Here is a 60948-nt window from a genome sequence, read left to right as displayed (position 1 = left end):
GAAAGCAGTCTCCTTGAGTCCTGCCATTCTGTAAGTGGGGAAAGACTCAAGAGCAGAAAGATCAGTTCATCAAAGTCACGTTCAGGTGAGAGCTGAAGCTGGGTGTGGTGGTGCATGCCTGTAGTGTCTTCAAGGCAGGCTTCAGTGACTTCCAGGCCATCCTGATCTACATGGACACCACATGGCTTTGTCTCCAAAACAAAAGAGTCAGACCTGAAGCCCCGAATCCACATTGCCACATCTTGAAGTGTTTGACAGGGCGTGGCCAGGGTTTTAAATCTGAAATGATTCGCCCCACCATTTAAAATCCTGGTTGTGTGCTAAGTGTAGTCAGACTTAGTGTTTTAGAGGCCACCCCTGCCTGAGCATTGGATAGTGTGATAGCGTGGTGGAGTGTATCTGTTGGTTATAACGTCATAACGTTGGATGACCTACAGTTCCACATTTTTAAGAGATTATATTTGTTTTAGGAAAAAAATTTTGGATTCTAATTTGTGTATGCACGGGAAGAAAATGACTTGTGTAATCACAGCCGTTTTAGAATTACAAATTCTTTGCTTCATTCTGGATCATTTCAACACTAATGAGAAATGCAGTTAGTTTGTGTGAAAAACAGAGCTGGGCAAAAACTGTTTAGTGATATTTGCAAGTGTGTCCGTGTGTAAGTACTTGCTCTCCAGGGCTGGAGTGAGCCAGCGCTTTACGTGGTCATGCGTACACACCGTACAGAAGCCAACCCAGTTCTTTGGAAAGAACCAAAGTACAGTGGGAAGCTGCTATTCAAACAGATGGCTGCTGTTTGTTTTCTGGTTCTCAGTTAACACAAGCAGGGCCAGAATGCAGAGATAGGAGGAAGGAAAATTCTGACTAGATCTTTGCGTTCGTAGACCTGAGCTATTAGGCCTGTTTTGTCAATGGCATGAGGTGACAAGAGCAAATCAGGTGTTCTTCTGAACACACTCAGGAGTCCAGTCTCCCAAAGGAAGATAATGTGTTTTATAACCTCCTCCAAGCGATCTTTTCCAGAAATGACCACAGATAACATCTGGCTGGTACATAAAATACATAATAAAAATAATCATTTTTAATTGCTTAAAACCTGCTCAGGAGAGAGAACAGAGAAATATCCATCTGGTCAGTTCTTGTTTAATAGGACAAATGAGGCTCAAGTGCTTAATGCAGTATAGGTGAAATATAGTGACCTTACGATGAACTAAAACTTTTTAAAACAAAAAGCAATAAGAGCTAGGAGAAATCTATAGAGAAGACAGGGCTACATTTTTGTTTTTTTGTTTTTTTTAAATAAGTCTTAGGGCCAGAGAGGTGGTGGTTTACCAGTTAAGAGCGCTTGCTATTCTTGCGGAGGGCCCGTGTTTGATTTCCAGCACACTATGGTGGCTGACAGCCACCTGTAACTCCAGTTTCAGGGTATCCGGTGCCCTCTTCTGGCTTCCATGGACAGCAGCGGCACACGTGCACAGATAAACAGTAAGCAAAACACCCTCACACAGTAAATTTAAACCAAACCAAACCCCATGCTTGGCTTAGGAAGAGCTTGGGAAACTGAAGGAGCTAGGTATGCAGCTCCGTCGGTAGCATGTAGTACCTACCGCATACGCTGGGTGGCGCCCATCTGTAATTCTAGTACTTCCGGAGGAAAAGGCAAGAGGGACCAGATGTTGAAGGTTATTCTTGGCTACATACAGGGTTTGACGCCAGCTGGGATTATATGAGGCCTGTCACAGAATGAAGAAAAACCTGGGAGTTGTTTTGTTTGTTTGTTTGTTTTTTTTTAAACCTAAAATGACCCAAGTTTCCTTCCTATCTGACAGTCTCAGGAGACTTCTGTATTCAATTTGGAGCCAGAGAAGTAAAGTCCATTGAGTTCCCAGCCAGAGCTCCTGCGGTCTGAAACGTGCCTTCAAGAAGATGTTTCTTGCTGTTCCTGTCACCAGATTGGGGTGTCTTATGCTGCAAAGAGAATGACTGCCAAAGGCTAGCAATCAGAAGTGCTGGCCTCTCACAAAACAGGGTTGGCGGGCCCACCTAAAGAGCCTGCAGCTTAAGCCTGGAATCTGAGAATTTACCTCAAGGTGCGGACTGTGACCCTGGATGCACACTTAACAACCTCTGGCCTGGGAAGGCTTGTCCTCAACCCTGGGATCCCCAAGTAGTGAGTGCATCCTGGAGCCAGCCAAACCCACGGGCCCGCTGGGCTTCGTCGAGCAACCCCAGGAGTGGTGTGTGTTACTCTGTGCTTCATACCCAAGAGTAGGAGGCGAGAACAGTGGTAATGACACCATCCCTTAATCCCCTCACAGTGGGCAATGAACTCGCTTCCACATTTGGGCTTTCAAAGCAAGCACTGGAGCCTAGAATAAACACTTCAGACACGTTTAGAATCATTAGCCTTGAACTCTCCGGAGAATTCCAGCAAACCAGCCCAGTGAGATGCAGCTGCACTTCATTTCAGTGATGGGAAGTGCTTTTGATGATGCAAGTGTAGTCAGGTGCTTGAAACTGAGCCTTATTTTAACAGCCGCCCCCTTCTCGAGCTTGCGCTTGGGATGGATGACGCACCCTAGGGGCGGCCCACTTTACAGATAGCTGGCTCTTCATTTGAAGGTTCTGTGTGGGGAACCCCTGGGGCTAATGGAAATATTAGGTGCTAAGCATGTTTGAGAGTTTAACATTTGTCTTTTGCTTTTTAAGTGCGTGCTCTGTCAGAACCGTGCATAACCATTCATGCCTCTCAGTTCTAAACAACAGAACTCTGCCCTAGCACATGTGCACTAAGGGTGCTTTCAGTTTGCTGGGCATTGTACCCAATGCTGGAATATAGGCAGTCAGCTAAGAGCAGTGTTCAAACCACTCCTTAAAACTGTAGTGTTTGGCTGAGAGTGATGGTGCACACCTTTAATCCCAGCACTCCGGAGGCAGAGGAAGGTGAATCGCTGTGAGTTCGAGGCCAGCCTGGTCTACAAAGTGAGTTTAGAATAGTCAAGGCTACACAGAGAAACCTATCTCAAAACAAACAAACAAACAAACTGTAGTGTTTGCCTTGGGCACGTCTGCTATGATGGTCAAAAGTGGCTTTGTCATACTTTTCTGTTGGGTGCCTAGTTTCTGGGTAAGCAATCCAGTTGTTAGAAACTGAATCACCTACCTATGTCCTGGAAACCCAGGAGCATGAGGGAGGCACATCCTCGCTGCCTTTGTGAGGATGAAATACATAATATTTCTAATGGTGATAATCAACTACAGAATATCACAGTGGTGCCGGGCAGAAGCTTATGGACAAAGTGTCATGCAATTGCATTGGTATTCACTGATGCTGAGCTCTCAAAGCTGCCCCTCATCTTTTGGCCCTATGCGGGAAGTTCAGAGAAGTCTGACAGAAGCATTTTTTGAGGGGACTTTTATCAGTGAAGTTTACTGATTTGTTTTTGGTTTTGTTTTTTTTTACACAACTATCTGATAGTTTTGACCAAGAGAAACACGTTGTTCTTTTTTTTTTTTTTCCCTGCAATTCCTTCCCCTCCTGTTTCTCTTAAGCTCATGGGACTGTTGGCGAGTCTATAAGCTTTACATTAAGTTCCTTAGGCTTTGAAGTGAGCCTAAGCTAAACTTCATGGTTTCTCCGTATCAACAATGTTATTATCATCCGTTCTACCAGGTGGTATCCGAGTCAGCACATAGGCCCTTGCCCTATCTTCTTTCCCTCCTAGCCTCTGCTCTCATGTTTCTGCACTATTGTGCCTTTAAAAGCCACTGGATGATGATGATGATGATGACGACAATGACAGGTGAGAATGTGGGGAAGTGTGTGTGTGTGCACATGTGTGTGTACATGTGCATGACTGCTCATAAGTGCCAAGGATACTCATATGGAGGCCAGAGAACAGCTTTAAGTAGCAGGCTCTCTCCACCATGGGTTCTGGGGTTTGAACTCAGGCCACCAGGCTTCTACAGCATACACTTTCACTTGCTGAGCCATCTTGCTGATCATCATTAGAACTTTTAATGTTTATATTCTGGTCTGTAGTCATAATTCCCACACTTGCCTGAGCGGTGTCCTAAAGTTCTATGGAGTCAGCGTCACTCATGTTCTGTATTTCATTGTACTCTGATTTTTGAGGTTTTCTCAAGAAGGGTTTAGTCACCACATTCCCTCAGTGTTTGCAAGTTCAAAATGTCTGCCTTTACTTTAGTGAGCGTTCAGCAGTGTCCAGTGCTCAGATCCAACAGTTTTTGTGACAATGTCCTGCTGTTGCTGTGATGGCTTCTAGGTTTCAGATCTGCTGTGGAGAGCAAAATTCAGACCTAAACCTGGTGTCGTCGCAAGCAGCAACAGTTTCCTCTTCTTTCTCAATAAAACCTGATTCAGGGTTGGAAGATTTTTTTGCCTGGGATTCAGTGATCTTTATTTCTGAAAAATCACTTTGAAGCATATACTTAAACACTTGCCTATTTTATTATTTTAACCTCTTTTTAGGGATGCTAAGTGTGGTGGATATTTAAATCCTTAAAAAGCGCACATGTGTGTGTGTGTATCTGTCGTGTGTGTGTGTGTGTGTGTGTGTGTGTGTGTGTGTGTGTGTGTGTGTGTTGCTTTTGAATGCCCATGGAGGCCAGAAGAGGGCATCAGATGCCCTGAGGCTGAAATTACTGATGCTTGTGTGCCACCTGCTATGGGTGCTGCCAACTGAACTTGTGTTCTCTGTAGGAATCGGTACAGGCTTAACCACTGGGCCAGGCCAGCCCATTCAAGTCTTTTTTTTTTTTTTAATCTCTCCCCTCTGTTATTTGTTCCAATTCTTTTGAGTGATTTAAAGAGTACTTAAAAAAAGAAGATTTGTTTATTTTATGAATGCTCTGTCTACGTATATACCTGCAGGCCAGAGGAGGACATCAGATCCTGTCATAGATGGTGTTGAGCCATTGTGTGATTGCAGGGAATTGAACTCAGGACCTCTGGTAGAGTAGCCAGTGCTCTTAACCACTGAGCCATCTCTCCAGCCCTTTAGAGTATTTTTAAATATGCTCTTTCCATTCCTGTCATTTTTGCTTCCTGTGCTTTATAAGGGGCCTGCTTGTTGCTGGGTTAACGCCTGCTTCCCCAGGATCTGCTGGATTTTACTTCATTTCCTGATACCCTGCAGTAGCTTTCCTTGGCCTGCTTGCTATGAGCTCTTGCTTTGTAGGTCAGGTAGCTTTATGTGGTTTCTGGTTTGAAGGTCATGTCAATGTATCTGATTTATACTTTTGTCTTCTGTATGAAGATGTCTTTGCTGATGAGTATTCTTTGCCCTCTGTCTGTTTCTTATCTGATCATCTTGTAGGGGCTTTGCATAGATGCCCAGTTCTTTACTTTTTTCCCCTCTGGACCAGCTGCAGGCTAGGAGACTGTGTGTGGAATGCATCTCATCCCAGTAGGAATTCTTGTGTGCAGACACACAATTATGTGGTTTTGCACATCCCTTGGGCCTTAGCTGTCCCCAGCTGCCAGAGAGCAGCTCATGACCACTTCCCAACCACCAGCCCATCCTCAGTGACCGGTGGCTTCCTGTGTATACAGCGTGCAAGGTGAGGTCTGGTAGCTTCATCTGTCTCCTTCGATGCCAGGCTGATATAGGAAACTTCCTGCTGCCAGCACTGCAGATCTATCCAGAGTAGATCTGGCTCATCTTCGCAGTGCATGCCACTTACCTTGATGGAATGCCTTTCTAGCTAAGGGGTTGGAAGTTGTGTGCTACATTTAAATGGGGAGGAGACTTATGTGTTAAATGTGTAAGACTCCAGTTCACTTTGGAAAAGTGGAAGCACTAGCAACTCTAAAGCCAGATGTGCTGAGAGATGGGGGTGGGAGCTGCTGAGCCTGACTCATCTATTTATTCAATATCTCACCCGCAGATAAAGCTTATCTTTCCCACTGAAATGTGGAGGGAATAATAAATAAATAAGACTGATCCTGGTTTTATTTCTGTTTAAGTGCATGGCATGTAGAAGCAGTTTGATAAATTTCAGGTACTCTCCTGACCGCCATAATTCTGTGTGTGTGTGTGTGTGTGTGTGTGTGTGTGTGTGTGTGTGTGTGAGAGAGAGAGAGAGAGAGGGGTGGGGGGAGGAGATAATGAAAGACTGATTGCTTTGGGGAGTTGATTCTTTCCTTCCGCTGTGGGTTCCAGGGATCAAACTCTGGCTATGTGGTTTTCCCAGAAAATCTCTGCCATGTGTGTGGATGTGTGTGCATGCGTGTGAGTTTGTGTGTTATGTTCACAGGTGTATGTGTGCAGGTGGAGGCCTGAGGTTGACTTTGAGTCTCTTTCTCACTCAGTCTTCACCTTATTTATTTGGAGTCTGGGTTTTTCACTAAACCTGGAGCTTCACTGATCTAGTTTGACTGATCCTAAACCTCAGGGATCTTTCCACCGCAGGCTCAGCCAGTGCTTGGATTACAGGTTTACAGTGCACTGCTGTGCTTGGTTTTTCTTTTTTTTAAAACCAAAACCCAACCAACAACAACAGCAACAGCAGCAGCAGCAGCAGCAGCAGCAGCAGCAGCAGCAGCAGCAGCAACAACAACAACAAAAACAACTAACAGCAACCCTGCCAGGCCTTCCGGGGATTGAACTCACATCTTCATGCTTGCACACTGGATTGGTTTGCCAGCCTTGTCATCTCACCAGTACACAGATCTAATTTCTTTGTATACGTGCACAGGTACGGTCTTAGGTTCTACCTGCAGGGCCTCATTTAAGCTCATCTGTCAGCTAAGCTGTATCAGAAAGGGAGGCTCACAATCAAAAGGCGCTTCTCTCGTCTGTCACTGGAGCGATTCTTGTCATTTCATTAATAAAACCATTGGCTTGTGTCTCTTCCTGATTCCCCTCCCTTAGCAGGCAGGTTATAAAGCCACAGGAAGCAGGGCGGGGCTGCGTCTGGCCCACAGGGGTAAGTCTCTCTCAGCCTGACAGAAGGATCTCTAAACCAGAAGGCCACAAAGATTCTGGAGTCCAGTGGCGAGAAACCCATCAGTAAGGGCTCAACGTGCATCCACACGCTGAGGCTGGATACAGCTATGTAGGCGGTCAGGCTTGAAACTGCGCAGTCGCAGAAGAAGAACGCTTGCGACAGTAGCAGGTGAGGGGAGAGGGGCTGGGCAAGCCAGTGGTCCCGGTGATTTGTGCACGCACTCTTCTTTCACGGGGCAGCATGTTAGATCTGGGCCTCTAGCGAGCCCGGCTCCGAGAAGCTGCTCTTCCATTTGTGAGCTTTATTGTCCATTCAGTGTGGGGACTCCAGAGACTGGCCAAATGTTCAACCTGAAGGGAAGACCGGGAAATGGTCCATTACACCAGTGCCTCCCTACTTCCTGTCGGGCTTGAGGACCATCCCACCAGAGGAGCTGACATAAGCCTAGTGAGATTGGAGCATGTTCAAGCCCCCAAATCTCACATCTGAGACTTAAAATCTCATCCTGAGAACACGCTTGCTTCAGGAGCAGGGGCCACAGTCCCCAAGGTTGCAGGTGATCACTCAGAGTTACAGGTCTCAGTCTCATGAGCTTGTCTCCTGCTATTTTTTTTCCCCATGCAAATGGAGCATTGCCAACATCCTAGTCCCAGCCAATGACACGCATTCATCCTCAAAACCCCTCCCACTGCCCCAGGTTCGTAAGTCTCTGTTTCACACAAAATAAAAGAATTCTTTGTTTATTCTGGGGGGTAAAGAAGGGCTCTCCTCTTCCCCGAAGAATTCATTACTGGATCCCCCAGGCCCCAAGGAGCCACAGTCGAACTGCCTCTGTCATTGATAGAGTCCTCCCTGGCCACCACAGCAAGGATAGCTGCTGCCCCCTTTCTGGACAGCTCCACTTACCTTAGTGCCCATCTGTGGGAACGGGGGCCCAGCTGTTCCTGAAGTAGCGGGCCCGACACCTGGCTCAGGTTTAGGAGTCCTGGACTGCCATCTGCCACCTGGCCTGGTGCTGGCAGTCCCTCTAAAAGAGCAGTAACACTTATTTCGGAGAAATCTTTTCTCCCGCACCTCCAGCTGAATTGGAGATCTTCTGGCATGAATCTCGGGTCAGTATTCCAGCCTTCTCGGCCAGGGACCACCGTTCATCAGAGAGGTGGACTCTTTGACCACCCTGTGCGTCTCTCTTTTCCACCCAGAAGCCAACAGCAGGACAAGTGCACACTTCCAGCTGGCCAGGTGCTGTCTGGGCTTCCCGGGAGACTCAGAACCCTGCCCCCACCTCCCCAATTGCTGATCTTGTTAGGAGAATTGTAAATGTATAGAAAAAATGTTTGGAAAAAACATTTTTATTAATTAAAGTTATTCATTCAAATGACCCAATAAAGTACCTTTCTGTGTCTCTGTCTCTGTCTCTGTCTCTGTCTCTCTGTTTCTGTCTCTGTCTGTGTCTCTGTCTCTGTCTCTCTCTCTCTCTGTCTCTCTCTCTCTGTCTCTCTCTGTCTCTCTCTCTCTCTGCTGATTTTATGCTTTAAGTAACAGCAAAAGCAATTGTATGTTTGAAATCTTTGAAATATACATTAATGCTTTTGGAATGACTTAAGAGCGAATGTAGGAAATTTACTCCATTCCATGGTTGCACGTTAGTTTCACTTTCCAAGCTTTAAGGAACTCCTAAATGTGTTTTTAGATTCTGTCTTTTAAACTGTAGTCTATATCTACCTGGTGGACTGATTATAGCATCTGACACACATGTAGCGAGGTTTTGCGAAGATAGGATATTACAGTTGTGTAAATGCTTGATTTGAGCTTTGAAACAATTAGATGTGAATATTTGAGATCTAGTATAGTAGAATCATGCAGACTTGGTCTTCAATTAGTAAGTTCAATACACAGACGCTTGGTATTTATACTACAAATTAGTTTTGCTTTTTAAAAAATGCTTTTCCAGTTGAGCATGTGGCTCAGGCTCTTAATGCCAGAACTTAGTAAACTGAGGCAGGAGGATCACAAGATTGGGGTGATCCAGGGCTTCTTGTCTCAAAAATAAGAGGGTGGTGGGCTACCTTTCAAGTTGGAAAAACATTTTGCTTAGATGAGATACTATTTCCCGCTTTAGATGTGGTCCATAAAGTTCATACCCAATAGCACCATCAAGCGCATTCTGACGGCCTATAAATGTGTATTTCAGGCTTGCTGGGACCCACAGTTTGCTTGGTAGCCACTGATAATTTACTGAACGGTGGGTGAGTGCTGATCTCTGGGGTTCGTCTGTGTGAGTTATTTGCTGCTGCAGTGAATCTGTGAGGTCAGCAGGCTATGATGCTCACTTCGCAGATGCGTTGATGGATGGAGACGTTAAAGTGGCCTCATGCGACTGCTCCAGCTGGGGTTTGAGGCCAAATGCAGTGACAGTGGTGTCTGTGCCTTCACCTCGTGTCACAGACTATGAGTCACTCACTGTGGCAAGTGGGCATTGTATTGTACTTCCAAGACTTTCAGAAGGCGAAGGCTATGCCCCCAAGTCAGTTGCCCTAACTCACCTGGTGAGCACGTCCTCTGTAGCACAGCACGGGGATAGGGAGAGATGGTTCCTGGCAGGTCTGTAACAAGATATGGAGGGGCAAGACAGTGTCCTTCCTTGAGCTGAACACTGCAGGAGATTTTATCGTCTTCACTGCTCTTAGGACCTAGAGTGTGGCCCTCGTCAGCTCCCATATCCTTACACAGTGAGCCGTGATACTACAGACTTCTACTGCTAAAGTTAGAAATGTAAAACACAAACAGAAGCGTGAATGCAATCATAAAATAAGTAAGAGGGTGAAAATTGGTCACTGGGGTGGAAAGATAGCCCTCAGTGGCATTGGTCTGGCTGGCTCCTGACAGGAAACAGACATTGTTTGGAAAGGTTTCAGGCACAAGAGGAAAGCTGCGGGATTTGTGACAGCCATGACTATAGATTGACTGCAAAAGTAGAGGGAAGTTGTGGTGAAACTATCAGGAGATGTGGCCTTGTCAGAGCAGGTGCGACTTTGTTGGAGGAGGTGTGTCACTATGGGGCAGAGTTTGGGGGGGTCAAAAATGCTCGAATCAGGCCAGGTGGACATTCATCTCCTGCTGCCTGCCTATTGGGAGGTAGAACTGTCAGCTTCTCCAGCGCCATGTCTGCCTGCACGCCGCCATGTTTACCTCCATGATGATAATGGACTAAACCTCTGAACCTGTAAGCCAGCCCCAATGAAATGTTTTCCTTGGTAAGAGTTACTGTGGTCATGGTGTCTCTTCACAGCAACATAACCCCCAAGATAGACATGCATAAATTATTATAGTGAAATGACAATATGTCTGTGCCTGATGCTTCTAAATTTGTTGAAGGAAAAGGTGAAAACAAGTCATAGATCCTGCCATGAATACTGCCTGAAGGCAGACAAGCCATCTCATCTGTGTTTGTGTTCTTGGTGCTATGGTCTTAATATCACTTTGAATGCGTTTGATGTAAAAGATGCCACGAGACAGGATAGTAAGTCCGGAAACTAAATAGGTGGTGTTTGAGCATGTTGGGAGGTTCCTTAGGCAGGGAGTGTGCACTGTGCTGTATGTATGCTTGGGGTATTGGGTAGAAAAGGCTGTAGCTCCACCCCCATGCCCTTTCCTAAGAAGGGAAGCTGTTACTACTGTGCCACTGCTGGCTTCTCTCTTTCCTTCCCCTTCAGGGAAGATGCATTGATTTTCCTTCTTCTGGACTGTGAGGTGGTAAGGAAAACAGGTGCACACACACACACACACACACACACACACACACACACACACACACACACACACCTTACCACACACAAACTGCGCATTTGTGTAATGTCTCGTCCCCTTTGGTATTGGGTGGATCCTTACTCTACTCCACTATCAAAATGTAGCAGAGAGGTGGTGGACTCATTGAGGGAGGATTATACAGTGCTGCCAGGACCTGGGTAGGGCTCTGTAGATTTCCTATGAGTAGACTATCAGAAAGCTCATTGCACATTGCAGGAAGCAATAATCAAAACTCAGTGCTGTCCACAAGAGTGGTGACATGTGCTTCTCTTCTCTTCTTCTTTTCTTCTCCTTCCCTCACTCCTCCTCTTCTTCTTCCTCCCCACCCAACTTCATTCTATCTCTACACCCAGTTAGACCATTTCATTTAAAGATTTGTTCATTTATATTTTATGTTTACAAGTGTTTGCATGGGTGTATATGCACCTTGTATGTGCAGTGCCTGTAGACAGTGAAAGGCATCATCAGAGTCCCTGGAACTGGAGTTGTGAGCCACCATGTGGGTACTGGGAACCAAACCCAGGTCCTCTGCATGCGCAGCAATTGCTCTCAGTCACTGAGCCATCTCTCTATTCATCACCTACTACTTTGAGCTTGACTCAAAATTTCAAGACATGGACAAAATGTAGGCAGAGTTTTGGCTAGACTTTAATAAGAACAGTCTCTAGTCCCATTCTCAACAGAGACTTTATCCTCATTTGAAGCTTCCGTGTCTCTGTCAGCACATTCTGGTCTTCTGAACTCCCACAAGAAGTGTCCACCAATCTACAGCAGTCTTGGGTTTCTCTAGCTTGTATCTCTGCCTAAGGGACCAACTCTCCAAGCTACGTTCTATCTCTAAAAGTTCCCAGAAATGCCCTCCCCATACGTAGGTTCAACAAATAGGGGCTAAACATCAAAAATATGACTTTGTGGTTCAAACCAAATAACTAAGAATCCATGTGTGCTGATATAGTGATTCTGTCAACGCATCTATCACAACGGGCTTTCTGGTTACTGAAAACAGAAACTAAACTCGAGTTGAATTCTGTCTTCACTACTCTTGCACATCGAGGTAAGAAGACAGGGAGTTTTAGCTGTGCACTCTGGCTTCATCGCATCTGAGTCAGGGACCCATGGCGGTGTACCATGCCTTTCGATCGTGGTCTAATTTCTGTTTCCTGCTATTTCCCGGTACATCACCCTCCAAAGGGAACTGTTTCCTTCATCTCCTGCCTTTGCTTCCTGTTTTCTATCCTCCTGTGGCATCTGTAGTCATCTTTACCCATGCATTTTCCAGTACTTTTTTTTTTTGTCCTGGGTTACTCTTTTTATCTTTCTAATTCAAACCATGTGTATGACGTGGTATATCTGTGTGTGTGTTTGTGTGTGCATGCTCGTGGAGCCAAGAAAAGGGTGTTTGTTGAGTGTCCTGCTCTATTTCTCTCCCCCTTTCTTCCCTTAGAGTCAGACTCTCTCATTGCACCTCAGCTGGGTTGGTGCCCTACAAGCGCTAGTGATCTTGTCTCTGCCTCCCACAATATTGAGATCATGGGTAACTGTGCACCCACACTCAGCTTTTTATGTGCTGGTCCTCATGCTTGCACAGAAAGTTCTCTTACCCATCAGCCATCTCTCTAGCTCCTAATTCAAATTCCTGAGGGAAAATCTGAGCACACAAGCTAAGTGTTTGTTTTCTGTAGGAACTGCACCATCCTAGTGACCGTGTAACATCTGCATGTCTTTGGTCAGATACTTGCCTAAGCCTTTGCACTCATCATTCAAAAAAATCCATATGGTATTAAAAAAAAACAACTATGTCCATAGGATGAGCCCCCGGGAACCACTTTCCCGAACAAGGGAGCGAGGATGCAATACCTTGGAAGAACAATGCAGGCATGCCATTCTGAGCCTCAACCTGGTAAAATTCTTACCTCTGGGCTTAGGAATAGAGAGAACTCTGGGAGGCCATCTTTCAGCATGACAGCAGCTGCGAGAGCTATCTTTAGGCTGCGTGATCACAAGCACATTTAAAGCTTCCCCTTTCCCCACTTATTATTTATGATTTCTTTCACTCAAGATTGCATCTGTGAGATGTATCCATGGTGCCGCATATCCAAAATTTGCTCTTTTCATTGTTGAGCAGTACCATGTAATAAAAGATCATTCATCTATACGTTTGTCTGTTAATGGAAATTTGAGTTATCTCTAGGATTAAGCTTTGATGAATAAATATAAGTACTACTGTATGTGCCTTTTAAAAATTATTACTGTGTGTGTGTGTGTGTGTGCATGAGTGTGCACACGTGCATGAGGAGGTTAGAGGGCAACCTGAGGGGTCAGTTCTTCTCTTCCACCATGTAGGTACTGGGGATTGAACCAACCAATCGTTGGGTTTGGTGACAAGTGCCTGCTGAGCCATCCCACTGGTTCTAAAAGCCTGTCTTTAATTTTCATTATCATTTTTCTTGAGTAAACATTTTAAAATGGCACCATAGGATTGCTGTGTGGGTTATGTTTAAGTTAGGAAGAACTCCTATACTGATTTCCAAATAGTTGTGCCCTTTCACACTCCTGCCAACAATGTATTGTTCTCGGCATCACCAACCTTTGGTCATCAAACCAAATTTGTGTTTCCTTCCCTCCTTCCTTCTTTCCTTCCTGTTTCCATTTCTTGCTAATGCTGTTGGGCAGCTTGCCTTACTCACTTAACTCCACCCGAAATCAAATGGAGATGCTATTACTTAAAACCAAGCACAAGAATGACGTGAAAGTCCCAGCCTCAGACAGTTCCCACGCTGAGCTACCTTTACCCCCCCCCCCCCATCAGCTGGAAGCACAATTGCAGACAGACCTCTACCACAGGACACCTCTTTAGTTTCTGCCTCTTCTGTACTTTTTTTTCTTCTTCCATTATTTAGCTGGATTTAGCACCAAGTAACTGCTCTCTAGATAAAATCCTCCTGATAATTTATATGATAATACAAAGTAGAGCCTTTCGGATTTAAGCTTTGTCTTTAGAGCAAGCCTTCCTTCAGAAGTGCCTAAAGCCTTTGAAGTTAGTATTCACAACATCTTTGTGAAGTGGGAGGAAGCTGTGGGAGAAGAAACGGAAACTCCAGAAAGCAGAAAGCCTTCTCCCAAATCTCAAAGTAGATCATCATCGAAATTCAGTCTGTCACTTGAATCACAGACGTTGCCCCAGACCATCTGTAGCCGAGCGAAGCGGCTTACCTCTCATAGGGTGATAAAGGTTTCAAATAAAGTTAGCTGGCTTCATAGGCTGATATAAAGTTAATATAGATCCCCACCCCATCTTTCAGAATGGGAAAGCTATCATGAGCCCAGTTGTGGAAAATCCCTGTGGATGTGTGCGCTGATGGTTGTAAAGAAAAGGAGTCGTTCTGCCCCCACAGAAAAAGATGTGTGAGAATTCAGTAATGTAAAAAGAGCAGATTTCAAAGAACAATGCACCAAATCTATCCTCTCCTGCACACATAAATATTTTCAAATAAGAAGACTCTGGGTTTTGAGGAGAACAACAAAGGGAGAAATAAGACCCTTAGCAACAAAGAAAGAAAACACTAGTGTTCCAGGCTGCTCTCCGCATCTGAACATACTGCATATTTAAAGAGTTGCTCTCTAAAGTAATACATCTGATGCTTAGCAAATGTGTCAGAGTCCACACACCCAAATAGGTGCTTTCTTTTCTCAAAGAAGGCATCTTGGGATGTGGTGCATCTACTTCAATGTCACTTTGTCACCAATAAAAATATGGGGGGGGCTATTTTGAGTATCTTCAGAGCCTTAGGAATATACTTTCCAATGTCTTCACAATTCTGTCCTTCCATGAAAATACTACCTCAGTGATTTTCTTGCCATTTATTCCCTAGACCTTAGGCTTGATACCTTTAATCTCTTTTTTCTGCTCCAAGTCTTTGGATCCTCTGGGTTATTTAAAAGAGTTTTATTTAATTTTTTTTTTTACTTTCATACATGTGCATATGTGTGAGTCTTCTGTGTATGTGTAGGTGCCCGAGGATGCCAGAAGAGGGTGTGGGGACCACACACCACTCACTGCAGATCTGGAATGACAAGTGGTTGTGAGCTGCCCAACCCAGAACACATGGAAGAGCCACCAGATGCTCAGCGGGGCCATCTCTGCAGTCGCCTCTCTCCAGTTTGTACTTTTGTTTTTTATTGATTCCTCCCATGAGTGCATATTTATGGAGAAAAGCGTGATGATCCACTTACAGTTTGTAATGGTCATCTGTGGTTGATGTCCCTGGGTTTACAGAGACACATAAGAGAGTCTGGTGGTTCCCCACATGTTGTAGGGAGGACAGTAAGATTGGAATGGATGGAGAGGGCGGGGGAGTCCTGACAGAAGGGGTTGGGAGGCCCAGGAGGCTCTGCTTTTCTCCCCATCAATAAGCCTAGATGGTAACCACACAGAGGGATGAGGAGAAGTAAAGAGAAGTTGCATTGTACTTTTTCTTTCCTCCTTGCACTCTCTTCAGGGTTTCCTACATACAGGGAGAAAATTAGAAAATGCAACCTGTCAAAGCTCCATCCTGGAAACCTACAAAGGAAACCAATGTAAAGAGCCACAAGAAGGATTTATGACTTTAGGAACTTTTCTAAATTTGTTTATTAGCCTGGGACAGCACCTCTTTCCCATCTTTATGCTGACAAAATCTCCTAGCCCTTTTCTGGATCTTTATTTTTATTTTTATTTTGAAGTGGGCATCTGTGTAATGAAGAGACAAGAGCTGCTAGAATGGTGTCCTCACTGCACCTGTACAGTTAGCAGCGGTGTCTTGGATTGCTTCTGACAGCCCTATATCCTCAAGGAGATTTACTTGTCTTTCTGATGGTCTGCGTGAGGGTGTAAATCAGAGTGTAATGGTAAAAACATGCTAGCTCCATAGTCCTACAAAAGGTATTTGAAACCTGAGAGATGGCTCCAGGGATTCTGTCTTGATCATCAAAGTCAGTAAGTGATAGAGGCTGTTTTAAGCTCGCTGGGTAGCCAGCATTTCCTAGCCACTAACTTATGAATGTGAAACTCCAAAGGAGCTGGTCAAGTGTTACCTGCTCTCCCTAATCTCATCAAGTTGGCATTAATGAACTTAATCACCCAGCTATGTGTACACTCCCTTTCCCCCAACAAAGCAATTAGTAATACAGACACCTATCTGCACTTAGGTATGTATACAGTCCTCTTTAAACAAAGGCTGATGGTCACTCTGACCCATAGCATCCTCTGGTGATGCCTCTTTTGTGGTTAAATACTACCATATCTCAGAACGAGGGGCCATGGGCTGATCCAGCCTAAACTGATTTTAAGTGCATGCCCAGTAATGTGAATTATATTCTCGAAATGAAATTTTAAGAAAAAAAAAACCTATTTACCATTTTATGCCTATGCATAATTGGGCATTCATATGATCAAAATCAAATGTTTCATGGGAAAAGTCATGTGCAATGAACAGAGGTTAACATAACCCAAGCCTGTTGATCAAAATAGAAAACCACCCTTAGCCTGATCTTAGTAAGAAGCTCTTCTACATCTCAAACTCACAAAGGAAACCCTGCATACAGCCCATGTGATCTTGAGTATCTCTCACTCAGGGCCCACCGATGAGTCACAGTGTTTCTATTCTGTACTTTTGCTTTGTTTCTGAATAAAATTCTTTGTTACTCTGCTTTTTATGTGTGCTTCATCAGTTCTTTGAACAAACTGCCATGCACCAAAGATACCCGGTCCAGACAGAGATTACTGGCAATACAGCAACAGAAGCAGAAAATTAAACATTACAAAAATTTGGCAACTAGCTACTAGTGGAGTGGTTCTCAACCTGTGGGTCCTGGCCCCTTTTGGGGTCATATATTACATATCCTGCATACCGATATTTATATCATGATTCATAACAGTAATATAAACTACAGTTATGAAGTAGCAGTGAAATGATTTTGTGTTTGGGGCTCACAAAAACGTGAGAAGTGAATTTAAAGGGTCACGGGATTAGGAAGGTTGAGAACCGCTGTCCAGTGACATAGAGATCATTTGGCACAATGAACACACTGATGCCCACATTGTCCTGAACTGAGGCTCTGTATAGTTTAGAGAATTCTTTAGATCACACCACTGGAAGGAGTGTCTCGTGTATGCTGTCCCCGTGACAAGTCAACACAGGACCCATGAGCAGAGCAGAGCATTTAAAAGTCAGTGGTAGCTGGGACTGGAGAAATGACTCATCAGTTAAGGGCACTTTGTTCTTGCAGAGGACCTGGGCTCGGTGCCAGCACCTACAGACATTGTCTAAGTGAGTGATGACAAGTTAGACATGTGCAGCTTGACTCCAGAGCACAAATATCCTGCCTCTGCAAGAATAACTAGTTTTCTCACACTCTCAAAACTCTCTCTTCTCTTCTCTTCTCTTCTCTTCTCTTCTCTTCTCTTCTCTTCTCTTCTCTTCCCTTCTCTTCTCTTCTCTTCTCTTCTCCTCTCCTCTCCTCTCCTCTCCTCTCCTCTTCTCTCTCTCTCTCTGTCTCTCTCTCTCTCTGTCTCTCTCTCTCTGTCTCTCTCTCTCTCTCTCTCTCTCTCTCTCTCTCTCTCTCTCTCTCTCTCTCTCTCTCTCTCTCTCCATGTGCATACACCACTGTACTTGTGCTGAGGCCATACATGTTACATAGTCACTTCTTTCATTCCACCATGTGTGTGGGTCTTGGGGATCAAATCTATGTCATCAGGCTTGGTTGCAAATTTCCTTATCCACCAAGTCCCCTGCCTGGTCCTTTCTCTCACTCTTGATGACATATTGATGGTAGCCAATGTTTCCTGACTGCTACACAGAACTAACTTAGACTTTTTAAAAAATTTAACTTCATGTTTTACTCATCTTTTCTGCCTTTGGATTAACTGAGAGGTAAGGGAGGATGAAGAAGAGAAGTCCATATATGAAATGCTTCCTGTAGCCTCATGGATTTAAAAAACTTGGTCCCCAGCTGGTGGGATGTTTTAGAACTTTCAGGAGATGGAGCCTCACTGGGGGAAGTGTGTCACTGAGGGAGACCCTTGAGAGATGATAGCCCTGCCCCTCTCCCTGTGTACTCCTGCTTCCAGATTGAAGACACAACGAACGGGACCACCCGTCACATGTTTGCTTACTGCTAATCACCATGATGGGCATTACCCTCAAAATATAAGCTGAAATCACCCTTTCCCCCTTCTTGCCAGGTATTTGGTCCCTGCAGTCAGAAAAGTAACAAAAGCACACACTTACTAGTTACAAGTGTAATATACTTTCCAGTACTTGCTTTGCAGCTACTGACCTTCCAATGGAATCAGATGTTAATAGAGCACTCCCACACTCTGTTAAAGGATTGTTGAGCTGTAGAGTTGAGTTTTACACACACACACACACACACACACACACACACACACACACACACACACACACACACGCATCTCTTCTACTCAATGCAGGCTCCATTTAGGTTGTCAACCTGACTAAATTATTGACTGGAGAGATGGCTGGTATAGTAACTCATGCTCTGGGTGTCCTGTGAAAGCAGCTCCAGATTAACTAAGGAGGAGGACCCAGCCCGAATAGGAGTCACACCATCCCATCCAATAGGACATAGTCCTGCCTGGAGCAAAAGGGCAAGGGAAGGAGCCAGTCAGAGTGCACACCCTCCTGATCCGCCCCCCCCCCACCCCGGTGGGGGGGAGGACAGTTTCATTCTTCCATGCCTTCCCTTCATAACACGTTGCCTTACCACCAAGAAGCTGTCAGAGCTTGGGCTGAAACCTTTAGTTCCTTGAGCCAAAAATAAATGATGTCTCCCTTACACTGTTTGCTCAGACATTTTACCATGGCAATGAAAAAACCAGCTCACACACAAAACGCAAGTTTAAAGAAAAATGTGAAAAGTCAAGAGGAGCAAAAGGAGCCGGTCAAGGGTGAGACCGGCTGGCCACGTGGGAGTCGGTCCCTCATTCTTCAGTTCTCACAGGAGGCGCTGATGGGGGTCAGACAACGCAAAGCGAGTTTAAATAAAGGGAAATTAAAGGTGTGTGGCTCTGACCACTGGTCTGTTTTTTCTGAACTCAGAATTCACCTTCCTTACTGTTCAGTACAGTGATAAATCGGCCACATGTAGCCATTGGTTATTTTAGTTATTTAAAAATAACAACCGGGAGGTGGAGGCATCACTCTGGGCTTAAGAACAGTGGCAGCTCCCATAGAGGATCCAAGTTTGATTCCCAACTCCTGTGTGGTGGCTTGTAACTGTCTCTAAATCTAGGCCTAGGGGATCTGACACCCACTTCTAACCTCTGAAGTCAAGCATCAGACACACGGATGTAGTGCATATGTATGCATGTAGGCAAAATACTCATACACATAAAACAATAAATCTAAAATGTAAAAAATAAAAAATAAATATCAAACTGTAGGTTACAGGAAGTCAAAGATTTCTCCTATTGTTATCTTCCCGTGCTAAACTTGACTAACATATATTTCATTATATTGGACTGATATTTTTCTAAATGCTGTTTTTTTTTTTTTAACAGTCCAGGTCATTTATCTCTTTCTGTACATTAGGTCATGAATTCATATGGAATGGGCTTCAGCAGTTCAGGCTCCTTCCCATTAGTCCTCACAAAGTGTGCTTCTCTGGGTGGTGCAGGCTGGCGCTTCAGCTGAACCTAGGTGCCTGTCTCTTTGGCTTTCTTCCTCTTCTGGTCCTTCTCCTGCACGCGCTTCAGGAATATGTTCCTGCTCTTAGACAGCTTGATGTGTTTAATGTGCACCCTGATTTTCTTGGCAAGAATCTTGCCCTTAACTTGCTTGTTCACAGTGATGCCCGCAGCATGCTGGGTGACGTTGTAGACCCTTCTGGTTTTGCCATGGAAACACTTATGAGGCATTCCTTTTTGAACTGTGCCTATTCCCTTGATGTCTACAATATCACCCTTTTTGTAGATTTGCATGTATGTGGCCAGAGGAACAACTCCATGTTTCCTAAAAGGCCTAGAGAATGCATAGCAAGTGCCTTTCCTCTTCCCCTTTGTGTTTGGCATTTTAGTGAGTTACTGGAAGATGGCCTCCATGCCCTAAATACTGTCTCATCCAAAATATGATTTCATTGTTTGTTGCCTCATCTCAGAAAGACCTCAGGCACACTCACCTTGTAGGTATGATAGTCAGACTTTCATCATTATGTTGGCCATAATGATGGCAGGAACAAAATGATCTCAAGGAGGAAGGGTGATTTTGGTTCAAAGTTTCAGAGTTCTCAGTCAACAATCCTTGGTGCCGTTGCATCTGGGTCCAGTGTGAGGCAGAATACTGCCACATCAAGAGCAGGTTGAGAGGCCACTCACCTCATGGCATCCAGGTCAGCCAGTCAGACACACACACACACACACACACACACACACACACACACACACACACGGGGAGAGAGAGAGAGAGAGAGAGAGAGAGAGAGAGAGAGAGAGAGAGAGAGAGAGAGAGAGAGAAGACAGACAGACAGGCACACACACACACACACACACACACACACACACACACACACACACACACACAGGGTTGGGAGAGGGGGGAGGGAGGGAGACAGACAGAGCATGTGGGAGGGTGCTGCCCACATCCAGAGCAGATCTTCCTTAGCCTTTCACCTCTAGAAAAATCCTCAGGCAAACCTAGAAATGTCTTCTACAAGGCCTGTAGGCACTCCTTAATCCAATCAAGTTGATGAGGTTATCGAAAACCTGGAGGTAGTAAGGGACTTTTCCTGGTCCACTTCCCCTATGGGGGAAAGACCAAGGTGAGAGTCCTTCCTTTTGTGGGTGCTATGGTAAGAAAGCTTTCTCCAGGACACACTTTTACATTGAATCAACAGTGTGACAGTATTAAGACCCAGGGCTTAATAAATAAATAAAGAAAGAAAGAAAGAAAGAAAGAAAGAAAGAAAGAAAAGACCCAAGACTTCACAGGGGCCCTACCCTCATCAATAGATAAGTGACCCAATGAACAAGGCACAGGCAAAAAAATAAATAAATAAATAAAAATAAAGAAAAAAAAGAAAGAAAGACAGACAGACAAAGGAAAGAAAGAGGTACAGGCAACCATTTGCCTCTTTTACCCGTTCACTGTCTGTTATCTGGAATTGCAGTAGCAAGCCACTGTCTTAGACGCTGAGAGAACCAATCCCTCACCCAGACATGGGAGCCATCAGTGTCTTGACCACATGCTTCCCAGGCTCCCGAACTGTGGGAAATAAAATGCCATTGTTTACCAATTACCTGGATTCTGGAATATTGTCCCAGCAGCTTATCTTAGTCCATTTTGTGATGCTATGGCAGAACACCAGACATTGGGTAGTTTACAAAGAAAACACATTGGCTTGTTCAAGATGACTGTGCTCCATCTAGTTGGCTTCTGGCCAGGGTCTCATGGTTAAGGCACAACAGGGCAGAGGTGCAGAAAGAAAAGCATCTGTGCACAGAAGGGACTGAACTAACCTCGGTTTGCACCATCAGTAGCCTCGGAGGTACTTTAAGGTAAATTCTTAAACCTTTTCCTTTTCCAAACCTTTCATGCATATAATTCTTCTACAACACCAGCCACATAAACATATGCAATAGGCAGTAAAAACATGGGCTTACTGATAATACATTATAAGTTAATTAATTTATTAATTAATTATAAGCCACCTACTGGGAACTGAATTTGAGTCCTCTGCAAGAATAGCCAAGTGCCGTTAACTGCTAAGTCATCTCTCCAGCCTCCCCCCTGCCCCAAACCCCTATTTAATGAGTTTTGATGAAGCTTGAAGCAGCAACTCAAACAGCAATTTCTGAAATCAAACATGATAACACAATACAATCTAAATATATGCTAATTTGCTACTTACATGCTGGGGAATGACAGTAGGAAAATATTAGAAGTCTTTGTTTTCTGTAATTAAATCATTATGTTTCCATAAGAGCAGAGAACTGTCTATGTACAATAAAAATGTACCTCTTGAGGCTGAAGTACAGCATGTCAGCCCGCATTTGTTGCCATTATGTGGTGGAGGCATGACAGCTTGCAGTGCGTAGGGTGTGATGTTGAATGGTTCGAAGCAAAGCTCCAGTCAAGTTCTGCAATACAAGCATACGCCCTGTCAAAGTCCACCTGACATTAAGTTCTAAAACCTTTCACTGTTGTCCAACTTCCCTTGGGCCCCCATACTCAGTTATACAACCCCATATGGTGTTGTATGATAGGCAGATTTGGGCCCAGGGGTCCCGCTCAAACTATGGCACCAGCCAAGGACAATACAGGCCGTAAACTTCAAACCCCTACCTAGATCTAGTCAATGGTCAGGACATTCTCCACAGTTGAGTGGAGAGTGGGGTCTGACTTTCACACGTACTCTGGTGCCTTATATTTGACCATGTCCCTGGATGGGGAGACCTGGTGGCACTCAGAGGAAGAATAGCGGGCTACCAAGAAGAGACTTGATACCCTATGAGCATACAAAGGGGGAGGAAGTCCCCCTCAGGCACAGTCATAGGGGAGGGGAGTAAGAGGAAAATGGGAGGGAGGGAAGAATGGTAGGATACAAGGGATGGGATAACCATAGAGATGTAACAAGAATAAATTAATAAAAAAATAGATAGTTTGTATATAGTTAAGAAAATAAAGTCAACTTGCTGAAAAAATGTCTTATAGGGAGGTGTATGGAATTAATGTCACGATAGCAGCATTGGTACTTTCTGAGGTTGACGCCCCTCTAATCTAACCACCTCTCAGGAAGTTTTGCCTCTTGGAGATCCTGCCATCTCTGCACCCAGCCATGGAGGCCAAGACTTTTATCTATGGATCCTTGGAGGACTAACCACATTTTAACCAGAGCACAGAACAAATGGACGGAGAACAACAAGCCACCTCTCAAGACAGAGCCGAGTTAAGCATAACTTACAGACAAACGATAGAGAATGAAGAATATTCAGTCATAAAGAAAATGACTTTTAAAAGTTTTTTCATGTATATTATGTATGTAGTATGAATATGTATGTACATGTATGCTTTTGTGTGTGCACGTGCATGTGCTCAAATGTAGAGGCTCAAAGTTGATGCTTCCATCCTTTGTACTCTACTTTGTTCGTTGAGACAGGGTCCCTCAATCAAACCCAGAGCTCACTGATATGGCTAGTCTCATGAGAAAGCTGGCTGTGGGCACAAACTGTCTTTGCCTTTTTCTGAAGCTGGAATTACAGGAGAGCCATCCAGCCCACCCAGCACTTAATGGGTTCTGGGCATCTAAATTCTAGATTGCATGTGTGCATGGCAAGCACGTTAACCACTTCAAGCCCAGAAAAATGAAGTTTGAAAAAAAAAACCCTTTATTTGATAAGGGTCCTGATTTAGTGGTAAGAGTAGGTAATGGACACTGTTAAGCGTTTTTTCCTTTTGTTCTGCATGCGTGTTGTTGTGCATGTTGTTCATGTGCAGGCCAAGTAACAACTTTCAGAAGTTGGTTCTCTCCTTTCATCATGTGGGGTCCCAGGGACTGAACTCGGGTCATCAGGCTTGGGGACAAACATTTCCATCTCACTGGTCCTCTATATTGATAAAGCCCCGCTGTTTCTAATTGGGCAAATCAGGCAACTTTTATTTGAGCCTCGAATTCTTCATATGCTAAAAGGGGAGTCGGGGGAAAGCGGGAGGGAGGGAGGAATGGAAGGATACAAGGGATGGGATAACAATTGAGATGTAATATGAATAAATTAATAATATATATATAAAATAAAAAAATAAATAAAAAATTTTAAAAGGGATTTGTATTTATTTGAGGGCCTTTGTGTCAGAGGAGAAAACATGTGGTGCCCAGAGACTGAGTTTCCCTGTCCCCATGGATCTCTCAGGTGACTGGGACCTTAGACTCCCATCCTCTGCAGCAGGGATGCCATGACACCTGATGGGAATACAGAAAATCAGAAGCAGGACCTTGCTCCAGTCTTTGCCACACAGAGTGTCTGCTTCTGCTTTCATCACGACGTCACCATTGAGATATAAGGAAGAAACACCACCAGGCACTCTGATCAATATAGAAAGATGTGCTAAGTATGCCAGGCATGGAGAGCTCCGTCTTCATATAATCCCAGTTCAGGGGTTTCACTGTAAAGTCATGGCCAGGCACGAACAAATGGGTAGTTTGGCCACAGCTAGTAGATTTGAAATCATTATTAATTTTTAGTCCCATAAAAACATTGATTTAGATGAACCTTTATAACATCGAAAGTGCACTGTATTTAGGAGTAATTAACATCCTTTAATTAGGAAGAATTGCCAAGCACTTTTCTCTCTTGGCTCTGTGGGAGCTAGTGCAGCTGCATGCAATTTAATCACAAAGGAAACAGCTTGTGTTTTATGTTGAATCTGCCTCTAATGGATTAAAAAATATTCTTTGGTATCCTATTTTATAATTAAAAGATGCGTTTGAGTCACCAGTGTTACAAAATGTGATTACCCCAAATGCCATTAACCTTACGGATCAAACCTTTCACCTAGAAGTGTTTGCGTGCGTGTGCACACACACACACAAACACACACACACACACACACACACACACACACACACACACACACACACACGCAGAGGATGGAAATATAGAAAGTTGATCAGTGTGTCCATATGCTCATGGAGCTGTGTGACTTAACACTGAGTTCAATATTTTTTTCTCTAGACCCAAAGTACCACTCTCATATTTTCACGTGCCCTTAGACTCAACGATACTCTTTGCTCAGCAGAGAGGCATGTAGACAATTGCTGGGTATGAAAATGCTGACATTTTCTGAATTCGAATGACAAATGACATGCTCTTGTCAGCTGACTGTAACTCAGGAACATATGGTGCTTCTGATTGTGGGTGTTGTTTCAAAGTTTGCAAATCACACCATGAGAGAGAGCCCCTCTGGTGGGCTCCTGGAATACTTAGCAACTGTGAATCTGAAGTGACAGTGCAGAGAAAGGACTAAAAAGAAAAAAAAATCCCCCTCCACCTTTTTGACAAGGAGAAGACAGTAGAAAACAAACGAGTGGATGCTTGGTTAAGGCACGCAGGTGGCGGGGTTGAGATGCCAATCTACCAACAGGGGAAGCATCATGTTTTCCTTTCAGAAAAACTAGAAAATGATGTGATTTCTTAATTCCGCATGCAAATTATCAGATTCCAGAGAAAGAATAATAATAATAAAAAATCCAGAAGCTGACTAGATTTAGAATAATCCTCAACTATCCTACACAAAAGCTTGGAGATGGGGGTAAATTAGTGCAATTTCCGGGGACAGAGAAAGTTGGCAAAAGTACGTTCATCTCATACTGTAAATGCACCAGAGTTTCTTTATCCATTCTTCAACTGAGGGGCATTTAGGAGGAGATCCCCTTCGGTCATAGACCTAGGGGAGGGGAATAGGGTGAAAGCAGGAGGGAGAGAGGAATGGGAGGATACAAGTGATGGGATGGCAACTGAGTTGTAATCTGAATAAATTAATAAAATTAAAAAAAATACGTTCATCTCTCAATTGAGAGATAACCTCAGATAGTGAAGACTTGAAAGTGTATATCTGCTGTTGCACCCTGGGCAGTTTACTTAAAACCACCTTGTTCTACTCTTTGCAGAGCCTTTCAATGGGCACTTTGTTTTGTTCAGTGATGTCCACATTCAAAGCATGTCCACCACGGCCCAGTGGCCAGTCTGCAAGTCAACAGAACTAACTCGCTGTCTGCTTCCATTACAGGAATGCTGTCCACTGCTCAGGGCACCTCCTGCGTCTGCCTGGTCCTCCTTAGAACCCAAGGTCGTCCAGTGTTTCTAACCACAAACAAGGCTACAAGTGGCCTAAGATGCTACGTTTTTCTCAGCTAAACATCCCATTTCACCTCTCATCCAGAAAATTTTCAGAAAATTTCCCCCCAGAATCAATGACTCCTGAGATTTTTTTTTTCTCATTCAAGAAATGAAAATTGTCCAGTAATTTGTAGACCACTGGGACAGATGGGTGTCCATCATTCTAGGCTTTTAAGTTTACAGGTGTTAGGGGTGGATCCAGGTGACAACAACAAACAGCAATAATTCTAAGCAAAATGTATCCTAAGTAGAATGTATGAATTAAGTGAAATAACTACTCACTGATAAGTAAATTTATCATCCTGTCTCACAACTGGGGAGGTAAACTGACACATAGAAAAATCCATCATCTTACTGAAGGTCCCCTGGGAAACCATGAAGCTGTAGAATTCTAATACTGACACAAAATAGAAACTGATCACCTTCCCTGCAAAGCCTCCTGTTTTTTGCCCACACTCCATCCCTAGGCTGGAACACTGTCCTTTATACTTTACTACTGACTTTGTTTTCATAGCCACAGGTCCCTGGATCTAAGGGCAAATCAGAAGTAAACTGGCTTGGGCCAGATGTTTGCTTTCTGCTAGGACTGCTGGACTCTTCTTGGGTTGGAAGTGGCTCAGAGGCACCTGAGCAAGCAGAAGTCTGGCCCAGGGAGGAGCCACTGTAGATAGCACAGTGAGTCACAGAGCCTGCTTTGGTGTGAACAGTTTCCTCTCCAGTTGCTGGGTGTGGGAGATACAGACCGGCCCTGCAAGAGTCTCAGATAAGTCCCATGGGACATTTACTAAAAACTCCTTTCATTTCTTCTTGCTCACATGTGAGTGAATGCCTGGTACCTAAAAATCAAGTGATTCTTGGGAAAACTGGCTTTTCTTTGAGGGGCATCTTTCTTGTCTTCAACACACAGTTAATTTGGTCAGAGTGGCTGATCAAGTGAGACTTCCAGGTGTGTGTCCGATTGCTACTGTTTGCTTCTATAGAAAAGCGAATCAGCAGGAAGTGACAACAACATGTCATAGCCATGCTGAGTGTCCGGTGCAAGTTGCCATTGTGCCTATGTCCCCTGGTAGTGAGGACACTGTGGTGTTTTCATGGCACAAAACATTTAACATCTCTGACAGATAATAACACAAGCTCCACTGATGAGCCAAGCAGATTTATCATATCTTCAGTAAGTGCGGTCCCAGGGAAAGTTTTGGCACACATAAAATCAGTTGCAAGACCGATCCATACAACAAAAAAGTGTTCACGTGTCCGGCTGCTGGCCAGAGGTCCTGAGTAACAGGAGTGAGCAGGGCAGGAAATCAGTCCCACCTTTGTGCACTCAGACCTTGATGTTGGGTTGGCATATACAGCAGAGTCCAGAAGTGCAGTCTGTGCAGTCCTCAAGTGCAGTCTGAGACTGTTGTCAGAGAAATAAAGTGTGACATTATCGCAGGCTGTCTCAAGAAGCGGCTACCTTTACTAAGCGGTTGTTCATGGCAGAGCAGGCCAACAATGGTTGCATGCCAGGTACTCCTTGCATGTTCTCAGGATTCTAAGCAATTACCCCAAGGGCCATAGTGTGCTCTTGCACAAATATGAAACAGGAATTCCTTTTGGATGCATAGTTTAAAAAAACCATTTTGTATCTGTATGGACCCAGTCATCAGTCTAAGCCACACTCCCATGGCCCAGCTAATGATGTTGGAACACATGGCATTAGCCTAAGCTTGCCAATAGAGGGCGCTGGAGGAATGCTGGAGGAAGAAAGTGTCTTTCCCTGGGTCAGCTTCTGTTGGCATTTGTGGCACCTCCCTTTTGGACTCTTCTGCCAGCTCTGCAGTTGATGGTTTAAGACACCTTGTTATCCCCTCAGTAAGCTTCTCTGACATTCAGTGCACTCTATCGTGCTCTGTCCCTCAGGCCTGGTTGTCAGGATCATTTTTACACATGTATTCCTTACTTGGGTGCTTTGCTCCCATCCTATAGGAAACGGCAGCTTCCTAAATCTGTTATTGCTATACCAGTTAGAGGTTCCTCTGTTACTCATATTTTCCACTGTAGTTACATACCTTAAACATGCAGTATTCTTATTAATTCTTTGAGAATTTTATGTAATGTACTTTGATTATAGTCACTCTACGCTCTTTTCCCTAACTCCTTTCAGATCTACCCCACCCCACTCAACTCCGTGTCCTCTTTATTACTACCATTTTAAAAATAGCCAACAGGGTCCAATTTATTCTGGCCATGGTCAGGATCAGCCATGGTCACCCTACGAGGGGCTATACCCTCACTGAAAACTGACTCTTCTTTCCCCCAAACTGTCAACTGTCAGTGGCTCTTCAGATGGGTGTAGGGGCTCATGATCCCTCCCCCATGCAAGCTGGAACGTTGACTGGCTTGATGTTGTGCAGATCTTGTGCCGACAGCGACAGCTGCTGTAAGTTCCTAGTCCAACAGCCCTGCCATTTCCAGGAGACACACTCTCCCTGTGTTTCTACCTTACCTCTGCTCTCTCTTCTGTGATGTCTGTCTCAGCTATGGTTTCTATTGCTGTGACAAACTCAACCAGCAGAAGCAACTTGTGGAGAAAGGGTTTATTGCGCTGACACTTCCAGGTAACATGCTATAACTGAGGGAAGTCAGGGCAGGACTCAGCTGACAGGAACATGAATTCAGGAACTGAGGCTGAGGCCATGGAAGAATGCTGTTTACTGACTTGTTCTCCATGGCTTGATCAGCCTGCTTTCTTATACCATCCTGGACCATCAGCCCAGGGTAGTACCACCCATGGTGAGCTGAATCTTCCCACATCAATCAAGAATATGCCCTACAGACTAACCTACAGGCTGATGCTATGGAGTTTAACTGTGTTTTCTTCTTTCTAGATGACCATAGTTAGTGTCAAGTCAACATGGAATGGAACTCAACCATCACAGTGGATGAAAGACAGGTGGCCCTTTGACAAGACTTAGTAAATAATGATGCTTTGTATGAAGGGGGAAATGGCCTTATTTTCCCAGAGCCAATGTTATCATCAAGGCATTGAGCTTGCTGGAGAGAGCTTGGTTGTCTGTGAACCGTAGGTTGCTTGCAGAAGTCAGTCTTTCTGAATCCCTGCAGCTCTATAAACTCAAAGGTGAGTTGCTATGTCTCAGATCTCAAGATGATGTCCTCCTAGTGGGAGAGGACAGTTAGGTAGACAGCTGGATGGAACTAGGCATGGGTGATGGGGATGGTGCTTTTGTGACGAGCCCTGTGGGCAGAAGGCCCCTTCCATTGACCGGTGCGTGAGCTATTAGTGATCTAAGAGATAGTCTTCCCAGAGCAAATGCCTGAAGGGAAAACAAGGTAGGACTTAATACCTTTAGTTTCACAGTCCTGTGATGAATCTGCGTTTATGTTTAAATCTGTATCATTTACCTACCTGATTGAGCTGAACAGGGTAAAGAAACACTATCTCTAGTAGAGCATTACCAGTGATGTCTTATAATGGACGCTGACTCCAGGATAGAAGGACTTATCAGAGTTATTGTATAAGCAGCAACAGTAGCAATGTGAATAAAACAAATAGCGTAAGCACTTCAGACATTCAATATCACTGGTGCTTAAAGGGTCCACACTGGATACTTCCTGTGTGCCTGGCTTTGTTCTGAGTTATTCCCCGTGTATTTGCTCACATAGTTCTCAAAGAGGGGCACTGAGCAGGCCGAGTGGCAGAGCTGGGATTTCAATCTTTTCTGGTTCTTACCCTTTACTCTCTGTTGTTAGGGGGAAAAAATCCCTACAAATTATTTTGTAACCTTTAGTCATCTATGAATGGGGCTAATAGTTTTTACATGATAGGAGTGTTGTATTGATACATAATTGAGATGGCATCAATGTTGTATAGTCTAGACAACCTGAAACTTGTTAGAAGTTAAAAAATTTTTTTTTGAGAATGAAGTTTTTAAATTTTATGAGTTTGCCTGAATGTATGTACACGCTGTGCCTGTGGAGGAATGGAACAGGCATTCGATCTCTGGGGACTGGAATTACAGATGCTTATGGGTTGCCATGTGGGTGCCAGGAGGATGCTGGGAATTGACTCCTGGTCCTCTGGAAAAGAAGATCGTGCTTTTAACCTCTGAGCCATCACTCCAGCCCATCTTAAAAGTTCTAATGTCTATTTTGCCATTAATCAAGGCATGATTACATGATAGTTATTATTTTATATTTTTTAAAAGTTTTTCCTGACATAGGCAAAATATCACTTACCTGGTGGGGAGCGGGGTACACATGATATTCTTAAATTAAAGGAAAATAAAATTCTGTAGCCAGGATTAACGACTGAGGGAAGGGCTATAGTATTGGCCACTATCAGAACATTACGAGCAAGATGCTGTGAGCCTCCTACCTGCTTTATAATGGCGAGCGATATTAATTGATCCCTATCTAAATAACCATCTTAGTTTTAAAAACCTCAATTTATTAAATAGATCAAGGTGCTGCAAAGCTGAGCTGTTACTGGTGAAGCCGCAGTAGGCCTTTTGGCCCTTGAAAGCCCTACACAATCTTCAAGTGAGAGGAGGAGAAAAAAAATACCACATGGGACTGAAGAAGATGGGCCCGTAGGTGATTTCTCTTTTCCATCTGCTTTTAAGGAAAGGGAGAGTAGAGGCTAATACAAAGTAATGGCTGCACTGTGGGGTTGTGGATTGAGCAAATGTAATAATGCGCTACTTGGGCATAAGGCGGTAACTCAGATTCCATCTTGTTGTTCTGAAAGTCCATGAACATGAATATACAAACACTCAACGGAAAGCCTCCTGCTCAGGGTTATCTATTGAAAAGGCTTCATAAAAATATTGCTGTAAGAGTAGGGTCTTTTTATTGGCTTAAGCTGACTAGAATGCCACCCTTCGCTCTTGGTTGGGGTGGGGGATGTTTAAGAAATGTAGAAATATAGCCGTAAATATAGCCGTAACTGTGACACTCAGGCATTGTGAGTTGGTAACCAAGGCAACTCCTCCCATTCTGCATTCAGACTTTCCTGTTGATTATCTATTATAATGCCAATAATTGCAGCCCGAGAGGAGTCTCTGTTTGTTGTGGAGACAATTAGCACTTGAAATAAAATAACATATTTGAATATATTGGTAAGATCCAAGGTTTGACTGGACCTCTCAGGGACAAGCTGCAGCTTTGCAGTAGGAGCGACTGACTTGTGTCTCATCAGCCTATGGAGGGAGCATCTTCCTCTCACATTACTTGAGGTCCTGTTGGTGGTGGTTACAGTTGAAAACCTTCTGCCTCTTCTTAGATTGTGTTGGGAAATAGTTTAATTCACCCACACCTGCAAGAGGGTAATACTGAGTTTTCACTGATAGGCTTATTCACACAACTTGTCTCTACATGTAATGCTTCATTAAAAATATTCCCCCCAATTACTGTCATAATTTCTCTCCAGTCTTCTAAGACAGTATAGTGAGTAACTGTTTCTTTTAATTCAGGTGTGTGTGACCGGAAAGCACGCACTCTTTAAAGCCTGTATCTTTGCCTTGCCTTCAAGTACCGCTTCATGAGTGAATACCGCCATTTGTATTGTGATTGTTAACTGAAAAACATCACCCTTGGACCCGTGGCTGTCAAAAAAGTTTTCAATACATTGCTGTAAACCTTTTGTCCTCTAAACACAAGTAAGTTTCCCCTGGAATAACTGTGTTTGTTTTCAGAGTTACACTAGTTGTGTAACCTGTTCTGGTAGAATAGTGAACAGTGTGCATAGCCTGGAGACCGTGCTGCCTTGGCCCCGCCCCTACCCCCACCCCCATGTGCAGAGACTGCTAGCATTCGTGTCACCATACCCAACTGGAGTCATGTGTTTTCTTCAGCCCTCTGTCGCATTGTAATGGTGGCGCTCCAGGAGAATAGCCTGCAGTTTGTCAAACTACATCAATGACTAAGGGGGGAAAGGTCTTTTAAATTCAGCAATAGAAGCTAGTCCAAAGCCGCATTCTCCGATCAGCTTTAACAGTCATAGAGCTGTTGGATTGATCTCCATCTGTCTATCTTTTCCATCTCTAAATTGGTTCTGAATCCAACTGGGACAAGGGGGATGTTATTTATTGGCTGTCCCCAAACACCTAACATATGTTTTCCATATCGAATGTGGTTGATAAGTATTAACTGTTGACAACGTCAGAATGTAAATTCCACGAGTGCAGAGCCTGCTCTTATCTTCCTCACTGCCATTTCTCTGCACATAAAAGTTGTTAAAAACAGAAAGGAAAAAAAAAAAAAACAATCAAAACAGTTCAGATCACAAATGTTCCCACTCCCATTTCAGAATAAAGTATTTGGGGCACTTCGTATTTGGTTCTTTACATTAACAATATCTCCCCAAAAGTCATAGTTTGAGATTTCACTAAGAATTTTTTTGGAGGGTAATGCTTTGATTTTAGACAAGAATGGGAGCTATGAACACTTTGCTGTTCTTTGGTGTAATGACAGATGGCCAACAGCAAGCACTCCATAGTGGAGATTCCGTACTAAGGTCTCTTTGGACTCACAGCCAAGCCCTAAGGAACACGAAGGATTTGAACCTGGTTCAGAATGCTGACCTAGGCCTCACATAAAACTGAGTAGGAAGCAGCTTCATAGTAATGTGCCTGAACCATTGCATCTAACAAGACACAAATGACAGAGCCTATCATGCTGTGGGACCCTGGGAAACACATTTTCAATATGGAAAGGTAATTCTTGTTATTAGTGAGTATGGACTTTTAAATCTGTTCTTTGGCCCTTGTGGGACTCTGCTGGGTAAGGATGAAGTCTGACTTCTCCAGATATCCATTTGTATTATCTATTGTGGTGGACTCACTTTTCTCAGTCGGGTTCTCACTCTACCTGATCTGGTAACCCCAGATTTTGTAAGAAGTGTCACATAGTCCTCAAGGAAAATTATAGGCCAGAACCTTTCCTGATCAGGATCTTGTTCAGCAAGCACAGGGAATTCCTGGAAGTACCTTACCCTATGCTGAGGACACCCTAGCCCCCAGCAAAGGACCTTTAATCTTACATAGAAGTCATTCCCCCAGCCATAGGATAATTAAATACTGTTTCTCCTTCTTGTGATAGAGCCCAGTGTTACTGCAAATAAACAAGTTACTGAATCACTGTGAGTAGGTGAACTATCCTGGCACCCTTAGCTCTAGTGAATCAGACACCCTCAAAACCCCTCCCCCACTGCCCAAGGTTTATAAATAAAGGCTGCCTGGCATGTCACTCCTTTACCATGACCGTCTGAGACTCCATTTACTCCAGGGGGAACCACTGCTGGACTCCTGGTGGTCAGGCAGCAATATTGAAACTGCTTTTGCAGCCAATGGGGCCTGCTCCACCATTGCCGCTAGCTCAGTGTTGACCCCAAGTGAAGCACTTCAAAGCACGTAAGTGTAAACCCCTTCCCTCCCTCCCTCTCTCTCTCTCTCTCTCTCTCTCTCTCTCTCTCTCTCTCTCTCTCTCATCAAGCACTTAGAACTTGCTTGAAGAGACAAAGCATAAACCTTATATACAATGTAAAATGGCAATATAAAATACAAGACGTATGCCAAGGCCATTGGCGACTGACAATCGATGATTTCAAACTTAGGATCTCATGCTGTCAGAATCCGCTGTGTGTAATTTAGAATTCTGAGCCTTTTCTTTTACATAGGGATAATTTTAGCCTAAAGATCATTATGTAAAAAAATCACTCAGTTCCACAGTTGTTAGAGAAACGTATAATCTGAACCAAGAACGTGCTAGAGATATAGAGGAGTGCATTAGGGAAACACAGTATCAGTAGTGTTTTTGGAATTAGGCCCACTGATTTACTAGAAGGACTCTCAAAAATCACCCCCAAATTAGACTGGGTGTGCATGAACATAAATATGAGCAAAAGTCCTCAAATACTTACATTTTGATGAATGTAGTGAATATATTTGTTTAGAAAAATGAAGTATAGATAATCATATAGAAGGCGAGACTAGGAAAAGAATAACACTGAATGCATTGTGGGTACAAGCAGAAAATCATCATGACTTGAAGTAGATGAACACAGGAAGTCTGTTTCTGTCTCCTTAGTGAGAATATTTTGGCATAATATACTCTGGAAAATGAAGACGTGACATGTGCAAGTAGTTATAAGGTCTTGCCAGACGGACTTATGTAGGCACAGCCACCGTCTAGGCTTGTGCATGTGTGAGGGTATCTCTTACATGAACCAAGGACTAACAAAGTAATTATGGCATTCTCTGTTCTAGTTTGAGGGACAAGGCTTGCTTGACATAAGCAAGGTCTTTTGACTTGAAGAGGCAGACTGTTTTTTTAAAAATATATTTTATTAATTTATTCATATTACATCTCAATTATTATCCCATCCATTGTATCCTCCCATTCCTCCCTCCCTCCCATTTTCCCCTTACTCCCTTCCCCTATGACTGTGACTGAGGGGGGCCTCCTCCCTCTGTATATGCTCATAGGGTATCACGTCTCTTCTTGGTAGCCTGCTATCCTTCCTCTGAGTGCCACCAGGCCTCCCTATCCAGGGGACGTGGTCAAATATGGGGCACCAGAGTTCATGTGAAAGTCAGATCCCACTCTCCACTCAACTGTGAAGAATGTCCTGTCCATTGGGTAGATCTGGGTAGGGGTTCGAAGTTTACTGCATGTATTGTCCTTGGCTGGTGCCTTAGTTTGAGCAGGACCCCTGGGCCCAGATCTGCCCTTCATAATGTTCTTCTTGTAGGTTTCTAGGACCCTCTGGATCCTTCTATTTCCCCATTCTCCCATGCTTCTCTCATCTAGAGTCCCAATAGGATGTCCTCCCCTCTGTCCCACTTTCATGATAAGTGAAGACATTCATGGGACATGCCCCTTGGGCTAGTGTGCAGATATAAGTGAGTATATACCATTTGACTCTTTCTGCTTCTGGGTTAACTCACTCATTATGATCATTTCTAGTTCAATCCATTTGTCCACAAATTTCTGGAATTCCTTGTTTTTAATAGCTGAGTAGTATTCCATAGTGTAAATGTACCACAGTTTCTTTATCCATTCTTCTACTGAAGACACTACATCAGAAAATTGGGAATAGGGCTTCCTCAAGACCCAGCTATTCCACTCCTTGGAATATACCCAGAAGATGCTCCAGCACACAACAAGAAGATTTGCTCAACCACGTTCATAGCAGCCTTATTTATAATAGCCAGAACCTGGAGGCGGGCTGTTTTAGAAATTGTCATCAGACAGGCACTCTCCAGGAAATAAAAATATGTGGAATTCTCAGACAATTGATGAATTCAGGTTTACTCAGGAGACCAAGGAGACTCTGAGTCTAAAGACATATGGATCTGGTGGCAATAGAAGTAAAGGGTAACCTTAGCTGCTAACAGCCATAGTTGCTGATAGAGTTATCCTTGTCTAACAGCCCAGGTGCTGCAATGAGTTGGAGGCTACCCTGAGCTACACAGTATGTGCACAGTCATTCATGACTACATAAAGACTTTTTACCAACCTCAACCCCAAAAGAGAAATTGAGATGGCTTGAGAAAATTTAATTATCTTTAAGAAGCCACATAAAATGAGCTTGTTCATTAGAAAAAAGTAACTTGTTAACAAACCATAAAGGAGTGAAATTTTATGTGACTATGAAATTAATTTTAAGTATAGAATAAAATAAACATTGTTAGAGATAATATTTACTCAAAGAAGCTGACTATGCACATGTACATGTTATGAAAGCAATTCTTTTATATAACCAACAGATACTTTGGAATTTTACGGTGAACTTCAAAAATGAATCAATGAAAAATGTGAAGAATTTAGGAATCTATATGTCTCAACATGATTTCCTTTAAAAAAAACCTGAATTTTGGAATATATTCAGCAAGATTTTTTTTTCACACTCAAAAATAATTGCCTAAAAGCAGAAAAATAAAAGAAAGTTATAGCATGGACACAACTTGTAAATCTCAAATACTTCAATGAGCATGACTCTCTATGCATTTATGCCCGAATTTATGGGAAGTGTCTGGAAATTCATGCAGAACACTAGTAAAAAGTTAGAAGACAAATGATTCAAATTGAGGCCAACCAAGTTATCAATCAAACCACAAATATACTTTATAGTACATTTAGTTCCAGGGTAGTTCATGAAATAACCTGTTTGCTTTCTGACAAAAAAGCACATAAATTTAGAATTGATTTCAGTAAGAACAAACGTCTTTTGAAAAGACAAAATTAACTCCAGAGTGTCCCTCCTTTTGATTGCTCATCACTGTTTATCGAATTAAATGAGCAATTTGCAACTCAGTTACTTACTCCGCAGTCTAGGTGACTCAACCTATGGTCCTTGTTCTACTAATTCATGGCTTATCTCTTCATGGTGGGTCACTAACTTTTGTAGTGAACAGGGTAATTTTTGTGGCCCTCCAGTCACCACGGTACCGAGTTGAGGTCGAGGGACTGCGGATTTAACTCATGCATACACATGCGCACACGCACACACACACACAATAACACAGCGGGTCCTTCATGCTAAGAGAGCAGCAGCTGCAGCAGCAGCTGCGGCAGCAGTTTATTCTTCTCGTTCAGAGTTCCAAAGAGCCTTCTAGTAGGCAGCAAAACAGGACTCCTTCCTCCCAGGTGAAATCTCTCAAGAGGTAATCGCACACAGGAGGAAAAGTCTCAAGGAAGGGAGGGGCGCGTTCTCAGGGCAGTAAACACGACTAGCTAACCAAGATAAACACAGACATGGAAGCTGCTAGAAACAGGACATGAAACAGAAAGACAGGCAGGCAGCCCAGTCGGTCCTGGTTCCTACAAATTTTAAGTGCCTTCCTAGTCATAATGAACTCAGCCTGTATTTTTTAACCTTATCCTAGAAGATCGCCCACCTGTCTCTTTGGAGCTGAGTCTCGACAGCTCAGATACCCATGGATGCTGTGCAGACAGATGATCAAAACAGGTGCGATGAGTCTGGAAGGGAGCAGACAGATGGGAGAAGCCACTCATTACCTGAAGGCCCAGCTTCTCCATACTTCCACGGTGGTCACGTGCTGATGGTATGCCTGAATTCTAGGTCTTTCTATTCTTCAGGAAAAGTCAGAAGTCTAACTCATATTAAATCTCCAAACTTTGAATACTGACAATTTATGGAAACTTGTGTGTGTGCGCGAGTGTGCGTGTGCGTGTGTGCGTGTGTGCGTGTGTGTGTGTGTGTGTGTGTGTGTGTGTGTGTGTGTGTGTGTGTTCGTGCTTGCATGTTTGTGGCTCCTGTGTATGTCCAGGTGCATATATATATATGCTGTGTTGGGTGGCTACCTCCATATTCATTGAATCGGAGTTTCTTAATTGAATCCAGAATTCATCAATATGGCCAGGCAGGCTAACCAGCTTACTGGCAGGGGGGGGGGGTGTACTTTGTCTCCCTTTAGAAGCAGTAGAATTGCAGGTAGTCACCCCACTCACCCAGCATTTACATGAGTTCTGGGCTTTGAACCTGTGGCCCTCGTATTTACACAGGAAGTGTGATAACTACTGAGCTGTCTCCCCAGGCCTCAGCTCACTCTCTCTGGAACATGTTCTGACTGCGTTGCTATGGTTTTGACATCTGTCGTCTCCACAGATTCATACAGTGCAGTCCTAATCCTCGGAGGTGGGGCCTGTGAGTGGTGGTTGGTCACAAGGGGCCAGCGCTGACAAACAGGATTGGTACCCGTACAGGAGCACAGCGTGCTTTCTCTTCTCACCTCTCCTACAGGTGAGGTGGCAGAAGGGGCACGGGGGCGGGGGGATGAGGTAGACCCTCACCAGACATTGACTCTGCTGGCCTTGATCTTGGCCTTTTGAGGATGGTGAGAAACACATTTCTGTTGCTTTTTCAGTTTGCCAGTCTATAGCATTTAACTATAGCAACGTGAATAGACTCCCTCAGCTTCCGGGTTTCCTTTCTCGGACTCCATGAATTTATCAACTCCTTCTTGAAAGTAAAAATTTCCTTTATTTTGCTCATGTATAGAACAGCTCTGTTCTTATTGCTAAACTCTCTGCAGGTAGAGATCTTACGATGGTGCCTGATTTCTCAGGCGGTACTCAGGAAATGCTCGCAACCTTGAGTTGAATTGGAGGGCACCTACTCACAAAAGCCCATGTCAGGGTTGTTTACAGAGACTTTCGTTTCGGCTGAGCACTACAGAGTTAATATTACAGGGAGAAACTCAAGAGGGAGGAAAACCAGTTACGCTGTTTTTCTCAACAGATGGTGCATCTGGACTTCCTAATGTACTATTCTGCCTGGGTAGGGTTGTCAATATAATGAAATAATAGTGGTCTGCACAATCGTCAGTGACTGACGCATATATGTAAGCTTTTAGCGCATGAGCACCTTACCGGCTCCTGAGATCCACGCAGCGAGAGTTGTTTCTAGGTGGGATCCTAAAGAGCTTCAGAAGTCTTGGTTGGCTTTCATTTGGGAAGAGGAAGGTTAGAGGGAACTGTGACCTGAGGACACGGGACTCAGAATTCTTTGGCTTCCCAGTTACTGGCCTGCCTCTCGGCTTCCCGTTGTTACTGCCATGGGTGGTTCAACAGAACTGGGGGTTATAGGTGGAGTCGTGCACCCCTCCCTACTGAGAATTAACACACAGTTTTCAAGCTGTGTAAACTGCATTGTTTATGAGCGAGGTGAGTGTGTGATAGAAAGACCATTTAAACGCAGTCAGCCGTTTGACCTTGGAGAGCAAGGAAGTCACCTGACCGCCTCAAGTCTAGTTTTCCCATGAGTAAGATAAGAAAATGAGAGTGGCTTTCTTGTAGAGTAATCCTCATCTCTGGATTAAGGGAAATAACATCTGTGTCAATGCTCTCTTAGACGTGCTACTGCAGTGTTTACGCCCGCTTTGCTTTCTTGAATAACGTGGCACTTGCTTCCTTGATGGGAGATACTTAATTTCTTGGGAACTCTCTGGAGTCGGCACACCCGGATGCAATCTGGCTGCCATCTTGTCTGTGTCTGCTTCACTTGACGGTGGTCGAGCCGAGAGGTCTCAACAGAGGCCCTACATCCTGCAAAGTCAAAGACATTTCCTATCTAGCCCTTTGCAGAAATAATTATGCTGACTCCTGCGTAATTTTTCACTCTCATGAAGTATGGCTGAACTTGAAGACAGCCCCAACTAGACCCTTTCAGGTTTTCTATTTATTTTTCCTATGGTCACAGGGCAGGAAGGAAAACACCTATGGGATCTGGGACTGAGACAATAATTGCTTCTAAGTCTTATCTACCGCAGCCAGAAGAAAACAGCTGGGGGGAAAAACTCTATAGAGAAGGGCAGAATTAAAACTGTCCGGGGATTTCCACTGCGCTTTTGGCACAGAGAAGGAAGATTTGAAGGCAGGAGAAAATGTTTCCGGTTTAACAGAATTGAAAAGTGAGCACAAATCAAATTAGTGAGGGTGATAAAGTTTGAACAGGATACATCTTGCTGCTGTTCTCGAAGAACCAATGGATACGTATCGGTAAAGGTCTCACCAGTTCTCCAATTTGTTTAATAAAAGGCATTAAAAAAAAATCAAATGGATCACTGGGCAGGAATTTGACCAGAAACACCTCCCAAGTGATAATTAGCTTGCCAATTTTTCTCAGAGTTTTATGTTACCATAAATATTCATGACACATCTCCCATCAAACTCTGGGTTCTTCAGGAAACAGTTATCAGTTTAAGAAGAACATGAATCAGACTGATAAAGCTAATTGGTTGGGGTTCCTTTTCTCCTTCATTTTAAATAAAGCTGTCGAAGGTTCCCAGGGTAATGAAGACCTTTGTTGTTATGACAACTGCTTATTCCTTTGCCTTTGAAGGAGCTGGCGATGCGATAGGCAGTACACATCAGGAATAATTAACCCAAGTGGTGGGCGAGACACAAACGCTTAGCTGAGTAAACCAGCTTCAACATAAGCAGGTTCAGTGGTTTTTCAGTTAGCTGTTTTCATGTCGAGATATATTTCATCTGAGCTGGTAATTTGTCCCAACTTCCATGGCGCTTTTATGTAGATAGATCTTATGTTTGTGTACATATATGTGTGTGAGTGTGTGTGTGTGTGTGTGTGTGTGTGTGTGTGTATGTTGCTCACTGTCCAATCTGCTTTTCTCCTAGGTGGTCTGACACACTTGTGATGAGTTTTTCAGAATGACAGCACATGGAAGCTGGCTGAATTTACTAATACTAACTCTGATTTTATGCCAGCAAATGGAAGTGAGTCTGTAGTTCCCACCACTAAGAACCACAGAACAGTGCTCATTGGCTGTATGTTGGACCCTCCAATTCTCATTTTTCAAATTTAAATTTTTATTGAGAGGTTCATACACAAATACTATATCTATATTATTTTCACTCCTCCCTCTTCCCCTCCAACTCTTCCTGTTCCTCATGACCTCTTCTATCTTTATCATTGCTTCACAAGAAGACACATAGGCAGGCAGGCAGGCAGGCAGACAGACAGACACATAGACAGACAGATAGATAAATATGTTGTAATGTTCCTGTCGGCTGTGTACAGTTTACCCTTGTTCATTCAAATGCTGATTTCTATACCCCACTATCTGGCTTCGATCTAGTCATTGCATTGTGATGCTTATTCTAAATATCTCCTGACTCAAGTTTATGTAAACATTTCATCATTTGCTCTCTGTATTGCCAATAAAAACCAACTAGCCAATGCTGAGCAATAACAGAGAGTAGGGTGGGACATCCGGTGAGTGAGGGGAGGAGAAAGAGGAAGAACAGGATGACGCCATGAGGAGAAGACCAGGGAAATGAACTGGGCCTAGGAGATGATTTAAAACCAAGTATAATATGTGAAATCTGAATGGGAAGAAACTATACTCACATGGAGGTTTAGGATGGAGTAATTATTGCACAGCATTGTGCTATAGGCTAATAAAATAGATCCTAGTCTCTAGGGTGGTGATTTGGGTATAAAGCTGGTTAAGGAGTAACTGCTGATTTCACTAAAATAATAATTCAATAATAAATATTAATAACCTTTCAACAGAGACAGACAGACAAGCAGGCATGCAGCAGACAGAGAGACTGGTGAACAGGTAGGCAGGCAGACACACACACAGACACACAGACACACAGACACACAGACACACACACACACACACACACACACACACCCTGTTGAGGCTATTTAGTGTTTCCCTTATGTCTCTGTGTTTCAGGTGGCCTATCAAGGGGTTCATCCCTGGAGACACCAATTCCTGTCTCTCAGCAGGCCCTGATTGCCTGTCGCTCCTCATCTGGTCGTGGGCCATGTGAACGTCCCCTACCTGCCATGGCATGCCCGCTGTGCTTCCCTTCTGCAGGTCTTATTTAGTCAGCCCTGTTGTTGGGATTTCATGGGTTCAGCCCCGCCCCCCTGTCCTGTCCACGTCCTTTCTCTTTCATCTCTCAGTGAGCCCCTCTGTGAACTTGCTCTCAAGCTTTGCATGTCTTCCACCAGAAAGTGGCTAACTGGACATTCAAATTTCAATCTTCTGATTCCAATTGATCTTTACACGATAATATTAATAGGCAAGAAAACTGGCTTGAGTCACGACCACCTGTGAGAGGGTCTTCTGTTGAAGACTGCTGTCACTGCCTTCTTAGTTCTCCCTCACTTCCCCATTAAACAGCCTGGTCAGTCTAACACATTTTATCTTCCACCTCTAAGAAATGACATATTTGTGCTTATGAACACTTTATGGATGAAACATGGATTCATTTCTTTTTTAAAATGATGCAGATTGAGATATAAAATATAAGCATTTTCTCATACTTATGAACTAATAGCGTCTTTTCCAGTAATACATGCTGTTTTTTTTTATATTAACAAAAAATTTAAATTTATTCACTTTACATCCTGATCTTAGCCCCTCCCTCATCTCCTCCTGGTTCCACCCTCCTTCCCTCTCCGCCCCCATAGCCTACCTAGTCCCCAGAAACGAAGGACCAAGCCTCTTAAGTCCCATCAGGACTGCCTGCATCTTCTTCCTCTGTGGCCTTGTAAGGCTGCCCTGCCAGTGGAAAGTGATAAGAGAGCAGGCAACAGACTCCATGGCAGAGACAGCCCTTGCTCCCCTTGCTAGGGGACCCATGTGGAGACTGAGATGCCTATTGCTTACATCTGAGGAGGAGGTCTAGGTCCTCCCCATGCATGGTCCTTGTTTGGTGTATCAGTCTCTCCAGGGCCCCCTGAGCCCAGATTTGTTGGCTCTATTGGTCTTCTTGTGGATCTCCTGTCCCTTCTGCATCCTTCTATCCCTCCACTCTTCCATAAGACTTCCTGCACTCTGTCCCAAAGTTTGCCAGTGAGTCTCAGCTTCTGCTTCTATGCTCTGCTGGGTGGAATCTTCCAGAGGACAATCTATGGTAGGCTCCTGTCCTGTTCCTTCTCATCATCTGCTTTTAGTGTCTTTTCTATTTGCCCTTCTGAATGAGAATTAAGCATCCTCCCTAGGGTCCTCCTTGGTACTTAGCTTCCTTAGGTCTGTGGATGGTAGTGTGGTTATCTTGTATTACATGGCTAATATCCACACTTTAAGTGAATATATGCCATGCATGTCTTTCTGGGTCTGGGTTACTTAACTCAGGATGATCTTTTCTAGTTCCATCCATTTGCCTGCAAATTTCATGAGGTCCTTGTTTTTTAATAGCTGAATAGTATTCCATTGTGTAGGTACACCACAGTTTCTTTATCCATTCTTTGATTGAGGGGCATCTGGGTGGTTTCCAGATTCTGGCTATTACAAATAAGGCTGCTAGGAACATAGCTAAGCAAATGTTCTTGCTGTATGGTGGAGCGTATTTTGCATATATGCCCAGGAGTGGTACAGCTGGGTCTTGCTGACATATAAAAGATTTGAAAGACACCTTAGTCATAAGCATCATTGTTCTTGTATTGACTCTCAAATTTCATTTTCCCTGCCCTTATTTTGTGTTAATGGATATGAAATGCTTACACTGGGCAGATGCATATGTTTAATGAATGGTAACTACAAAACCAGACTTGGTTACTTTTCTATAACAAGGGAATAGTAAAATCTTCCCTGTGGGATTTTAAAGATTCTGTTCTGTTACTACCTTAGTACATTTGGACGGAAACAACCCTGAGGGACGGGTTTGCTTGTTCTGTTGTGAATTTCACAGGTTATAAAATGAATTCCAATGGATATTGTAAACAAACAAATAAAGCTTTCTCACAACTCTGGACACTTTGCAGTCACAAACCAAGGCTCACCCACTTTCATCGTCTACAGACCAAGGCTCACCCACTTTCATCGTCTACAGACCAAGGCTCACTCACTTTCATCGTCTACAGACCAAGGCTCACTCACTTTCATTATCTACTGAGGCTGTGTTTCTGTAGAAGCCACTACCTTCTTGTAGCCACATATTGAGGACTCAAGGCTTTCAAGGCTCTCATTTATAAGGGTAATAATCCTGTCATGCAGGAGTTGTTTCTAAGACCTAATCACAACTCCAAAGCACCACTCATTAATGTGCTGGAATTTTAATGCACGGATTTGAAAGGTAAGAGGACATTCAGAACAGGGCAGCCAATCCAGGGACTTGGGGCAATGAGGGTCTCTGGTGAATATATGGCTGTCGAGTCAGGATTCATCTGCAGGTTGGCAGAGGGCGCCCCTGCAATGCCCAGGGCTGGGGGTTCTATTCCCCACATCACAAAGGAAAAGGGAAAAGAAAGTGATCAGCTACAGCAAACTTCCATGGACATATTAACAAGAGTCTGCTCCCCATGACTTTCTTCATCTTCGGTCTTCCTGAACAATCTTCCTGAAGGATGTCTTGGGTCTTAACCACTAATCTTCCTGGAGATGGTCTCAGAGAATGAAGGCGTTGTATGGTGCATATTTTATTGTTGCTATGAACCTGTGTTCTGTATGGTTGGAGACCATTCTCCTGTAACCTAGTTCGCTCTGAATATGTAGAAGTAACCATAAGCTATAGTGTAGAGGAAGTACAGGTGACAGAGGCACACCACCAGCATCATCATAGAGGTGGGAAAACACACGGTGCCAAACCCTTAAGGCACCAGTCGGTGCAGACTGTCCTACAGAAAAGGTAGAGAAAAGAGAAGTTGACCCTGAATTTAAAGAGATGACAACTTAGAAGGACAGTTAACTGACAGGAGAAGATTATGTAATCCTCTGACATCAAAGTTTATAAAAACCCCTTTTACACAATTGGAGAAAATTAAATGTGGACCAGACAGATATAAAATATTTTAAATTAATTTTATTCACGTAAATTCATTTTATATACTATTGTGTTTTCTAAAGATGTATCTCTTTTCTTTTTGATTTTTTTTTTTTTTTTTTGGAACAGGGTTTCTCTGTGTAGCCCTGGCTGTTCTGGAACTTATTCTGTAGACAGACTGGTCTTGAACTCATAGAGGTCTGCCTGTCTCTGCCTCCCTAGTGCTGGGATTAAAGGCATGCATCACCATGTCTGATTATAAAGATTTTTTATATGAGTAAATCATGTACTTTAAGCTTTTTCGCCTTCATAAGAAAGCCTTGTTTCTGTTTTTTATAATGTATAGGTATATATTATGATTTATCTATCTATATAAAATATAGAATCCACAAATTAGAGAAAACATACAGTATTTGTGTGTGTGTGTTTCTGATGACTTTGGTTTATTTCAAATCATAGGATTATTTCTGGTTGCATCCATTTTCTCCTCAATAAATGGCACAGCTTCATTCTTTTTTATTGTAAAAAATGTAAGAGCACCAACTGACAAGTACAGTGGTACCTGGTTAACTGGAAAAATGGATTCCTCTTAAATGGCATCTCTATAAATCTTTTATTTTGGGTTAAGAAGAGAAAGGCTATTTTTCCTCACTTTTTACTGCTTGCCTTCCACCATCAATGGCCACAGGTTCACTGTCCTACGGCTTGTGACCCACCCCTTTATTAGGGCATTTGTTGGCTAAAGATGGTTAAGTTCTATGGTGGTATAGCATGGGGTCAACTGGTAAAGGTGACCCTAAATTGTATTATGACACTTTGGCAAAATGAAACACCATAGTGACCTGGTGCTGGTTACCTTTCTCCTAATCTACTCATCTGTGCATTGAGCGACCCCCATAACACAGTGGCTGAGTCTAGGGCATCACACAGTGGAGGCCAGCCCTACCACTGAGCCTTATCCCAATCTTCTCGTTTTACTTTCCTGTTAAGCAAAGCTCCTAGTAGGTTGCCAAGGATGACTTTGAAATCATTCTGCTAACTGGGAAGGTTTTGTATTTTCCTGTCCCCCCCCCCCCCCGCCCCATATCCTGAGCTTCTGAGTGACAAATCTGAACCACCACACCTGGCTCAGCATCTTTCCTCCATCTATAAATGCCACAGGGACAAGAGTTCAGCTCTCTGATTCATTGAAGAAATCCTGGTACCTGACACATGAGTGGTACTCAGGAAGTGTTTGTTCAAACAGTGTGTTCTGACAGTACCAGAAGAGCGTGGAGCTGCGCAGAGCATAGGACAATCAGAATCAGAGACTGAAATGGCGTGAGAGGAATGTGGGAACTCCTTGTCTCTGTGTTTAAAGAGATTCAGTTTAGAATTTTGCTTCTTCAGCTCTTGTGTGAGCTAAGGCAACGCCAGCTACAACTTCAGCAAATTCTCAGGTCAAAGGAATCAGCACACCAAAAAACAAACAAACAAACAAACAAACAAACGTATTTTCATTTAAGCAACATGGTTTTGACTGATACTGGTTTAAGTGGGCAGGGGATGGCTATCTCTGCCATGGAGCTATATAAGACATTACATCATGGAGGCTCTGGATGCTCACTGTAAGCCCCCTGGCTGGAAGCATAGACATCACCAACTGGGTCCCGTCCTTAACTCCTGTCTTCAGCATGGTAGGAACAGGTATGGCCTCGCAGGCATGTGGCCTATGCAGCGCCAGGCTCAGCAGGGCCTTGGGCTTGGTTTAATGCTCTGTTCTTATTGGTTTGAAGTTCTTAATACTTTTTAAAGAAGCTTCTCATGCTTTTATTTCACCCCAAGCCATGCAGATCATGTGGCAGGCTGGAGACTGAGAAACGTAAACTTTAAAAGGGTAGCTCGTTGGGTAGCTGTGGTGCATCTCAGGTGTTCAGCCCCAAACCTATGCACACTGAGCAATGCTAATGGGCTCAATATTCTGTATGTGTGTATGCATGCACATGCATACATACATACATACGTACATACATACATACATACATATATGCATACATACATATGTAACACTATATAAGGCTAAGTCATGGAGCTGAGAGGGAGGAGAAACAGAAGAGACAGAGAGGAAAGAGGAGAAATGACATAAGTACAGTGTACTCATATAGCAAATTCTAAAAAAATGAGAGCAGCCCATTCCCCACAATATTTCTACATTATGAGAAAGGGTCGTGACTCCTCACAAGAGAGTTAGCAATCTCTGTATCCAAGTTTGAAGCTTACAATTTGAAAGCAAATAAAAATCATTATGATATCTTAAAATGACTAGTATTTTTAAATCTTTATAGTCAAACAAAAAGAGTAAGAAAAAAATACTGCTGAGCTAAATAATTTTCCAAGACCAGAATGCTGTTAGCCTCGCTAGTAAAATTCACAGTGAGGACATATCTGAATAGAAAGGACATCATGCATTCAAGAGCCCATATAAAGATGATAGTGATATATGTGACAACTGGAAATATAAGCCAGTATTCCCAGTATTATGGATGTATGAAATAGCTGTCAAGTATAGACTCTTCGTGTATTCTTCTATTCTCACCAGGAGATCTGGATTCTAAAGCCACAACCCCCAGCTTTTTGAAAGAAAACAGCAGACTCTGTTGATAAGACTAAAAGGTTTGTTTATAGTTTCAGTCAGAACTGAGGCAAAGAATATTCTTAATTTTTCTTTGAATTTCTTGTAGTCATGTTGCAACCCATAGGAAAGATGAAATGAAAGACAGGATTATCTATGAGTAGATTTATGTGGTAGGTTATTGGTCTTTTGTTGCCTGGGGAACTGTAGCTAGCCTGGTGCCAAGCCTTCAGGTCTTAATTATTTAGACTCCACTATTACAGTATTCTTAGAATATGGATGGCCATATTTAGTTCTGATTTCCCCTCTTTTTTTTCCTTTTATTGGAAACAGATTCTTTTCTCATACAATATATCCTGATTATAGTTTACCTTTCTTCTACTCCTCCTAGTTCCTCCCCCACCTCCCCTACCCTCCATAGCCACTCCCTTTCTGTCTCTCAGTGAAAAAGAACAGGAGTCTAAGAAATAACAACCAAACATGACAAAATAAAATATAATAGATGAAGCAAAAACTGTCATACTGAAGTCGGACATGACAAGGCAACAGGAGGAAAAGAGTCCTGAGATTTGGCACAAGAGTCAGAGACCCACTCATTCTCACAATGAAGGAGTTCCTTAAAAGCTAATACTTACAGTATATATGCAGAGGAGCTGACGCGGACCTCTGAAGGCCTTGTGCTTGCTTCTTCAGTCTCTTCGAGCTCATATGTGCCTTGCTTAATTGAGTCAGAGAATCTTGTTTTCTTGGTGTTCTCCATCTCCTCTGGCTGTTACAATCTTTCTGCTTCCTCTTCCACGGGATTCCCTGAGCTCTGAGGGGAAGGATTTCATAGGGGCCTCTTATTGAGACTCTCTCTCTCTCTCTCTCTCTCTCTCTCTCTCTCTCTCTCTGTCTCTCTCTGTCTCCCTCTGTCTGTCTCTCTGTCTCCCTCTGTCTTTCTGTCTCCCTCTGTCTATCTCTCTGTCTGTCTGTCTCTGTCTCTCTCTGTGTTTGTCTCTGTCTCTCTTTCTCTGTCTCTCTCTGTCTCTCTCTGTCTCCCTCTCTGTCTCTGTCTCTCTGTCTCTGTCTCTGTCTCTCTCTCTCTCTCTGCCTTACATCTGGCTGTGGGTTTCTGCATCTGTTCCTGTCTGATGAGGACTGCATAAGGCACTCATCTATGAGTATAGTAAATTATCATTAGGAATCCTTTTCTTTCTTTCTTTCTTTCTTTCTTTCTTTCTTTGTTCCTTCCTTTCTTTCTTTCTTTCTTTCTTCCTAGAACAGTAGTGTTTGGTTTTATCACAGATCTCTTTGGTATCTAGTCTCTGGTTCCTGGTCACCCAAACAGTATCAGGTATGGGTTCCTTCTTGTGGAATGGGCCTTAGAGCAAGTCAGACATTGCTTGGCTACTTCCACACATTCATTACTACCATTGCCTCAGCATATTTTGCAGGCAGGACAGGTTATGGGTCAAAAGTTTTGTGGCTGGATTGCCATCCATGCTTCTCTTTCAGTAGCCTGTGGAGTTCCTTCCTGCACCAAAGAGACTAGAACATAGGGGTGAGGGCTCCACGTAGGCACCAGCTCAACTTCTCCATGTTCAGTGAGTCATGTGGGTGTTGTCCTCAGCATTAGGACCTTGACATCAGTTTGTGGAGATCAGCCTTTTGTCTTACCAACACCTGGGTTTTTTCAAGATTTCCATCAGACCTCTTGGCCAACAACTCAATTGACTGCACCCTAGTCCCACCCCTGGAAGTCTTGCCTGGCTACAAGAGATGATCTGTTGAGATTCCATATGTCCCATTAATAGGGGTGCTCTTCAAGACCACCTTTTTAGATTCCAGGAAGTTTCCACTTCTCTAAGGTTTGCACACCACCCCCCAAATGCCCCTCAATTTCATCAGCCTCTCCCTGCACTCTCTCCCTCGACCTAACTCCTCCTGTCCCCACATGCCCTAGTCTACCTATAAAATCTGTTTTGTATTTCCTTCCCAGAGGGATGCCCACAAGATTCCTTCTCTTTACCTAACCTCTCTAGGTCTAAAGATTGTAGTTTTGCTTTTGAGGAAAGGTTTTATTTTCTCAGTCTAGCCTCAAAGTCTTTGTAATAGCTCAGGATGACTTGAGTTTCTGATCTTCCTGCGACTACCTCCTGAATTCTAGGATTACAGTTTATTCCCCATGTTTGGTTTTATGGTTTATCTTCTTCTGAAGAGCTATCCACAGCTTTATTCATGTTGAACACACCTGCCTTACCCAATAAGCCATACCTCCAGCACTGGTCTAGTATTTAACAAGATACAAAGCTCTTTATAGGCAGAGATAGGAGAGTAGTGGATAGTTTAAAGCCATCTAGGTCTACCTAGAAAGTTCTAGGTGAACTGTAGTCATATATAGAGATATTACATTGAAAATAAACATATACATAAATAAATATGAGGTACCATATCTATAATTGTACTTTTCAGTGATTTGGCCAGCTATCTTCTACTGCCCATCCATCCATCTGATTGCCTGTCTATTAATCTGTTATAAGCAAATTGTAACAATTAGCAAACATAAGTTGTGGATGTTTTATGTTATATTTTACTTCATATATATATATATATATATATTTTTTTAAGAACAGGTTTATCAAGGCCTACAGATATGAGCCTTGGAATTCCAGATACTTGAGAGCTGAGGCAGGGAGGTCATAATTCCAAGGAATGTCTGAGCTACAGAGTGAGCCCAAGTTCAGATAGGGCAACTTAGTGAGATCCCATTTCAAGATAAACAGTAAAAAAAATAAATAAATAAATAAAAAATAAAAAAATAAAAGAAGTCTGAGCAATGCACCAATATTTGAGTGTAACAATAAGTCATTAAGAGTCCATTTATTGCTGTTTCCCTTTAGCAGAGTAATAGTAGAGCGTTCTCCTCTAGAACTTATGACCTTTCTGGTCTGGGTCACTGGATCTGATAACAGTATCAGATATTGGTTAAATCTTGTGGTGTGGGGCTTAAATCCAATCAGAGAGTAATTGGCTACTCCCATGATATCTGTGCCACTATTACACCAATGGGCAGATCTTGACAGGCCAGTCATTATTGTAGCTTGCAGAGTTCATGGATGGGTGAAAATTGATGATTACCTTTCTTCTCGGGTGGTATGCATATTGTCATCTATTGGTATGAAAGCTAGCTTGTAGGGATAAGGCTTCCAGGTCAACACCAACTTGAATTCTCTATGATCTATGGCTAAATATGTGGTGCCTTCATCGATAAGGTCTTGCTATCAAGTTCTGGAGGTAACCAGGAGCAATGACAATGACCTATGACATCTTGGGCTCTATGGGACCTCACTGGTCGCCAACTTTGATAGAGGTAACCATTCCTGGCATTGAGGTTTTTATGTTAGTCTTTGATATCTGGTAGGGGCATAGACTAGTAATCATTTAAAATTTACCAATAGATTAGTACATCCTTCAAACTTCATCCGAGATGCTTCTTTTTGCAGTAGATGGTGACTTACACGGAAGTCCACAACTGGTCAAGATAAGGAGAAAAAGAGTCTACAGATCGCTTAGCTCTAAATTGGGCATCTAGTTCATACTTATGTCCCACAAGGCTCATGGATGGATCATTGCAGAAGAGCAGGCAGAAAGATCGTAAGGGCCAGAGGCAGTTGGCTATAACAAAACAGTACTTCCTGAACACAATAGGGCAGTTGCACACAGGATCTCACTGTGATTTTGGCAGCACATGCAAGATCTGCACTCAAGCGAGACAAAATCGCAGCACAGAGAGGGGAGGTAGGTAGGAAGTCCCACCCCCAGCTGAGGGGCTGTGGTAACTGGTTCAGAAACCACTGGCAAATAATTGTATGAAGTAATTGGTGAGAATAATGGTGAATAATATACCCTCCTTGCATACAATTGGTGGCAAGTACTATGCACATTAGTAAGTGACATACTATGCTTGGGGGAGGGACTTCCAAGGAGATAGGGCAAGGAAGAGAACAAGGGTACCATATATTTGCCTCCTGCTCACCACACCTTGCTGCTGGGGATAACAGAAACAGCCTTCATTGATGCTGTTTGCCTGCCTTTATACAGCAACAGAAACACTGTAGATGCCAGAGAAATGACGCATTATTGTTTGGCAGGATGGGAACACTTCAATTTTTCATGCTAATGTCTTCATGGGAATAAAAGAAAATGTATTTCAGCAGATTCTAGCAGGGGGAAAAAAAAAGAGTGAGATAAAATTTATAGTGTCTACCGTGTAAAATGTCTTTGAATTGAGATGCAGTTTATGAAATAATGTCAGAATTCAAAAGCCAGTCTCTTACAGCCTTGATCTTACCCGGCAATTCCTTCCTTTCTCCCCAGTGGAAAAATGTGTTACATGAATACGGTGATATTTAGGGTGATGCCAGTGTGCTGAGGTAGAACATCATCTTAGCTGTGCGTAATGAGGAGTCCTGTGGGCTGGAGGAATGGGAAACTGCTGTGCCTCCCAGCACTACTGTGAACACATTATTCTCTGCAGAGAGCTGGGGGCCACTGTGAGCTAGCAGAGGAAAAAAAAAACCATGACCAAGCTGGCTACTCAGCCAGCTTTCATAATTCTCAAAACACAAACTGTCCCTCACTTTTCTTTTAAATCCATTTAAGTGCCTGCAAAGCTTTGAAAAGGGATGTTAATGACTCAGGGCCAGAACTTTGCATAGAATTAGCATGTTTGAAGGTAGCTTTTCTCTTCCTTTAAACTGTTGAATAAAAGACATAATAGCTCCTGAGAATGAGCTATATGGTTTATGGACATAATGAGAGCTTGTTCTACAAGGACCATCTCAGATCGTGGGGATGTAGCCTCGTCTTTATCCTTCAGGCAAGAGCTAAGGTCGTGGTTTCCACACAATGGACGATGGGCACTGAAATCTACCCCAGTATATTTTTTTCAAGTGAAAATATGTTAATTTTTATTATATTTATTTAGTGTGTGTGCTTGCATGAATGTGTGTGTGTGCACATGTACATGCATGGCATGTACGTGGAAGCCAGAAGACAACTTGGGGGATTGATTCTTTACTTCCACCATGTATGTCCTGGAGGTCAAACACAGGCCATTAGGCTTGGCTGCAATCGTCTTTGTCCACCGAGCCGTCTCACCAGCTCAAGTTTAGCTATGACTATGATGTATGGGAATTCTGTCTTTGCAATGCACAATCCAAGTGAGGTGGTTGCAAGCACCCTCTGGTAAATCCTGAATCCTCTTTCACTTGTCTTTAGAAACCAAAACCGTTATAATGCACAAACCCATTGATTTCTCAAAGTGCAAGTGCTCCAGGAAGAACTGTCACACATGTCCCAGTGAAAGATTTCATCAGGTCATTTCTGATGTGCCACAAGTGAGCATGCTCAACATAAATGACTTGACTGTCTTGGGAGAAGTGATAATGAAGGAATAGGAAAATGGGAGGCAGAAAGCAAATAGGCTGAACATATTGACATATACACTCCATAGACACATTTCATATATATAAACATAATCATATATGCACATAGCAACTTACACATACACATATAATCTAACATCCATATATATATACATATACATGTATGCATACATACATAACATACATACACATACATACAAACATGTACATGCACACACATACATACATTCATACAAATACTATATATGCACATACATACATGCATCCATATATTCATGCATGCAGGTACACACATATGCACATGTATACATACATCCCCCCACATCTACATGCACACAAATGCACATATACACACATACATCTACATGAAACACATACACATACATCTACATGCACACACACATGTATACACACACACCATATATATACACATCTACATGTACACACATACACATATACACTTTTACACACATACCACCATATAAACACACATATGAATGTGTGTGCACACACATGCAAGACATATGTACACACATGCATGTATATGCACACACACTCACAAGCATACCATACGCACACAAGTACACACATACATACACACTCACTTATGAGCACACACCCACATAGAATTTTGCCCTCATGCTGCCATGAATGAATGCCATCATTTATTCATTATTAGGTTCACAAAAAATACAGTAGGTGTTATTAGAAATAAATTTGGTGGTTTGTTTCCAAAAGCACTTCAAGACCAGCTACAAATAAATAGAAAACACTGAACCAGTGAGATTGCTTGTTCTTTCTTCCCCACTCCCAGAAAACTACTGATAGCCAGGCCTGTCTGCAAGGTCACACTCCTGATATGCTTTAAATTAAACAGGATGTGAAATGTAGAGATGAACTGGCATGTGGTTTTTTGTTTTTTTTTCATTGTTGTTGTTGTTAATAAAAGGACAAAGACAGAAGGAAAGATAAGACATAGATGATGTGTAAGATTGTACCCTCCTGGCTACTTAAAGAAGAAAAAGTAGAAGCAGTCACACATTAGGGTCTGTAAACTGCTCTACACAGCACCAGTGCACCTGCTGCTCTCTGTTGCTGCCCACCTGTGCAGGGCAGTAAAGCCACCTGCTTCCCTTCTGCTACCCAGACTCTCTGCTGCTGCTATCACCAAGTGAGGACTGTTGTTTCTCACCCAGACCTAAGTAAGTGATGAACTTGTATCTCTTCTGATCAACGGTGATGATTGTGCTAAAAGTTAAGGGGTATAAACCTTTAGGGACCAAAATGCAAAACGTAGAATGGTATGGCATAGAAGATCGCAGAAGAGCATGCCTCTAAGTATAAAGTGTGGTATAGCAAGCATGGCACGGGTTATTACAGTTCAGAATTCTTACAGGAGAAAGTGTAGCATTTGATGAATTATTAGAAGAGACTGTTCCAAGATTTCTACTATGGACAACTAAGGGCAAAGTTGTCACAAATGAGCCATAGAATGCGGGCAAAGAAGCACATTTAGAAATAAAATAGTTTATTTCGGAAAGAGTGAGTTTGGAGGCAGTGCTTACATGGTGGTTGGATATACAGATCTGGGCCGAGGAGACTTCTTCTTGGTGGCGATGCAGACACTTTGGGGTCATGTCTCAGGCGTAACATTTGTCAGTGATATTGTCCTAGAATATCAGCTAGACTAAAGAAAAGGTCGTGGACGGTACAATGATGTTACAGTTAGTGACACAATGTAGAAAAAAAGGAGTTGGGGGATCAGGACCCTTAAAGATGAGGCAAAATCAGGACACAGTGACAGGACAGATACACAAAAGCATATTTCCTAGAGCTGGTTGGGATTGTCCATGTTGCCGAATGCTTTAGAAGAGTTAGAGGAAATGATCCAGACCCTGGGGGACAATTCGCTCAGATTCAGCAGTGAGATGAACCTGGAAGGCAGACTTCAGTGGGCCCAAGAGTAATGGCAAGGAAACAAACATGGGTATGAGTTGATCTCATTCAACGCAGCAGAACCGAGATGTATTAATTGCCTTCGTCCCCCAAATATGACTTCTGATCAAGAAATTGCCTCTGGTAACTAAAGAAATTATTAAAGAAATTGAAGCAAAACTGTCTATACAGTTACTAGTTATAATATTGTTTATGATGATTAAAAATGAAAACAGATTTAATGTTCAACTCTAAGGCATTAAGTAATTCATGACTTAGTTATATGATGAAAAACAAATCACTGTTGAAATTATGGTGGAAGAAAGGCATGGCTGTGAAGTGTTTCCCAAGATCTCTGCATTGAATAGAGCCAGGTTTTAATTTGTGATAAAGTCATTAGAAAAGCCATGTCATAAAGGTGATGCTTGGTATGAAGAGAGGCAGAGAGAAGCCACATGAGCAGTCAAGGAACACTTGTCTCCTTTGGGCGTGCTTCTTTCTTCTAAGGTGGTGCCATTTGAAAAAGGCAGCGGGGTTCTGGGTGTGGCATTGAGAAGGATGAGTGAAGATCAAAGTCCATATGAGTTTGGGTGAAAATTAGATCTAGAGGATGAGAAAGAAAAGACAGCTGCATGTGTGATATGTATTAAAGAACACAGAAGACAGGGCAAGGAAAACACCCAACCAATATCTCACACTTACTAGAAGGAACGCCTCACTCCTCCTTATATAGAATATAAGAGGGACACAGATGAACTTGGAGATCTAGTAGGGGCTGAAGTCAGGTATAGGACTATTTGTAGGGAATGAGAGAAAACACTAGTTGCATGGATACAAAGTTACAACCGGTGCCTTGTATTCTTTGATATGAATTCCATGGTACTCCATAGGGATGGGGGGCAGAGCATTATTAAATATCAATGATAGGGATTTACTCGCATGGATACGTGAGTGATGGAAGTCCTACTTCTCCATCTTGTCTTTGTCCTTAGCATCGACTTATTGAATTCTCGTGATCGAGACCCTGAGGAGAATAGAAAAACGATGAGGGATGGATGTGATCCAGCCTTATGGAACTCACATGTGCTGCAGGAGATGAATCATAGCCACTTGAAGAGGTAACTACATTTCAAGGTAATTTTGTCATAAGCGATGAAAGTGACATAAAGATTCAGAAAGAAGATTAATCACTTACAACTGGAGCCGTCAAGGAAGATTTCACATTATTTTTATATTGCCTTTGTGTACTTATTTATTGCTTCTTTCCAGTAAGGTAGACACTGTGGGATCCATCTTCAACCCCTTCACATTTTCTGGCACATGGCAGTCACTTAATAGTCACTGCTGAATAGATACACTAAGGAAGAAAATGAACAAACAAACTGAGGGGCACTTGACTAAATGGGAGGGATGAAAATTCATTCCAACAAGATTATCACACAGACACATACATAAAAAGTGAGCAAAAAGAAAAGCAAACAGTATTATCCCCTCCCTCAACTTATTTTAGTAACTCATTTAGTTGTCACAGGGGCCCCCTGACACAGTTACAAATATCTCTGATTTAACGACTAAGAACAAAGAGTTTGAGAGCAACCAGGTGATTTTCTCATCTGCGCTGGGCTTTGCTGTTCTGGGCTTCAGGCTGGCAGGAGGCAGGAAGAGATGGCTTTACAAGGCCTCTGAGGACATGGCTGACTCTAGCTTGGCCGTAAGACATTATGGTTCTCTACTTTACAATCGCTACTTACATCTCAGCACACAGCTGAGTCATTGGCTCAAACCATGCCTGGAACATCAAACCCCAAATCCTCGTGGTAAAAGACCCTCGATGCCTGGCCACGCTCCTCTGCCCAGCCTTGTCCTCAGGGAGCTCTTTCCATTCATCTCTATCAGTGCTTCCGGTTTCTTGTCACTCACTCTTCTGGCATCTTCCATGTGCTTCCTCCTCCCTCCAGTGTGCTTCTTGTCTTGGTGTCTAGCAGTCTTTACAAACATTCCTCCATGCCACTTCCTCTTTTCCTTACATGTAGATACATCAAGGATCTCGATATCATGGAGATCTCCTCATTTTTTCTTCTCCTCAAATCGCACTGCTGATGGAGTCCCCTCTTTTCTCTCCAGGGTACATTTTACTATTTCCACAGTTCCAAATGGCTTTTCTTATGTCTATATATGGAAATAAAAGAAAAAAATTGGGCATTTATCCCCATGGCTTTGATTCTGAAATTTTGTACCATCTATAACCCCTTCACAGAAATATATATACTAAAGCTATACGTGGATGTGTGTTGAATCACCCAGAGCCCATATATATTTTTTTATTTTATCTAACCCTGACATTTCTGTATTTTTTCCTGCCTCTACTTAGATTATATTACCTTGAAGCATTTATTTTTTAGCTGCTCAAAGAGAATAGTGAGGAAGCTTCTTCATGTTCAGCCAGAGGGTTACCCGTAGTGTAGCTGTGCCTACCTTGGCCCTCTTCGCATGGCTTCAGAACTTCTGAGGCTGGGGGTGGGGTTGGGGGATGCTGGTGTCCCAAGAGAGGCCACTTCTCAGAGGAGCGTGAAACAGCTCCTCTGACTTGCTCTAGGGATTAATTAGCACTCGACTAAAGTAAATCCTTTAGAATTCATCTTCTCTGCAATAGGAAACCCTTTCCAGGTTTGGACCATTTGCTACTATTTAATGAGATGAACGGCAATCCCCTCATGTATACCTTGTATACCTTTTTATCTGTAAACATTCAGTGTCTCAAGACATATATCACCATCCCATCACTCAAGGGGTCAGGCCTTGACTCTGGAGCTTTGGAGCAGAGAGTCAGCAAGTGTGGTTGTTGCTCTAAGGTCCACCTGAGGGGAATTTTCTTGGGTGGATAGGGTGGCAGTGAAGATTTGGGTTGGGGTTGAAACACAGGGTTACTTGTGAAGTTCAAATACTATTTACGGGTCGGCCTGTTGACTTCATCCTTGATAGAAGATCAGGAAGTAATGGAAGGTTGTTCTAGGACCTTCTAGGAGGGCTTTGCTGGTTCTTTCTCTCTAGACAAAACACAGCTAAAAGAGGAGACACAATCACCCAAGTGTCTACCATCCCTGAGAAAATAAATTTCCAGGTCTTTCTCCCTTCTCCAGGCCTTTTAGCTTCCCAAGTGGGACCCTAGCATCCCCCGAGGGAGCCATAATGTATACTTTCCAATCACTGAAACCTTAGACATTGGTCTGAATGCTTTTAATCCAATTTTACTTTTTAAAAAAAATCTAATAAAATTTTGGCTGTTAACAGAGAGAACAAATGTGTCTAGGTACAAGGACAATATTAGAGCAGGAAATCAAATTATGTGTCAAAACTGCCGCTTATGTGTTCATTGTTACATTGTTGAAACTGCAGACGTCCCCCAAAGCTCTATGTACTGGCAACAACTAAAAGCCACAGGTTAACTAAATAAATAACCTTAACAAAGGTCTTTTTTGGGGGTCTCAAATTTTATGGCCCAAACTCTTTTTGAATTTGGGGACTGAAAGGTGTGGATGCAGAGCACAGTGGTTCACACGGGTGATCCTCGCTCATGGGAAGTAGAGACAGGAGGATCAGTTTAAGGCCATTCTTTGCTACATATTAGTTTTCTCTATAGAATTTGCTTTCTAAAGCGAGGTGGTAGAGCAACTGAAGATAGCGTGAGCGGTTCCAGTGCTAGCACACGTTTAGGTCATTGTTACACATGTGTGCACAGTTGGAGGTGGGAGCAAGTTCTTACATGTGAGTATAAAAATATATATATCTGTTTCCAGACTTCTGTACTGAAAGGTGAAAACAATTTGTGAGTGACAGTCTCATTTTGCCATAACACTAGAATATATGACTGAAAAAAATTATTTAAAGCCAGCTAAATAAAAGTCAGAAAACCTGAACCGGTGTCTCCTGAATTCAACCTGCTAGAAATGTGAACCAGTGGCTTTAATTAAGTTAACTGAGATAAAGTTTTAATATCATGAATAAATCATATTGTGCCTCCTGTCCTTGAGCTTATGTCACCTTAAGACACTTGTTTAACGTGCTTATTGAGTCTTCCCACACCCCAGGGACTGCTCTGTGGCTGGAGAGAGGGAGCCACCACTCAATATGATCTGCTACTAATAAGTAATTATTAGTAGCACGGGGGATGCCAACATGTAAGTCAGTCAGGATAAAATAGCTGGAATTTCAGTTGCTCTCTACATAGCTGTTTGTTTTGATGTTAGGGCATTAGAAAATGTTCTCAGTTCCAGTTTCATCGGAAGTATAATTAATGCCTATTTGGTTGGCATTTTTACTGTCAAGCTAAAAGCAGACATGGCCAGGGTCAGTTGTTGATCTAACGTCAGTAGTAACCTGTCGATTCCACTGAACAGGAGTGAAGACCACCACCACATCTAGGGTCAATTAAGCAAGCTTTACTTGCCAGGCACAGGATCAGCTCTCCAAAGCTGGGGGTGAGGGGGCAGCGCAGGCTGATTTTCCAGGACTTCTTATACAGGGGAAAAAGTGCAAAGTGGGGATTTCCAGAGGGCTCGGTAGTGTGAGGACTTGGCAAGCGGTGGTCCGGAGGCTGACAGCCGGTAGGTCATCCGATGGAAGACTCCTTGGCAGGACATCTTCTCAGGTAGAGCTCAGGGTGTAGTCAAAGCGTGAGGCAAGCTCCATAGGGTGGGGAGCAGGTCAAGGTCCAGAAGTAGGTTAAAGAGAAATCAACTTATCATGACCTTGTAACAAAATGCGTTCTAATCTTAAAATGGAGTCAGGCTAGACTGTCAAATTACTCCCCAGGTTTAGGATTAGAGCTGATGAAGTTCTAGATTCTCTTCCCCGCCCATCCCCATCTCCCATCCCCAGGACTCTTCCTTTCTCCAGGGTGACCACTCTCCTCATAATAAAATAACCACTTTTCAGTTACACACACACACACACACACACACACACACACACACACACACACACACAGAGAGAGAGAGAGAGAGAGAGAGAGAGAGAGGGAGAGGGAGAGAGAGAGAGAGAGAGAGAGAGAGAGAGAGAGAGGGAGAGGGAGAGAGAGAGAGAGAGAGAGAGAGAGAGAGAGAGAGAGAGAGAGGGAGAGGGAGAGGGAGAGGGAGAGGGAGAGGGAGAGGGAGAGGGAGAGGGAGAGAGAGAGAGAGAGAGAGAGAGAGAGAGAGAGAGAGAGAGAGAGAGAGAGAGAGAGAGAGAGATGTATATACAAAAGCATTATCTTTTTGACATTTGGCTATTTTAAACATTTTAAATTTTCTTTATTTTTATTTTTTATTTTTTTGAGACAGGGTCTCACATAGCTTAGAATGGCCTCAGATCCTCTGTATAGCTAATGATGACCTTGAACCATGTATCCATCCACCTTTATCTCCCTAGTGCTTGGAATTACAGGCATGTGCAACTGTAACTGCCTTTTTTCAGGAGTGGGGGATCAACCCCAGGATCTAGTGCATGGTAGCCAAGCATTGTACCAGCTGACAGAGCTACAACTTAAACCTTTGCGTGAGTAGGTTCCCCCTATGTTGTTTTCTTTTCCCTACAGGTTAGTTCTTAAAGAGTAGACTGCACTGGTCAACAGACTCCTAGGGACCTCGTGTTTATTTTAACACATTCTTCTCTATGTCCTGTAAATCCAGCTGCATTCAGACTCTGGACCACACCCCTGCTCCATCTTGTCCACAAAGATTTCAGTCCCCCCTGTATCTCTCCCAATATGTCTGTGCCTGAAGCTTGTGCGGGTCTGAATCTGGGTAGTGGCAGCCTCTTCTCGTTGTCTTGGAGAACTTTTAACTCAACTTTTGATCTGTTCTTTTGTTCTTCTGATGTATGTGTTTATGTTTGCAGTCCCGGCCAGCTTCAAACTCACTCAGCAGCCAAGGGTGGCTGCCAACCTGCTATCTCCTGATTCCTGTTATGCTTTTTTACAAAACATTTGGCTCCTGAGTACCAGGATTATGAATGTGGCCGACCCTTTGATATTGCTAATGCTTTTCCTATATTGGAGTCACAAAGATTTCTAGGCTCATCTTGTGTATTTCTTACCTCAGATGTGGAAATTGGTACTTCTCAAAAACATCCCTGTATTTCTTTTCCTAACCACAAAAATCACATTATTTTTTAGGACATAGCAGATGAAAGATTCAGAATATTGCATAATTATTTACTTAATTCTAGCATTACATATTCAAGCAACACACATAACATCACTGGTAATATAATTACTGAAAATAATTAAAAATTTTGCATACCCTCTCCCCATTCTCCCATTAATTTTTATTACTGTACTATACATTCCCTAAGCATATAGCCATTAATATTATGCTTTTCCATTTTAATGCTCATTTGATCTTAGTTCTGTAATAACTGCAGGTTTTTATATATTTAGTCTCACTATCAGTCCTCATGTCGATGTCTCTCTAGTGACTTTGCTTCTCTGATGCATGCTTCTAGAATATTCCCCAGGAGGGACTCTTGGGGATAGTGCTCTTTGAGCTCTTGCGTGCAGTTAACTGTTTGTTTATATTCTTTATAAGCTGGTTCTGCTGCATAAAATTGCCTTCCTTATATTTCCCAGAGACATTTCTTTCTTTAGGAGTGTTAATTAGATTATTCCATTTGCATCAGTCATAAAGCATGGCATTGAAATGTCTTAGGGTAGCCTTTGTAAGAAGGTTGCCTTTCTTTTAACCCATTAGGTGTGTGAAAAACCATTCTTGCCCTTTAAAGCCCAGGAACTTTGGAGCAGACTCCCTTGATGTGGGCCACTCTGAGTGGATGTTCAGAGGCGTGTATTGTTGCAGTTGGTGGTATGAATTTTATTTTTCAGTGTACGGTATTATTGTCCCTTTTTGTTTTAAGGAGGGTTTTGGTTTACTGTCGTCAGCTCTGTCCTAGTCCTTCCTTCCCCTGTCCTCTGGGTTCACATTTTCTCTGCTCACTTCCTCTCTGTCACATTCTCTCTATCCCTTCTAATTCCTCTGGAATTTTAGACTAGG

General features: G+C 43.1%; 1 pseudogene across 1 annotated transcript; it reads right to left on the bottom strand.

The window, feature by feature from the left end:
* Positions 1 to 19372: 19372 nt before the first annotated feature.
* LOC311587790 (large ribosomal subunit protein eL21-like) lies at positions 19373 to 19872 on the bottom strand (annotated as a pseudogene). Its single transcript has one exon. The product of its transcript is annotated as a large ribosomal subunit protein eL21-like (transcript).
* Positions 19873 to 60948: the final 41076 nt, after the last annotated feature.

This window comes from Acomys minous (assembly GCF_964271855.1).
Source record: "Acomys minous genome assembly, chromosome: 17".
Classification (NCBI taxonomy): Eukaryota; Metazoa; Chordata; class Mammalia; order Rodentia; family Muridae; genus Acomys; species Acomys minous.
Note: the sequence above shows the minus strand (reverse complement) of the source record. Positions and strands in the feature narration are given on the sequence as shown.